Raw genomic sequence first — 72,089 nt, forward strand, 5'->3', positions numbered from 1 at the left:
TTAGTATAAATCAAGGGTTTTCAAACCTGTCTTAGGCTTCCCTAATAGGCCAGATTTTCAGAATATCTGAACTGGAGCAAAAGTGAAATAATCAGCTGATTAGTAATCACCCAAGGTAATCCTGAAAGATTTAACAGTGTTTGCTTTGAAACCCAGAACATGCTGTATGCAACAGATTACATAAAAGTTCAAACCATTATTGCTTTACTAACTGGAGAGGAAGGAGGCAAGGCAGATAAGGCCTCAGTAATAGCTGTTAAAATAGATTTCTTCATAGCTGGGGGAATTCCATCCTCATCACCCTGACAGACAGTAGGTGCATTATAACCCTGCTAAACATTAGAAGTATTAGAAACATTAGAGCTATCAGAATGAGATAATAAATCTAAACATGAGGCACTTCAGTTGACTTAAAATAAACACACTTAATATTAGTAGAAAGGTGTACAGGAGACTTAGTTTCTAGTGACAATTTAGGAACAAATTTTTGCTGCTCCATAAAAGCAAAAAATATAATGCTAAAAGATTCCCTTAAAACAGGAAAGGGAAAACTAAACCCCCCCCATGTGCAAAGCAAGTTGAAGACAAAGCATGCTAAAAATATACTCGTGTTTAAAAACACAAAAAAATGAGGGGGGCGTGTCCAGGCGACGGCCATGATCAGTCGCATATACTAGCAGCTCCGTACTTGAAAAAGATAACCGCCAATTATCTACAGCTTTACCAAGAACTTTCTTCATGAAAAACCAGCAAAGTATGTGCAAATAATTTCTACACTAAATGATACTTCTGCTGGAATTATACACACGTCAGAACCTAGTCTGGACCGTTGGATGTCGAGGTGGCGGCCTAACTTTTCAGACCTCTAACACCCCCCTGGTCATCCGGGTAGAGCAGTTTAAAAGAAAACTGCGTACACTGTGCTACTTCTATATTACTGAACACCTGATCTCTGTAATACCGGGGCAAAGATTTCCTGATCGGTCAGTGGAGGAGGTCTCACCATGGAGAAATCCGTTGAGGCCTGGGGGGCTAAAGTTCAAGCTCTATTAACCAAACACTTCCAGAGCCTTGAGAGACATATACGTGTGGTGCTGGTTCGAGCAAACACGGCAAGTGCTGGGCAATCACACCATAACCAAATGCTTGCAGTGGAAACGGCTGCAATCCCTGGAGTAGCTACAACTCAAGAAGGCTTCAAACCACCCAACCGAGCAGCTGAGTCCCCAGCAGCCACGCAGCGGATGTTGAGTCTGCCTCCATGTGGGGAGCAGAGAGCTGAGGCGGCCGGAGACGGAGTTGGAGAAAGGAAAGTTTTGATACTAAACAGCAACATGCTGGCGACACTCAAAACACCGTTGATGAGTCTCCTATGGAATCAAGAGCATCATGCTAGACAGGGTCAAGATGAGCTGAAGGAAGTGTTACCCTCCATTAAGTCAGTAAGCAATCATAGCGACGCTACTGAGGACACAAATCCTAAAGAGGCGATAGCTGATTCCTGCCCTTTTGAATATCCAACTGCTGGGAACATTATTTACTCCCACAACTTTTGGAGCAATTCCTCCCGGTAAACCTTATGTTATGTTTGAAAGGCTCTGGTGTTGGCTGAAAAGATGAGGCCCAAATCACATTCACGTTTGCCGTACACGTTCATATTATTTGGTTTGGACTATACAGCGGCTAACCTAATCAGGAACTTAACCTATGCATCTTACTCTTTCTTGTGTTATGCAATACTACACTCATGAGACCAAATTTTTTGCAATTTACAGATAGTTTATTACTAGTTCAAGAAGTGAATGGGGTTTTCTTATTGTAAAAAATGTTTGTGACTTAATTTTTCAGCCATAGTTTATTTAATGCTTATGATGCTACCGAGTTCCCTGTGGCACTGTATAAATGTGACATGTTGTCAGCCATGAAACTAACATTGAGTTCTGTATATTTAAAGTAAATTCTGTTGCTGATCCATATAATGCCCCCACACCCTGGCCCTAGCTGCACTATGTTCGCATAACAGCCATTCTGTAACACTTGATGCATAGTGGGAATGAACCCTCTCGAAATAATAATATTGGCTGCTCTATTTGGTTACAACTATTCATAATGTTCCCTTAAGGTTGTCAAGCTAAAGATCACAGTTAGATCTCGCTATATAAAAGTTCTAACCTACAATCATTGTACTATGTACTATGTGACTGTCACTGTTCTAGTTTCAGTTTTGAAAAGTGTCTGAGTAACTGCACCCTAGAACCATTGTGTTTTATATTCTGTGAATGTCACTGCTATAGTTACAGCTTAGAAAACGGTCTTTATGCAATATATGAATAACCATTTAAGATACCCACGGTTAACCCCTTAATGCCTAATCCATGAGGACAACTCATCTGTTTTATATTTATGGGTCCCCTGCCCTATTCTGAAGCAATGCATTCTTATCTCTAGGTGCAACTCTATTGTTATGCTAAATCAGTCCCTCATTGTCTGCTGCCGAGGCAATGGGGCACACTAAATTAAGAAGATGTCCAGAATGGGGAAATATTTCAATAACAGTTAATTGGATCTTATAGTTTTGGACTACGGATAGTACAAAACATATGTCAGCTGAGCCCTAATAATTAGATAGTTGCGAGATTTACAATACATATATTACGGACAGATGTTACTGGTTCATAGTCCCTTAGACCCAGAAAGGAATCATTTAGTTAATTTATCACACCGCACTATGCATATGTTTCTCTGTAAGACTATACACTAAAATTCCCCATTTTCTAGCAGAGGTCCTCATTGGCTTTATCTGTTTACTCTTACAATCCTACACCACCTAGCAGCTCTCTTAGCTTAACGACTCAACGTTAGCAACATAGACCAGCTCCTTGTCCTATATATCAAGTTATACAGTAAGTTGCCTGTCATACTTAGTTGATAGTTATACCCTATAAGAAAGTAGCACAGTTCTTTTTAAAAAAAAAGAAAACGAGGTTTACTTAATTTGGGATCCAAAAGTGGTCCCTGACCTTCATATGCCTTCTTTGCTTTTTATTTTCTGTTATAGGTATATTGGGGTACAAGAGTGACCCCCTTGTATCATGTGGAAGGCATTAAGATAGGTTTCACGAAATTTAAAACATATATGCCCTTTTTTTGTTTTGTTTATTTTGTTATAACTCTATTTGTACAAGTATGCAAGTGAACAATGCCTGTGCCTATGTCTTACTGCTCTCCCATGTACTGTGTAACCTGTTATATTTTGTAAGCCTCAATAAAAAAAAATAAAAAAAAGACGAAAAACACTAAAAAATGCACCAAAAGACACACACTGGTGTGCGCAAGCCCAGTCGCAAAAAAATAAAGAAAAAAATAAACTAAGACCGAGCATGCACACCGACGCACGAATCTCAACACGCAAGCATAAACTCAAAACGTGAGAAAAGAGACACATGCTCAAGCCCAATCGCAAAAAAAAAAATTAGAGTGAGATTTCAACGAACATATATTAACGTTAAAAATCTGGCGCACAAAACTAAAAAGGCTCCAAAAAAACTGAGCCCAGAAAAAGAAAAGCAGCAGAACAAAATGTACCAAGGGGCATATATATATATATATATATATATATATATATATCCAAAAGTAGACAATGGCAACAGCACTTTTCTTTAAAACACTTCTTCTTTATTAAAGTAACATTAGGATAAAAACACAGCGACGTTTCGAGCCTCTTGGGCCCTTCCTCATGATAGCATGAGGAAGGGCCCAAGAGGCTCGAAACTTCGCTGTTTTTATCCTAATGTTACTTTAATAAAGAAGAAGTGTTTTAAAGAAAAGTGCTGTTGCCATTGTCTACTTTTGGAATTATATATGGGAGTATGGCAGGCCTCCCAGGCAAACGTGCACTGCAAAGGTAAACCTACCAGAAGCTATACCCAGTGAAGGGTTTTCCAAGAAAGTGCTGGACTTACTACTACATTTGTACATACATATATATATATACACACACACATACACACACATGCACACACACAGTCATGGCCACAATATTGGCACCCCTGCATTTCTGTCAGATATCATGATATGGCACCACTTTGCCCAGAAAATTGTTGCAATTACAAATGTTTAGGCATTCTCATGCTTATTTCTTTTGTTTGCATTGGTATGACACAAAAAAAGTGGAGAAAAAAAGCCAAATCTTACACATTCCACGCAAAACTCCAAAAATGGATTGGACAAAATTGTTGGCACCTTCTCAAAATTGTAAGAAATAATTGCATTCCAAGTTTGTGATGCTCCTGTAATTTGCAAATAAACTCACCTGTATAAAAAAAAACCTCAGTTAAAATGGTGATATGTGCTAAAAAAAATTATCTAAAGAGATATTATATGTCCATGAAAGTGCAAGGATATGTTATTCCTCTAGGGCTACGGGGACCCCATTAATGCTTAGACTGTTACATCTGAGAGGGTAAACAGGGGCATAGAGTGGGATTGGAGAGGAAAAGTGGAGAAGAAAGAGTTAAGAGAGTGGATAGAAAAAAAAGAAATAGAGAAGATATATGAGAGAGGAGAAAGAATGTAAAGAAAATAAATTGCCTGAGAGAGAAAGGAGAGGATAAAAAGAGAGATTAAAGAGGGGATGGAGTGTAGAAAAGAGAGAAAAAGAAAATATAATAGTAAAAAAAAAAAAAAAAAAAATTCCAGGTCTTCCATGACTGTCAGCACTCTTTGTATTCTCTCAGTTCAACAACTTCCTTTTTAAATCCAGCTGTTGTATTCCCCAAAACACTTGATATTGCTAACTGCTATGCATTTATGTTTGTTATTTATTAATGTATGTAGCATTATTTAATTTGCTTTGGGATAAAATAAAACCAATATTAGAAATTACTGCACAATAAGGTGTTTCACAATGGCTAAACATATTCAAAGAGAGGTGGAGTAGTAGGTGTGGGTGGGATCAGAAGGGGCGAGTGACATTTTGCCCTGGCTAGTAGCTTGGGAATTGAAATTTTGAGCCATATATATATATATATATATATATATATATATATATATATATATATATATATATATATATAAAACTTTAAAATAAAAAGTGCCCACAAATAAAGCCATGTGAGTGCCTATAAGAAAAAATGGTACTTACCCAGAGACACTCGTCCACTAGAGCATTAGCAGACAGCCAAACCAGTACTGAAACATATCAGCAGAGGTAATGGAAATATGAGTATATAGTCAATCTGTAAAGGGAGGTAGAAGATGAATCCCTGCAACCGAATTTACTAGGATCATGTGAAGCATTTCCCATGAGGCAAAACCGTAGTATCAAAAGGACCATGCTCCAGGAACATCCCTCTGACAACCACCCATCTCTACGAAGAACACTGCACATCTTCATTCTTCAACTACCATCTTCAACAAAGTCAAGACTGAGGTATGTGTCAGGTGAGATGATTTATATAGAGCTCTTGGGGTTTGGGAAACTTTGCCTGCTCCTAGCGATAGAGAAGTAATTCCCATGAGAAAGGGATCGTGGACTCTTACCACCTGTATGAAAGAAATGAGGCTTCTTCCCTTTATACCTTTACAAATGTTATCACGTATAGGGGGTTTATCTTCTTCTGAAGCAGCTTTTGATTGGAAAGTCCTCTAGGCAACAGTGGACACCACAGCTTGCGTAATAGCTCCCAGCAGTAATGGTGCGTGGACTCTCACCACCTTATGAAAGAAAAACTTTCATGCTTACCTGATAAATTAATTACTTTCATGGTGTTGAGAGTCCCTAAAACATGCCAATTTTTACTAGATTTAATGTACATTTTTCTGTCAGCAGTTCTAGTTTGCACCTCATTTTCTCTACTTTTTCCTTTCCAACTTCTTATTGTTTGGCTATACATAAAACTGGGCTACCAGAGAGATAAGGATTAAAGAGACAGTCTACACCAGAATTTTTATTGTTTTAAAAGATAGATAATCCCTTTATTACCCATTTCCCAGTTTTGCATAACTAACACAGTTATAATAATATACTTTTAACCTCTGTGATTATCTTGTATCTAAGCCTCTGCAAACTGCCCCTTTTTTCATTTCTTTTGACAGACTTGCAGTCTAGCCAATCAGTACCTGCTCCCAGATAACTTCTCGTGCACGAGCACAGTGTTATCTATATGAAATATGTGAACTAACACCCTCTAGTGGTGAAAAACTGTTAAAATGCAATCTGAAAGAGGTGGGCTTCAAGGTCTAAGAAATTAGCATACAAACCTCCTAGGTTAAGCTTTCAACTAAGAATACCAAGAGAATAAAGCAAAATTGGTGATAAAAGTAAATTGGAAAATTGTTTAAAATGACATGCTCTATCTGAATCATGAAAGTTTATTTTGGCCTAGACTGTCCCTTTAAGTGTTCTTGGGATTTTGGGAATCTTTGTTTCCTACCAGTGGCCAGGAGTTGAATCTAAGGAGTAATAACTCATGGACTCTCACCACCATAAAATAAATTAATTTATCAGGTAAGCATAGATTTTGTTTCATCCTCCTCACCATCTTTGTGAGACCCATTTGGAGAACTCGTAGCCACCCCCTATATAAAATATTGTTTTGTATCATTGTATTTGTATTGAGTTTTTATTTTAGAGCTATCGCAGCTCCAAACATGAGTAAATTGAAACTGGCATTGACACTCCATGTCAAATATAGAAATGCAGGTTGACTCACCATTTTTTATTTTTCTAAAAATTGGGTAGTGCTTTTTTATCCTCCTTATTAAACGACCTTACAACGGTCGAGAAACACTTTGCATCTTTTTACAATGTTATGTTATTTTAACCAATAAAATGGTTTCTATCTAAAGGAGACTTAGCCGTTATTTGGATATATACCTTTCCTGCAGTACTCCGGTTTGAGCGGTCCTCAGAGCGGTTCCTGGAATTACCCACTTCCTGCAATCGATGCAGTGAACACTTCCAGGATTAAAGATCCCTTGGATAATTGCTGACAGAGTATCCATGGTCAGTGTGCTAACCGCTAAAAAGTGTTAGCCGGCTCATTTGCACCGTTTTGGTACGGGTGCCACCACTTTTGGTGAGTGTATTTTTTCCTTTTCACATCTTTGAAATTCAACGTAACACACTAAGAGTTGCACCCTTTCTCTTTTCTTCATTTCAAATAGACAAGCCTGCAGCATCGTTTTTTTTCCAGGGGAGCAGCCTTCATTTCTATCTGGTGTTCGACCTAGGATTGGATTCACATTCAAACAGCATCATTTAAAAGAAACATCTATCACGTTTTACCTTTGGGATTTTGCCTTGGGACAGTGAAAAAAAATAAATATATATATATATATATATATATATATATATACACACACACACACATATATATATATATATATATATATATATATATATATATATATATATTTGGCGAATTTTTGTTCCAGGTTTTATAATCACATTTTGAAAATTATATAGTTATTTTTTAGTATATGTGATGACACATAGGTGTCTTTTTGCCTCTTTATTGTTTATTGCAAATTAGTGCACTATACACACGTATACATTTTCTATTTTAGTTCATTTGGCGCCCCCTTCAGGATATGACTCTTTGATGACCTATTTTTGAGTTCTTTTTATTATCACCCTTCTTGATAAAACTCCAAAATTTTTGATTTTCAAAAAAATGTTCTCCAGAGATATATGCAATTGCTAAATTCAATATATCAATAATAATATTTTTGGAGGGGGGCGGAGCCAACCGCCATAGCAATAGGTCGCACAGATACAGAGCTCCTGCACAATATTTACATTTTATGGCCTTAATATATGGATTGCATACTTCACTTATAGTTTTTTATTTTGATAAAAAGTAAGAAGTACATCTGGACTGCTTTCTGTGGTTCTTCATAGCAGAAGCTAACCGAATTTGGACTTTATGTCTCTAAGACCACGAGGAGGCTCAGCCTGGAGATCGACATCTATACTGGGAAACCCTCAACGCAATCTCGTAAGCCTGCAAACTGAACTATCGTTTTGTGGCTTAGGTGCTGATCGTAATTATTGCAGATCTTATGTATCCTTAATTTGGGACCCCCGGAGGTAATTTCAAACATTCAACATGGAGCCTCTCACCCTGCTACACGCAATCAAGTGCGCGCTGCACCAATACCAAGAATCTTTTCTAGCTCAGCTGGAGGCTGCTTTTTTTCTCCCTGCCACTAATGCTCCTGCCGCAAACTTTGGGGACATCGCAACTAATGGCCCTTGTGATGAGGCGGACCTGCCTCCTCAGCAAATGCGATCCCGCGGGGCCGCGGATCTTCAGAGTCAGATGAGTGTTACCTTCTCAAGGGGGGATGGTGCCAACCCGGTAGTCATTGCAGATGCACCTACGGTCACAACGGCAGACTCTGCTACTAGTGACATTTGCTTCACAGCGGAGAATCCTCCGGTCTCACGACGACAGAATTGGGAGAATGCTTACCAGATATCGTATGGGCCCCTCACGGTTCTTTACAGCAACATACATACAATTGATAGCTGCGGGGCCCTACGGAGGCAAATCCTACTCCCTATATTCTTCTCAGCTGTCTATGTGGACATACCTCTGGGGTGCATCTTACCTTGCCTTAGCCTGCCTTGGTTAATAGATAGTCGCAGCAAACTGCAGGCCTGTGTAGCGAAACTGGAAGACCATGCGCTCCCAGACTGTGGAATTGGCTGACCTTCTATGGGACAATCCCTATGCATCCATATCTTGTTGGATGTTAACTACCATGCTCATCTGATAGCTGAGTCAATAGAGACATAGACGATACAGTTGGACATTACCAGATTTTGTTGCACCGTTTTTTTTGGGTTTTCTGGATTTCACAAGGTCCCACATTTCTATGTTTGAGGAGTGAGCCATTCCTTATTATTATGCTTGTCTTTTAAAACGCTACCTATACGCTCCTAATACCTATTAGTTGTATTATATTTGAATGTATGTGTAATTGTTATCACAGGCCATTTATGTGTAGCTTTTTATCCATGCTGATACTTATAAGAGTTGCTTAGCCTTTCCAGGATGTATCCTATTTACAGCCTAACGCTGCTTATGTACCATATTTCTGCTATTTGAGATAGGAGGCCCTAATCCCCATACATCTGTGCTTATACCATGCTACACTGTACCAATGTATATTGAAGTGGAACTACTGCTTTTGCCACCAAATCTTTTTGTCCTCAATAGGCCACTGAAGTAACTGTATTTACCAATTTGTGCTCCCTATATGGTTTGTTTTCCTCTCTTTAAAACAATATAGCTACATCTATATTAAACTTAGCAGTCTAGAAGCAGATATGGTAATATAATATATCTTCGGGCTATCTCTATGCCAGGATACTTGCTTTGCCCATTTGTTAGTGTTATATTTAGCATGTAACCAGTTATACGCATGAATGACACTAAGTGCTCCTATCACATCTCTGTCTAACTTCAACCAAGCTGTTAGCTTCTCATATTTTAATTTGTAGTCAATTTATATTGCCTAGCATAACCCCCTGTTTTTACAGCCTTCTTTCTAATCCAATTGTCCATTCTATGTCCCATACCTTTAACATTACTTTTAGCACACTCATAATATAATTTATGCTGCATCCATTCACAGCACCCCTAAGAGCCCACTACCACTACCTTGTTCTCTATTTTAAATTGACCTTTTTATTCTGTATTAGTTTGGCTGATATACCCACTTACAGCTTTTACTTTCAAGATATACTCGGAGTGGGCAAGGTCTAAAAACTTCAGTTGCAAATATTTTTCATCACTAGGGTCTTTTTATGATGGCAACAATGCCGGATGTATTGGTTCTCTGGTTAATACGGGACAGTTACTCTGATCTAGGTTGTTTATATATCAATCAAGTTAACTGTTATATAATGTGTCTAAATTTATCCATATGTCAGACTTTGTTATGTACACTACAAATACATACTTTATTGTTTAGTTAGTATATAGGCATGCTGAATACCTGTATATGTAACAGTAAAACCTCCTGAACAAAATGTAATGGCCACTTTCAGCCACTAGAGGGGAGTCAAAGCCCAGCTATAATTGGATCTGCAAGGCAAATCTCTGTGATCTTGCAATCTCAGCTACTTGTCCCTATCTGTCTTGAGACTCCCTGCCCTGGGAAGTGAGATTTGTCTCTTATGAATATAATTAATAAGCCTAGATCTTGGTAATTTCAATCTAAAGTACACTATTCTAAATACCTTTAAAAATGACTCCAGAATTAATGCATAACAGCACTTGCGTTCAAATATCCTGCTTTACACTGTTTGTTTAGAACTAGTACTAAGCACTTGTTATATCCCACTGTGAGTTTATGAATGTACCAGTATGATAGTGCCTGACATTAATATTTTGGTACTAACACTCTTCAGCCATAATATGTTAGCTCTGTTAGTTTTATTATGATAGATCCTATATATGTTTTCATTCTCTGAGCTATGTGTCCTGCTCTCATGTCTTCTGTCACCTCCTATTCACATTTATATAGAAGCTTAATAGCTCTCCACATACCAGTATATGTAACGTATTCAACTGCCTATTAGACTCTTATCTTTACTGCCGCAGGGCATAGGGCCCGTGTCCTGTGGCAGATTTAATTTTTCCGTCACTATCTTACATATCTTGACCTGTTAGCAATTGGGTTATTATAGTGACTATGTGGATATCCATGTCACAATTTGTGGAGTTAAATCTGCACGACACTAGTGCTTCTATGGCTTTCTTTCACACACCGCTCAGTATTTTGAGCTGACTGCAACTATGAGGTGTACTATACATATCACAATTACTGGGTAAGTCATGTTTAACGTTAAGTACCTATGAAAAGAGGAGCTCCGGTTCAACAGACATAATGACCTCCGTACCCCCCCCCCATACTATAGAACTCAGGATAGGCTGGATTCATCCTGAGTATTTAAAGCGGTTTTTCTCGTCACACAACCGCAATTAACCTATGGTTTTATATATTCTTTATATCATATATATACTCTAGATTGCTACATGCTTTTTTTCTTTTACACGGGTATATAGAGTAATATCAAAGAAAATACAGAAAATATGAGGTTTACTTTTAACATATATTGCATAAATGTGATGTAACAGATATGACTATATATTGTGGCAATAAGATGGATATGTTCTTTCTGTGTATATGTGTATGACATCTGTACAATACTTTCTCTGTTGTACTGCATATTTAACCTCAATAAAAATTATTTAAACAAAAAAAAAATAATAATATTTTTGGATTGCCTATAATTTTTTAATTTTTATTTTAATGTTATATTTAAGTTATGTGATTTGTTGGGCCTTGTAAATCTATGGCTGTCTAAATATGACTAAACGTACCTCCATTTTCTACATATCTAGTAACAACTTGATTTTTTTCAAGGCTCTCCCTTGGGTAGTATATGTCAAAAAAAAAACAGCTTGTTACTTTGTCATTCAGCGTTTAAAAAAATCATACAATTTAAAAAAACTATTTATTCTTACCTGATAATTCGATTTTTTTCATGGTGGTGAGAGTCCACAATCCATTACTCCTGGGAATTACCCTACCTGACCACTTGGAGAAAGAAAAGGTTCCCAAACTCCAAGAGCCCTATAAAACCCCTCCCACCTCTATGGTAACTAGCCAAGCAAAAAAGGGCAGAGAAAAAAATACAAACTACCACCAAAACCAATAACGGGGTGGTCTTGTGGACTCTCAATACCATGAAATTAATTAATTTATTAGGTAAGCATAAAGTTTTCTTTGATACAAGTGGTGAGAGTCCATGATCCATTACTCATGGGAAACTAATACCCAAGCAGTAAAGTCCATGAGTAATGAGGGTGGGGTCCAGTATGATATATCATCTAATTCGATATTTATTTATAAATATTAATTTTTTTTTCCAACTCTTTTTTCCCCAACTCTTTTTTCCCCAACTCTTTTTTCCCCACAATACTAGAAAGAGTTAATTTTTGTCATGCAAAATTTTTATTATCAAAGAAAAGAATTCAAAATCAAACAGAAACAACAGCCTGAATTACTTTGCTACCAAAGGCTACTTCAGAAAAAGCAAAAAAAGATCAAAATAGTAAAAATTTGAGAAAGTAGCAAAAGAAGACCAAGTAGCTGTCTTGCAAATCTGATCAACAGAAGACCTTATTCTTAAAGGCCCAAGATGTGGCAACTGACCAAGTAGAATGGGCAGTAATCCGTTTAAGATGAGACTGACCCACCTCCAAGTATGTCTTCTGAATCAAAAGCTTTAGTGAAGAAGCCAAGGAAACTGCCGTAACTTCAAAGCTCTGATAACAACCAAGTTATGGAGAAGCCTCTCCATAGAATTCTGAGGACTAGGACTAAAAGAAAAAACAACAATTTCCCTACTCATGTTGTCTAAAGTCACAACTTTAGTTAAGCAATTAAACTTAGTTCTCAATGCTGCCTTATCCTGATGAAAAATAAGAGGATCACAAGAAAGAGCAGATAATGTATAAACTCTTATAGCAGAGGAAATAGCCAAAAGAAACAAAACTTTCAAAGATAAAAGCTTGATAACCACCTTATAAATGGGCTCCAAAAGAGGATCCTGCAAACCTTCATAACCAAGATAAGACTCTAAAGAGGAGAAATTGGATTAGAACAGGCTTAATCCTGACTAATGTCTGCACAAAACAGTGAAAATCAAGAAGATAATCAAACATAAGGCTATATTCCCCAAATAAAAGCTCTTGATAAGACTATATTCCCCAAATAAAAGCTCTTAATATGGCTATATTCCCTAAATAAAAGCTCTTGAAGCAAGGGGATAAAAAACTTATCCCCTCCAAGCAAAGAATGAATCACAGACAGCAAGGCCTTAGAGTGATAACCCAACATCGTAAAAAAGAATTAGCACACTGTAGAATTGAGCGCACGTCACATCTAACAGGAACACGCGTGTATACATAAGGCTGAAAAAACGTGCCAAAAAATCCAGACAAGTGTTATCCCGAATATCTGATGTGCGCAAACCCGGCAAACTGAAAAGCACAAATCAGACAAGTTGATGCGCGCAAAAGAAAAATACAATTTATAGTTTAAAGGGGGAATAGAACCTTTTTTTGAAAAATTAAATGAGCCATAAAAATAAATGACACTGTCCCTTGGCTACACAGTATAAAAGCCTTAATACATTATAGCCTAACAGGCTTATATCAGTGCCATAGTAATAAAAAAGTAATTACCCATAGGCACCTAACTACTGGAAGATGGAACATAATCATGTTGAAAGCCAAACTAGTGCTGAAATATAACAGTAGAGGAAATGGGAGTATGCCAACGTCTCAACAATAGGAGGCAAAGAACATGTCCCTGCAACACCTGTGGCAGACTTGCGACAAAATTCCAAAAAGGTGTAAATGTGCCCCTACCCAATACATGCCTCTGTCAAACAGCAGCACTCTGAGGGGAAAATAGGGCCTCAACTCCGTCTGAGACCCCTCTCATAGAAAACTTCTGGAGCACCTTCATTCTTTACCTACCTCCAGCTGAAGACAAGATCATAGTGGTGGGAAGGGTTTTATAGGGGTCTTGGAGTCTGTAATCTATGTCTCCCCTAGTGGTCAGGTAGAGTAATTCGGTATGAAAGAAATATGCCTTTTCAGGGCCAAATGTCAATGTGGGACCAATTGAATCTTAAAAATTCAAAATATATTGAACTAGGTAGCTCTTTATATACCCTTTTAAGGAAAAAAAAAGTTTGAGTTATTACTCCAAGTGGTACAAAAGTTATAGGGCTTAGAATATGGTGAATATTATGACAGGTTTAGTTAATATCAGACCATGTAAATATTCTACATCTGGTTTCAGATGGATTCCGCAGTTTTTAAACTGGTCGCACAAAGGTTTCCTTGTCTGTTGAGGCATGTTGGTTTCAACTTGTTACAGCTGATGCTTGCCGTGCAGTCTGGAAAGTAGATTGGCGCTCTTAAATTCTCTAAAATATCCTTTTCTGGTTTGAGTATGAGTTAGACCATGGTAATACAAAAGTGATTTACTAATTATGTTTGAAGCTTTTGCAATTTCTATACATATATGTGAGGTTTTGTTTCTCGAGATTTGAGAATGGAGTGTACTATCGGCATTTCAATAGGGTATGTCATAATCTAGCATACAGTAGATCCTTAAAACTCCAAGATATAATTCATTTTACTGAAGAGCAGAAAAGACAGTTTTAAAGGGCCAGTAAACTTTACTTTTTGACATACATGTTAAGTTACATATACTAATAGTACAATACAAATTATACAAGATGCATATGTAAATAATTTTAATAAATATAAGAATGTTTAAAAAAAACGTACTTCTTGTCAATCATGCAGACTGGGGAGCTCATGGAAGCCTCCTTAAAATCCAAGCGTGGCATATTTTTAGTAAAGCCAATCGCAACTCCTGAATTAATGATACTTTTCCATAATTATAGTCATGCAGTCGCTCCTCAATGCACATTAAAGAGGGATAATGATGTAGTAGTGCTGTAACACAGGTATATATCAATCAATCTTGTTGATACACTAGGCTGACCACTGTGTGAGTGTTGTGTTATTAGGTATATTAAACTTTCCAGTGTAATATACTTATTAGGGTTGCACCAATACCATTTTTTTATGACCGAGTACAAGTACCGATACTTGTATTTCAAATACTCGCCAATACCAATTACCGATGATACTTTTTTTCTTTAAATATCATGTGACATTTTATCAAGCACAATACAGACTAATTACTTAAGATTCCTTTTTTATAATTATAAAGGACTGTAATTCAAAAGACATTATGAAATAATAAAACGGTTTTATTTGTCACAAAGTTCACTGAATAACAATAAAATATTATATTTAAAGGGGTCATGCAATTGGGTTGTAGGGCTGTTATATAACATCAATGTGACATTTGTATGGAGGTTCGACTCTAAGTTGAACAGTCTTTCACTTTCCACACTACTGCATGGGGCAGTAAGATATTTTTGACCCATTTTAGCCAGAGCTGGAAATCTGTTTATTAACTGCCCAGTACTTCAGGGGTTTGTCTGAACGAGGAACAGTGATCTCTCCTACAATAATACAAATAAAAGCAATTTGTATTAGCAGAACAGTAGTAAGCAATTTTTAGTTGAGTTTCCACTCCAGTTTAAAATGAAATGGGAACATGCAGTTTGAAAAAACGCCACAAGATAGCATATGGGTAGGAAGTGGAGGTATCGGTTTAAGTATCGGTGCATTTGCACGAGTACAAGTACTCATGCAAATACTTGGTATCGGTATCAGTGCAACCCTAATACTTATAATTTTAAAATTATTGCGGTTGCAAGCAGCATGTTAATTTGAGCAAGTGCAACTCAAAAGGTCACTGTCAAGAAGGTCATTTGCTTAATTATTGCAGGCTACTGTAGCAGGAGACCTCACAGCTGGAAGAGTAGCTCACTCGCTCTGAAGTAAACTGTGCACACTTTCATCACAGCATGAGCACACATTTACAATCTAAAAAATAATTTAAAAAACTCCTCTGATTATTTTACAGCAGGGGTGAGTTTTCATGGTATATTCGGTGCAGTCATATGCTAATTAACCAATATTTAGTGGTTCTTTAACACCGGCTTTGTCAGCGTACATTGCGCTGTCTATGTACGCATGCTCTGTTGCTGTTGACGTCAAGGGTGATGGACAACACATGATGCTGTGTATTTTCATGAGCTTGGCACCCAGGTAGTTCTCTGTGATAGGAAATGCATAATGAGTATTATGGATGGCTTAAAATTCATTCAACGGAGGATTTAAAACAAAAAACTAAGACAAAATTTCAATATATTGATGATTTGTTATTTAAATTAAACATTTTCTATTTGTGCAATAGTATGTTCTGAGTTTACTGTCCCTTTAAGATCAGTGTGTGAAAACAGACCACATTTGCACACATCAGGAAAAAAATTGTTAGATAAATATGTTTACATTTATGGAAAATGTTGTTCTGATTCTTACAAAATTCGCAAAAAAACTGCAAAGAAATCCCTCTGTTAGATAACTCCTGCAGTAGATACAAGCTGCTCTGTTTAACCTGATTCCAGGTACAACGTTGTGCTCTAAGTGCTTACAAAAAGTGCAAAATGCTCAGAAAAATGCATGATGAATCTGAACAACCAGAAGTTTTGTTTGAACTTGGTTGTATTTTAATAGAAGCTGTTAACGAAGCCTGATCAGCACCTGATCAGCTGTTAACGAAGCCCCCCCCCCAGTTAAGGCACACAAAAGTAAAGTCAGCAGCACTGTATAAAGCATAAAAACTGTTTATTCCAGTATAGTAAATGACAAAGTTTTGGGCCTCCAGCCCCTAGTCATATACCACAAACACATACACCTTTAAATAACCCATCAGGTAATGTGGACACACCTCCTAACACTTGATGCATTTTGAGAGAGTGTCACCCATGCAAAACAAAAGAAAAAAATGAGGACAGAATAATTTTGGAAACCCAGCTCAATTTACTAAGTACTGTAAAAAGATTTCTAACATTGTTAAATGTTGTTACATTTTAAGAGAGTGTCACCCAGATGTAGAGGCCTTTAAAAAAAAAAAACAAAAAAAAAAAACTAAACCCATATACTTCCAATTTGTTAAACGTTTAGGGCAGATGTAGGGAGTAAAAAGGTGAATAATACAGGTTATATTACAGCTAAGAGGAATGGGTGTTATCCATGTCTCAATTGTTTGAATTGTAGAAATATGATTAATGGTAATCACTTTATACATCCCCTTACAGGCCAAAGATTTAATATTGCTGGGTTGGTTTTTTTTACATGCAATGCAACATATGCGGTTTGTCTCATCAAACGTCCATGTGGGTCATTTACATAGGGGAAACGACGCAAAGGGTGAGGGATAGAATGATCCAGCACAAGTCATCAATTAGAAGAAAAGATTAGGCGGTGCCAGTAGCCCATCATTTCTTGTCTGCTGCACATTCAATCTCTTAATTAAGGTTTAAGATAATTGAGCATATCCCACCTTTGAGACGGAGTAGAGATAGAGAATTAAAAAAAAAAAAAAAAGTGAAGCATTTTGGAAATATAAATTAGATTCCCTATTCCCAATGGGGATGAAAAGGGATATTGATTGGAACTTGTTTATAGAGCCTGCTTCTATGTATATACATAGGAATAGCTTATTTTTAATAGGTGCCGCTAGGTGTAAGTAGTGTGGAAAAAATTACATGTATTTTTTAAGGTGTATCAAGGGTTAAAAGGTGTCTCCACATTACCTGGTGGATTATTTAATGGTGCATGTGTTTATGGTATCAACATAACATGACTAAGGGCTGGAGGCCCCGGAACTTTGTTATATATATCTCATATACTGGTGTCAGGATATCTGAGTATTATTAAATATTATATATATATATATATATATATATATATATATATATATATATATATATATATATATGTATTTTTATCTACACATAGATTTATGATAAGACCAAGAACTCATTTTTATTTGCTTTATGAAACTGCCTATAAGACATTAGATGCCTTACTGACCACAACTCTATCATCCCCCACTCAGTATGCAAAATTACAATGCATCCAAGTGAGGACAAAGGGAAGACATCTGGTCTATTTAAATTCAGACAGTCATTTCAAAGAAGGCAAAGTACTTCAAAGAGATGGTCAATCTATATGGCTGTATATTCCAGGTCTTAGATCAGACATAAGATACGCTTATCCTAATTAAGATAATATTTAAGTTATTTCAAAGAGGAAGCATCTATCTCATTACCTAGATTACAAGAATCCCTGGAGTGACAGAGACATAATGTCTAAAACTTTCATTTGAAGCCTAAGGAGATGCAAAGGTTGATTATAACTGCTAAGGTTTGAATATACAAAGCTCAGACATACGTCTAGAGGAAGATTAGCTAAGCAAAAGCACGTCTTGCATTTAACTCTCAAACCCATTGTTAAAATACAGCCTGTATGATTTTAAATACTATATAAAAATGTGTGATCTGCTGTGTTTTTATATGAATATAAGGAGATACTCAAATGAACATATATATTCAGACACATATTAAATAATGAACATGAAAACCTGAGAGTTAAGATTTTAACGACTTAACCTATATATATTTTTTTTAAAGCACAAAATGTCTTAACCTCTGTATTTTTGGAAGCATAGAAATGGATATTTGTGGACCTAAAAAGCAATGACTAATAGTAACATATTAGATAAATACTGCAAATAGATGTATACATATTTGACAATTTTTCCCTTTGTTTTACAGGAAAACAAGATGTCCTTAGTCATAAACACAGATATATGTGGATATTTTCTATTTTAACATAGAAATTGAGGAAATATTGGAGTTTGGTATCAAATTGTAAATTATCTGTTATGCAAAATGAAATATAGATACCGACAAGAGATTTTTATTAATGCAATAAGTTATAGTATGTTAAATAATCATTATACAGGGAGATATTTGAAATATAGCAAAAATGAATGTTAAGACTATATTGCTGGTCATCTGCTGCCCCCTAGGGAATTAAAGCTGGTATAACAGCCAAATGAATTTTCTCTTAGAGCACATAGAGAGCCAATCAGAGAGGCACCTCCCAGTTGACCAATGAGATGTTCAGCTCCGAAGGCCTTCCATATTGTTTCATCAATGATTAAGACAATATAAGCTGAATGCAAGAGGAGAAATAATTAATTAATGCTGCAGTAAAGAGGTTTAAAAGAGCATTTTGCATTTTTAGTTTGCATTCATAGTCCTGTATAATTTATTTTTGCAAATATATATATATATATATATATATTAGAATTTACTTTTTTGCTACTAAAGAATTTATTTTGTCTCAGATAACTTAGCATAGTAACTGACTGTTTACATTAAGAATATATATACGTCTGGTGTTCTAATTAGAATTGTATTAGAATCATTTGTGGGTTCAATAACTTAATTGTACCAGTCTGAATGTTAGTGGCTAATATCTTGATATCTCATTGTGGCATTTTAATGAAATTCAATTGTGAATAAGGTCAGTTTTATGATCTTTGCATAGCATATTATAACAGTTGAAACGTGTATAGTTTTGATTCATATCTAGTTTTCTACAAATATATTTCAATGTGTCTATAAATTTTAACTAATATAAAGAATTTGAGAATTTAGATTAATTTTATGGTTTCGTATATGCATTTTATTGGGGGTTTATTTTAAATGATAATTATTAAATATATTGTATTATAATCCGGCCATATACTGACACTGGAATAAACATTTTTATGCTTTATACAGTGCTGCTGACTATGCCTTTTTTATATGGAAGGATTTGCAAGACCCTACAGCATGCACATACAGAAAATATAGAGGTGCCAAAATTTCTGTTTGTTGATGCACAGCTAAGGTACAGAAACTATCCACTGATGCCCGAACATCAGTTTTAAAAAGGAAGGTCTCAAAGATTGCTGCAACTGTATCTGATAAGCTCTTTTGACGCTATCTTTGTAGTTTAGCTGAGGAATATGAAACACTTATTGCAAGTAAGAGTTGACAAAAAATTAGATGAGGTAGTATGATGTTTGTGAGGTAAACAATGAGAAGTGCATGATGTTCAACTGTTAAAAGTGTCCTGCCATTGAACAGCTTTGTGAAGTCCTCATGGAGGAGATTACTAGACATGTGCGTTTTGTTCTGAATCGAAATTCGGACGAATTTGTCAAACCTCCGAATTACTGTAGCAACGAAACTAACGAATAAATCCAAATTAGTTTGGATTTATTCATTACATTCGGATGGCCATGGACTAATCACAATTACACTAGTATTGTACAGTATATTAGGTTATATCACTCTGCTATGGGTTACACCTAATATTACAGTACATAATACTAGTCTAATATACAGCACATCCCACCTAATCAAATCCGAAACAAATACATCCGAATTTATTTGAATCCAAATGAATATGAAATGAATGCATTCGAATTCGAATCAATCCAAAAACTAAATTTGAAAACATCCAAATCGGTCCGAAGCAAATCGAAACTAATTTTTCCACCGCGCACAAGTCTAGAGATTACAGAATATGCAATCTTTAAAGAATTAAAATATAAACAATGGTTATCAAAAGACAGATGTCAACTTGTAGAGCTTCTCATTTTGCTTGAAGATTTTGTGGATGAACTGTTGAAAAAAACATGGAGGACTTAAAACTTCATTACATTTCAAAAAACAATCTGAATATTAAACACACAAAAAGAAAACATAAAAGATGAGTGAATCATCATGGGCGATTTCTCAGAAAACTTTATTTGTCATGCAAAACGAGATCTAGTGTTTTCACTGAATCCACTACCGGGCTACTCTCAACCTCTTTGTCATATACTTTCAAAGTCAGAAGGTAAAATAGAAAGTAAAAGCTATTGTATGATTAGTGATTCATTAGAGCACAAAACTGTATCCTTTTCTTTTCAGAAATCGATTCTCCAGCATATCAAATCATCACACTCTGGCATAGTTAAACTCATTTACTTTTCCAATGGCACAGTATAAAAATAGGAAAATCTTCATAAACCTTTGTCATCATGAAGACAACTTTAGTTTGAAAGCAGAGGGGCACTTCTTTGCCACTTATCATGACAAAGGTTCATGTGATGGTGTAGGTGGCAAAAGCAAGTCTGCAGCATACCATACCCAATCACATTGTAATCCCTTTAGACATGCATGATTATTGTAGATCAATTATGTAAGTAATTAGCTTTTACTACTGTTTTACAGAAACTAGAGAAGAGATTCCTTCAGCCTTGATTTGTCAAAACCTATTGCAGTTGAGCAAACTAGATAAGGCCACAGTTTTGTATCAGTAGAAAGTTTTAGACTTGAAGTTCAGCAGACATCCCAATCCATGGACCTTCCTGACCAATATCAGTACCTGACTTTACAAATGCTATTGTGGTTGAATGGGGACAAATTATTACAGACACAATCCAAAATGTTGTTGAAAACCTTTCCAGAAGAGTTACAGCTGTTAACGCCACAAGGTGGGGGGGTGCAACTCCATATTAATGTCCATTATTTTTAGTATGGGATTCCCAGCAAGCTCATAGAGGTGGGATGGTCAGGTGTCCACATATTTTTGGCCAAGTAGTGTATGGTGTTTAATTTTCTATATACATCGAGTGTACGGTGTTTCTTCATCCCACTTTATTCTATTTCTTGGTGATTTTTTTTTTAAGTTTTTGCATGTACTTGCTTTATTTACATCAGGGGTGTCAAACTCAAATTCATCGTGGGCCGCATCAGCAGTTTGGTCACCCTCAAAGGGCCGGTTGTATCTGTAGGACTATGTGTCCAACCTTTATTATCATAAATTATTGTCCATTGCATTCAATTATTACTGTTAATAATAAGAATAATGGCAAGTAGATTTGCAAATGTACAATTATTGTACAATTTATTGAAAAATGATTTTTGGTAACAGACAGTAATTTTTTTTTTTTTTTTTTTTTAAACATACAAATATTGCCAAACACTGTTTATTACACATATGGCAAACACAAGGCATTAACTTTTTTTAACTTTTCTGACTAGATGGCTGACATCGTTTTCCTGAGGTCAGTCCATCGATGTCTGGCGTTAGGTCTTGTGCTGTAGCAATCCGCAAAACGGCATGGTACCAAAGTGAATCGGCTGATTGATGAATTCAATCGACGCTTTTCTGACTTTAAAGAACAGAACTTAACCTTTACCAGCTTTGATAACCTCCATGCTGTTTTGCGGATTGCTACAGCACAAGAGCACTCTGATACGTTATACCACTGTAAAGTGACACGGAAGTAGTCAGCATAGCCAAAGTTTACCGCTCAGACTTTTAAGCAGAATAATAAGCAGACCCCCCTCCCCCCCACATACAGTACAGGAGAGAAGGATTCAGGCAGCCGTTGGATCTGTCACCTCACAGGATGGCATGCGCTCAATATAAAAACAAGTGGAGGTTTCCTGATTGCATGTAAAGTGGAGGTTTCCTGTGTAGAACGGCTGGCGCCGCTAGAGGGCTGGCTTGTAGGCTGCCGCGCATGCACTGAAGAGGCGGCTTTCTTGTGTCAAAAAAAAAAAAAAGCGAGAATAAAAGGTGAAGGCTGGCGGCCGGTGGCGGCTACACGGGCCACATGACGAGGTCTGGTGGGCCGGATTTGGCCCGCGGGCCTTGTGTTTGACACCCGTGATTTACATCTTCCTATGGAGATATTGACCCTGTTAAACTGCATAAAGTATATCCGGATTGTCCCGTCAGATGTTAACAGAACTGCGGTTTGGCTATACCCATTTGATGGGAGTACACTATAGTTTATCTTTTGTGAGATCAGGTTGAACCCCATTCTAAAATAATTATGTTTCTTACCATGATATATTTGATTTGATTGAGCTAAGTGGTCTGCATAGTTGTTTGGTTTTTATGTTTACCTGGTAGTAAATGGCATGTGAAGGACTTTCTGATTAGCAGAATATCCATTAGGGAAATACTGTCCCCAAATTTTGCATAATCCCAAAAATACACAAAACATTGGAGAAACCACCGGAAAGACTCATAGTGGCTAGCATTGGATCACTGTGTGAGTGGGTGGGGGACTGGCTGGATAGTTTGCTACAACCTGTGGTACAGGCTCTACCAGGATACATACATGATAGTAAACACTTAATACAACTGAATTAAGTTAAATTGATGACTGTGGACATTGCAGCCTTAGATTCTAGTACTCCACACATGCAAGGCTTAATGGCCTTAGACTACATGCTGCAACGCTTCACAGATTTTACAAATTAATTATTTTGTTTTTTGGTGTAGCCTACAGAATTGCTGCTAACACATAATTACTTTGTGTTTCATGGGGTATACTAATTTCAAAGATGCGAGACAGCCATGAAGATAAAATTTTCCCTTGCTTATGCTAACATATATTGGTTATTTTGAAACCACCCACAACTTTGTTTATAGTTTCCCCTTAAGGCACAATGTAATCATGTATGGTTGCTTTATAGACAACCTCATTCTAATTTGGAAAAATGATGGTACAACTAACCAAGAATTTGATTGACTGACTATCTCAACAGTAATGATTTAAATGTAAAGTTCACCTTTAATGGATTTATGCTTGTGCATAGATAATATAATTACTTCTAATTATAGCAAAACAGAGTCCAAAAAAACCATCTTAAGGGCAGACTCATGTCATGCCCCTCATATGGCATTCCCATAGGACAGTGTCTGCGTTTACGCAGGAACTGTTCCTCTGTGGATGTGTTTAAATTACAAGCTAATGATGTAACAGAAAGACATTCAAAGAGGCTATTGATAAGAGAGTATTGGATAACATCATTCAAAATGTAGCAAAACCAGATAGAGACGTTTTACTTAATTGCTACAAGAAACGAAAAAGTAATCAGGATGGTCTACACTTTATTACCAAATATAGTAACCCGTTCTATTCCATTTGTCACATCATTAAGAAATATCTTCCTGTTCTAAATGAGGATGCCTATCTCAGATTAATTTTAGAAAAAGGAGTCAAATGTGTAGCAAGAAGGGCCCCCTCCATTGGGGATCTAACCAAGAAAAGATTCCACAAGAAGAAAGACCCTAGCTTGAAATGATTAACTATAAAGGGTTATTTAAAATGCAACCACACACCCTGTTAAAAGTTGTCTTTATGCAGAAGTACAACTTTCACTTCCTGACAGACAAAAAAGGTGTATGAAATCAAGACTAGGATTGATTGTACATCAATGTATGTAGTTTACCTCATCACATGTCATTTCTGCTACCTCCAGTATGTAAGTATTGCAACACATCTTCTCAAAGTGAGAATTAATGAGCAAATAAAAAAAAACCACTAGGAGATATAAAATGGAGGTATACTGGATATTTACATTAGACACCAGAACACCAAAGGGTATAAACCAAAGATATGATGTTAACCTTTTTATAGATAAGCTTTTAAACACTTGAGGATGTATCTATATGGTATAAGATTGTTGTGCACAATGGCTCTCATTGCATCAATACCATTGGTATTTTGATAGATTGTTAGATGCACAGGTTGAACTGTGTGAGAGCCATACTGGAAAACAATATGGAGTTTCTCTGAAAGTATATTATAAGTTTCTTTTTATACCCCATGGAAATTAATATCGTTTTTTGAATTAAGGTATTTTTATTTATTAGTTATAACACACTTATACGATTGAAACATACAAGTCTGCACGTGGTAGATGCTGAAGACAAACTGACTAATATCTTATTCAAATTTTATTTAACCTCATTTTGTTTTACTTTATTTGCTTTTATCTTATTTTACTTTAATTACATTTGACTACATTTGTTCATATTTTCTATCTTTTGTGCATTGCACTTAACTTTTGTTTTGTTGTGACCATTATAAATAAATATAATGTATGTATATAGTGCAACCTATCAGTAATGCAGATTAGAGATGATTTAACCAAAATGTAACACTTGCATTCATTGGCTACAATGTTGCATGTAAGTGCTATCTGATTGTAACCTAATGATCTCTGAGGAAGAGCATGTGCAAAACGTGTCAGATCAGAGAGAGTTTCCATATGAACTGTATGCTAGCAAATAAACGCTTGTTGTTTTTTTGCACCACGTTGGGATTTGACTTTACTTGTTTTTTCTTCCTATAAGCTCTCTCAATGCAAAAGATGTAATAACACTTTGCATCCAGAAAGCAAAAATAAATACTGATGGACTTTAATAACAAATTGTCTTGTATTGTGTGTGTGTGTGTGTGTACGTGTATAAAAGAGTTAGCCTGTACGTGACAGTGTCGTATAGGAAAATATACTTATACAAAGGTCCAAAAGGTCCCCATTTCTTAACACGGAAGGTATTTTTAGAACGTAAAGATTAAGACCATTGTGGTAATAAAGCGGAGTGCCATTGTAACCACATATGAAATTAATCAAATGAATGTTAAAGAAATGTGAGCATTAGGTAATGTCTAAACTGAATTCTCATTGGTTTATAATGTATGCTGATTTCACCTAACAATAACGTGTATTTAGCTATATAGTAGTTAACCCCTTAGTAACCACAGCACTTTTCAATTTTCTTACCATTTGGGACCAAGGCTATTTTTACATTTCTGCGGTGTTTGTGTTTAGCTGTAAATTTTCTCTTACTCATTTACTGTACCCACACATTATATACCATTTTTCTTGCATTTAATGAACTTTCTAAAGATACCATCATTTATCATATCTTATAATTTACTATAAGAAAAAATATAAAATATGATGAAAAAATTAAAACAAAAACACACACTTTTTCTAACTTTGACCCAAAAAATATGATACACATCTACAACCACCAAAAAAAAAACACCCATGCTAAATAGTTTCTAAATTTTGTCCTGAGTTTAAAAATACCCAATGTTTACATGTTTTTTTGCAAGTTATAAGGCATTAAATACAAGTAGCACTTTGCTATTTCCAAACCATTGTTTTTTTTTCTCCAAAATTCGTGATAGTTACATTGTAACACTGATATCTTTCAGGAATCCCTGAATATCCATTGACATGTATATATATATTTTTTTTTAGTAGACAACCCAAAGTATTGATCTAGGCCCATTTTGGTATATTTCATGCCACCATTTCACTGCCAAATGCGATCAAATAAAAAAAAAATTGTTAATTTGTTCACAAACTTTAGGTTTCTCACTGAAATTATTTACAAACAGTTTGTGCAATTATGGCACAAATGGTTGTAAATGCTTCTCTGGGATCCCCTTTGTTCAGAAATAGCAGACATATATGGATTTGGCATTGCTTTTTGGTAATTAGAAGGCCGCTAAATGCCTCTGCACACCACACGTGTATTATGCCCAGCAGTGAAGGGGTTAATTATGGAGCTTATAGGGTTAATTTAGTAGCAGACAACCAAAAATATTGATCTCGGCCCATTTTGGTATATTTCATGCCACCATTTCACCGCCAAATGCTATCAAATAAAAAAATCGTTCACTTTTTCACAAACTTTAGGTTTCTCACTGAAATAAATTTACAAACAGCTTGTGCAATTAGGGCACAAATGGTTGTAAATGCTTCTCTGGGATCGCCTTTGTTCAGAAATAGCAGACATATATGGTTTTGGCATGGCTTTTCTGCAATTAGAAGGCTGCTAAATGCTGCTGCGCACCACACTTGTATTATGCCCAGCAGTGAAGGGGTTAATTAGGTAGCTTGTAGGGTTAATTTTGTGTAGAGATCAGCCTCCCACCTGACACATCCCACCACTGATCCCTTCCTGACCCCCTCAAACAGCTCTCTTCCTCCTCCACCCTAAAATTGTCCTTGCAATCTTTAGTGGCAGAAAGTCTGCCAGTACTAAAATAAAAGGCTTTTTTGAAAATAAAAAAAAATATATATTCTGCAGTGTAGGATTCCCACCCACAGTGATCACCATCACTGGCCGATGGAGAGAGGGCCACAGAGTGGCTCTCTCTGCATTGGTGGGTAAAAAAAAAAAAAAAAAAACATAATTCATGTAAGAACTTACCTGATAAATTCATTTCTTTCATATTAGCAAGAGTCCATGAGCTAGTGACGTATGGGATATACATTCCTACCAGGAGAGGCAAAGTTTCCCAAACCTCAAAATGCCTATAAATACACCCCTCACCACACCCACAAATCAGTTTAACGCATAGCCAAGAAGTGGGGTGATAAAACAAAAGTGCGAAAGCATAAAAAATAAGGAATTGGAATAATTGTGCTTTATACAAAAAAATCATAACCACCACAAAAAGGGTGGGCCTCATGGACTCTTGCTAATATGAAAGAAATGAATTTATCAGGTAAGTTCTTACATAAATTATGTTTTATTAGCAAGAGTCCATGAGCTAGTGACGTATGGGATAATGAATACCCAAGATGTGGATCTTCCACGCAAGAGTCACTAGAGAGGGAGGGATAAAATAAAGACAGCCAATTCGGCTGAAAATAATCCACATCCAAAATAAAGTTTAAATCTTATAATGAAAAAAACTGAAATTATAAGCAGAAGAATCAAACTGAAACAGCTGCCTGAAGAACTTTTCTACCAAAAACTGCTTCAGAAGAAGAAAACACATCAAAATGGTAGAATTTAGTAAAAGTATGCAAAGAAGACCAAGTTGCTGCTTTGCAAATCTGATCAACCGAAGCTTCATTCCTAAACGCCCAGGAAGTAGAAACTGACCTAGTAGAATGAGCTGTAATCCTTTGAGGCGGAGTTTGACCCGACTCGACATAAGCATGATGAATTAAAGATTTCAACCAAGATGCCAAAGAAATGGCAGAGGCCTTCTGACCTTTCCTAGAACCGGAAAAGATAACAAATAGACTAGAAGTCTTTCGGAAAATCTTAGTAGCTTCAACATATTTCAAAGCTCTAACTACATCCAAAGAATGCAATGATCTCTCCTTAGAATTCTTAGGATTAGGACACAATGAAGGAACCACAATTTCTCTACTAATGTTGTTAGAATTCACAACCTTAGGTAGGAATTTAAAAGAAGTTCACAACACCGCCTTATCCTGATGAAAAATCAGAAAAGGAGACTCACAAGAAAGAGCAGATAATTCAGAAACTCTTCTAGCAGAAGAGATGGCCAAAAGAAACAAAACTTTCCAAGAAAGTAATTTAATGTCCAGCGAATGCATAGGTTCAAACGGAGGAGCTTCAAGAGCCCCCAGAACCAAATTCAAACTCCAAGGAGGAGAAATTGACTTAACAGGTTTTATACGAACCAAAGCTTGTACAAAACAAATGAATAACAGGAAGACTAGTAATCTTTCTGTGAAAAAGAACAGAAAGAGCAGAGATTTGTCCTTCAAGGAACTTGCAGACAAACCTTTATCCAAACCATCCTGAAGAAACTGTAAAATTCTAGGAATTCTAAAAGAATGCCAAGAAAAATGATGAGAAAAAAAACAAGAAATGTAAACCTTCCAGACTCGATAATATATCTTCCTAGATACAGATTTACGAGCCTGTAACATAGTATTAATCAGAGAGTCAGAGAAACCTCTATGACTGAGAATCAAGTGTTCAATCTCTATACCTTCAAATTTAAGGATTTGAGATCCTGATGGAAAAAAGGACCTTGTGATAGAAGGTCTGGTCTTAACGGAAGAGTGCACGGTTGGCAAGTGGCCATCCGGACAAGATCCGCATACCAAAACCTGTGAGGCCATGCTGGAGCCACCAGCAGAACAGACGAGCACCCCTTAGAATTTTGGAAATTACTCTTGGAAGAAGAACTAGAGGTGGAAAGATATAGGCAGGATGATACTTCCAAGGAAGTGACAATGCATCCACTGCCTCCGCCTGAGGATCCCTGGATCTGGACAGATACCTGGGAAGCTTCTTGTTTAGATGAGAAACCATCAGATCTATTTCTGGAAGTCCCCACATTTGAACAATCTGAAGAAATACCTCTGGGTGAAGAGACCATTCGCCCGGATGTAACGTTTGGTGACTGAGATAATCCGCTTCCCAATTGTCTATACCTGGGATATGAACCGCAGAAATTAGACAGGAGCTGGATTCCGCCCAAACCAGAATTCGAGATACTTCTTTCATAGCCAGTTGACTGTGAGTCCCTCCTTGATGATTGACATATACCACAGTTGTGACATTGTCCGTCTGAAAACAAATGAACGACTCTCTCTTTAGAAGAGGCCATGACTGAAGAGCTCTGAAAATTGCACGGAGTTCCAAAATATTGATTGGTAATCTCACCTCCTGAGAATCCCAAACCCCTTGTGCTGCCAGAGACCCCCAAACAGCTCCCCAACCTGTCAGACTTGCATCTGTTGAAATCTCAGTCCAGGTTGGAAGAGCAAAAGAAGCCCCCTGAATTAAAAGATGGTGGTCTGTCCACCACGTCAGAAAGTGTCGAACAATCGGTTTTAAAGATATTAATTGAGATATCTTTGTATAATCCCTGCACCACTGGTTCAGCATACAGAGCTGAAGAGGTCGCATGTGAAAACGAGCAAAGGGAACCGCGTCCAATGCAGCAGTCATAAGACCTAGAATTTCCATGCATAAGGCTACCGAAGGGAAAGATTGAGACTGAAGGTTTCGACAAGCTGAAACCAATTTCAGACGTCTATTGTCCGTCAGAGACAGAGTCAAGGACACTGAATCTATCAGGAAACCTAAAAAAGGTTACCCTTGTCTGAGGAATCAACGAACTGATTGATAAATTAATCCTCCAACCATATTCTAGAAGAAACAACACTCATAAAAGACTGGAAAGGTTCTTTCTAGTGAAAATGAGCAAAGGGAATTGAATCCAATGCCGAGGCCATAAGACCTAAAACTTCTATGCATATATAGCAACTGAAGGAAATAATAGAGACTAAAGGTACCGACAGACGGAACCCAATAGAATTATCCCTTGTCTGAGAGACAAAGACAGTGACACAAACTTTCTGGAAACCTAAAAAAGGTGACCCTTGTGTGAGGAATCAAGAGCTTTTGAAAAAAAGATCCTCTAACTATGTCCTGAAGAGCAAGTGAATCATATGAGATTCCACATCCTCAGAAAATAATCTGAATATAAACAGAAAAATGAAAATATGCATTTATTGTATCTAATGAAAACAAATAATGCTATCAATGACCATAAAAAGGCAAAATAGTTTGAATAAAACTCCAAACCCGGTTCCTAAAAAAGGAACTGGAAGAAATACCCCAGAAGATTCCAGGTCTGAGCAGCGCTTGAACCCCATGGGTGCCCAGCCATGCTTCAACAGTACCCAAAATATATAGGACAGAAACACACTTAAAGAAAGTGTTAGCCTTACTGGAATAAAATGAAAGAAATTTGGACAAAATAGAACCAAATAATTTTCAAAGAAGTCTTAACCTGCCCTTTACCAGCCAAGCTGGAATACGGCACGTACATCGCAATATTAGGGAGCTGATTTCGAACCCCAATTACAAACATATTACTTGGGAAAGAACTCAGGAATTCGTTCCTTAATAAGAACAATTAAACTAGTATAAGCTTAAAGTTTTAGTCTTAGAACTCAATTTTGAAGCCCAGAGTAACAGTTAAGAATTGAATCCAATTATAAAAACAAATAATTGATTATCTTAGAACAAAATTCTTCTAGCTAAAATAGCTAAAGACATAGATTAACCCTCATTTGCGAAAATATTCAATAAAATGAAGACACAAATGGAATTATTAGCATGATAGTCCAGTTTAAAGGACCAGTCAATACAGTGGACTTGCATAATTAATAAATGCAAAACAACAAGACAAATGCAACAGCACCTAGTCTAGTAAATGTAGTCCTTTAACAATGCTAAAATAAATCATAATCTGATACTTGATCTTAAAGTAAACAGAAAAAATGAAGCAATTGCAATATCCAAATAAATCACAGGACCAAGAAAAGTACCTGAAACTAAATAATTTTCCATAAATAAGATACAACTATCTAAAGGAAAATAAATACTATTTTGCTATAGAAACAATAGCATAATTAGTAGAAGTAGAGATAGCCCCAATAAATTGGAGAACCCTCCAAATTGAATTTAACTGCTGGCAAAGAATATAGTTTAAAACCTTTGAAAAAGGAATAAAAGAAAATTCTCAGCCTATTCCATTCCCTAGAATGGGGAATTGGAAAGAAAACCTCTGAAAACACAGAAGAAATAAATAGGCAGAAATAGTGTCAGCTAGTCTTAAAGAACTAGTTACCTTAATATCCAAAATAATCAACACCTTTTCAACAAAGAACAAATGTCCTTTAATAATAGAAAAATAATAAAAAAGTAGATTTGTTAGTGTCAATATCTGATGAAGAAAATTTCTGAAAGAGAAAAAACATCATCAGAGAAGGATAAATTAGTATGTTGTTGGTCATTAGAAACTTCAATAATTAAAAAAAAGAAGTGAAAAAGACCTAAAAATTTTATTAGAAGGCACAAAGTCAGACAAAGCCTTAAAAATAGAATCAGAAAATATTTCTTATAAATCTTCTAAATATTTATTGTACATAAAATGTAAGAATGGAAATATATAAAGCATAAACACTAATGGATTCTGCATGTAAAAGTATATCATAATACCTTATTACAAACCATAGCTAAAGATAAACATTTATAACATTTAAAATAAATGAACTTAGCTTTGGTAGAACTGAAACTCAGTTAAGCGTTTTTCCAGAAGTGGCTTCTGATTCAGGGACAATCTCAGACATCTTGCAATATGTAATAGAAAAAAACAACATATAAAGCAAAATTGATCAAATTCCTTAAAACAGAATTTATGCTTACCTGATAAATTACTTTCTCCAACGGTGTGTCCGGTCCACGGCTTCATCCTTACTTGTGGGATATTCTCTTCCCCAACAGGAAATGGCAAAGAGTCCCAGCAAAGCTGGTCACATGATCCCTCCTAGGCTCCGCCCACCCCAGTCATTCGACCGACGGACAGGAGGAAATATATATAGGAGAAACCATTTGATACCGTGGTGACTGTAGTTAGAGAAAATAATTCATCAGACCTGATTAAAAAACCAGGGCGGGCCGTGGACCGGACACACCGTTGGAGAAAGTAATTTATCAGGTAAGCATAAATTCTGTTTTCTCCAACATTGGTGTGTCCGGTCCACGGCTTCATCCTTACTTGTGGGAACCAATACCAAAGCTTTAGGACACGGATGAAGGGAGGGAGCAAATCAGGTCACCTAAATGGAAGGCACCACGGCTTGCAAAACCTTTCTCCCAAAAATAGCCTCCGAAGAAGCAAAAGTATCAAATTTGTAAAATTTGGCAAAAGTGTGCAGTGAAGACCAAGTCGCTGCCTTACATATCTGATCAACAGAAGCCTCGTTCTTGAAGGCCCATGTGGAAGCCACAGCCCTAGTGGAGTGAGCTGTGATTCTTTCAGGAGGCTGCCGTCCGGCAGTCTCATAAGCCAATCGGTTAATGCTTTTAAGCCAAAAGGAAAGAGAGGTAGAAGTCGCTTTTTGACCTCTCCTTTTACCAGAATAAACAACAAACAAGGAAGATGTTTGTCTGAAATCTTTAGTAGCCTCTAAATAGAATTTTAGAGCACGGACTACGTCCAAATTGTGTAACAAACGTTCCTTCTTTGAAACTGGATTCGGACACAAAGAAGGTACAACTATCTCCTGGTTAATATTTTTGTTGGAAACAACTTTCGGAAGAAAACCAGGCTTAGTACGCAAAACCACCTTATCTGCATGGAACACCAGATAGGGCGGAGAACACTGCAGAGCAGATAACTCTGAAACTCTTCTAGCAGAAGAAATTGCAACCAAAAACAAAACTTTCCAAGATAATAACTTAATATCTACGGAATGTAAGGGTTCAAACGGAACCCCTTGAAGAACTGAAAGAACTAGATTTAGACTCCAGGGAGGAGTCAAAGGTCTGTAAACAGGCTTGATCCTAACCAAAGCCTGAACAAATGCTTGAACATCTGGCACAGCTGCCAGTCTTTTGTGAAGTAAAACAGATAAAGCAGAGATCTGTCCCTTCAGAGAACTTGCAGATAATCCTTTCTCCAAACCTTCTTGTAGAAAGGATAGAATCTTAGGAATTTTTATCTTGTTCCATGGGAATCCTTTAGATTCACACCAACAGATATATTTTTTCCATATTTTATGGTAAATTTTTCTAGTTACAGGCTTTCTAGCCTGAATCAGAGTATCTATTACAGAATCTGAAAACCCACGCTTTGATAAAATCAAGCGTTCAATCTCCAAGCCGTCAGTTGGAGGGAAACCAGATTCGGATGTTCGAATGGACCCTGAACAAGAAGGTCCTGTCTCAAAGGTAGCTTCCATGGTGGAGCCGATGACATATTGACCAGGTCTGCATACCAAGTCCTGCGTGGCCACGAGCTATCAAGATCACGAGGCCCTCTCCTGATTGATCCTGGCTACCAGCCTGGGGATGAGAGGAAACGGTGGGAATACATAAGCTAGGTTGAAGGTCCAAGGTGCTACTAGTGCATCTACTAGGGTCGCCTTGGGATCCCTGGATCTGGACCCGTAGCAAGGAACCTTGAAGTTCTGACGAGACGCCATCAGATCGATGTCTGGAATGCCCCATAATTGAGTTATTTGGGCAAAGATTTCCGGATGGAGTTCCCACTCCCCCGGATGGAATGTCTGACGACTCAGAAAATCCGCTTCCCAATTTTCCACTCCTGGGATGTGGATCGCAGACAAGTGGCAGGAGTGATCCTCCGCCCATTGAATTATCTTGGTCACTTCTATCATCGCCAGGGAAGTCCTTGTTCCCCCCTGATGATTGATATATGCAACGGTCGTCATGTTGTCTGACTGAAACCTTATGAATTTGGCCTTTGCTAGTTGAGGCCAAGCTCTGAGAGCATTGAATATCGCTCTCAGTTCCAGAATGTTTATCGGGAGAAGAGACTCTTCCCGAGACCATAGACCCTGAGCTTTCAGGGATTCCCAGACCGCGCCCCAGCCCACTAGGCTGGCGTCGGTCGTGACAATGACCCACTCTGGTCTGCGGAAGCTCATTCCCTGTGACAGATTGTCCAGGGTCAGCCACCAACGGAGTGAATCTCTGGTCTTTTGATCTACTTGAATCGTCGGAGACAAGTCTGTATAATCCCCATTCCACTGTCTGAGCATGCACAGTTGTAATGGTCTTAGATGAATTCGTGCAAAAGGAACTATGTCCATTGTTGCAACCATCAATCCTATTACTTCCATGCACTGCGCTATGGAAGGACGAGGAACAGAATGAAGTACTTGACAAGAGCTTAGAAGTTTTGATTTTCTGACCTCTGTCAGAAAAATCCTCATTTCTAAGGAATCTATTATTGTTCCCAAGAAGGGAACTCTTGTTGACGGGGACAGAGAACTTTTTTCTTTGTTCACCTTCCATCCGTGAGATCTGAGAAAGGCTAGGACGATGTCCGTATGAGCCTTTGCTTTTGACAGGGACGACGCTTGAATCAGGATGTCGTCCAAGTAAGGTACTACTGCAATGCCCCTTGGTCTTAGAACCGCTAGAAGGGACCCTAGTACCTTTCTGAAAATCCTTGGAGCAGTGGCTAATCCAAATGGAAGTGCCACAAACTGGTAATGCTTGACATTTAAACACCAAAAAACTCTTAACCATCTCCGTGGAGATGTTGCCTGTGCAACGGCAAAGAGAATGACTGGGGTGGGCGGAGCCTAGGAGGGATCATGTGACCAGCTTTGCTGGGACTCTTTGCCATTTCCTGTTGGGGAAGAGAATATCCCACAAGTAAGGATGAAGCCGTGGACCGGACACACCAATGTTGGAGAAATGACAGTTTCAGGAATGGGAAAAAAAATGACAATGAACAAGCTTCTAGCAACCAGAAGCAATAAATAATGAGACTTAAATATTGTGGAGACAACAATGACGCTCAAATTTTTTAGCGCCAAAAAAGCCGCCCACATTATTTGGCGCCTAAATGCTTTTGGCGCCAAAATGGCGCCACATCCGGAAACGCCAACATTTTTTGGCGCAAAAACGTAAAAAAAAAATGACGCAACTTCCAGCGACACGTATGACGCCGGAAATGACAAAAAAAAAATTTGTGCCAAGAAAGTCCGCGCCAAGAATGACGCAATAAAATGAAGCATTTTCAGCCCCCGCGAGCCTAACAGCCCACAGGAAGAAAGTCAAATTTTAAGGTAAGAAAAAAATGATTTATTCATATGCATTATCCCAAATATGAAACTGACTGTCTGAAATAAGGAACGTTGAACATCCTGAATCAAGGCAAATAAATGTTTGAACACATATATTTAGAACTTTATATAAAAGTGCCCAACCATAGCTTAGAGTGTCACAGAAAATAAGACTTACTTACCCCAGGACACTCATCTACATGTAGTAGAAAGCCAAACCAGTACTGAAACGAGAATCAGTAGAGGTAATGGTATATATAAGAGTATATCGTCGATCTGAAAAGGGAGGTAAGAGATGAATCTCTACGACCGATAACAGAGAACCTATGAAATAGACCCCGTAGAAGGAGATCATTGAATTCAAATAGGCAATACTCTCTTCACATCCCTCTGACATACACTGCACGCTGAGAGGAAAACCGGGCTCCAACCTGCTGCGGAGCGCATATCAACGAAGAATCTAGCACAAACTTACTTCACCACCTCCACAGGAGGCAAAGTTTGTAAAACGGATTTGTGGGTGTTGTGAGGGGTGTATTTATAGGCATTTTGAGGTTTGAGAAACTTTGCCCCTCCTGGTAGGAATGTATATCCCATACGTCACTAGCTCATGGACTCTTGCTAATTACATGAAAGAAAAAGGTATTGCAGTGATGCCTTAATATCGAGGCATCACTGCAATACCTTGAAAGCGTCTGGAAGCGATCACAAGCACTTTCACCGCTTGAAACCCCAGTCAGGCACGTCCTTGGTCCTTAGCTGTATTTTTTTAGTTGAAAACATAATTTATGTAAGAACTTACCTGATAAATTCATTTCTTTCATATTAGCAAGAGTCCATGAGCTAGTGACATATGGGATATACATTCCTACCAGGAGGGGCAAAGTTTCCCAAACCTCAAAATGCCTATAAATACACCCCTCACCACACCCACAATTCAGTTTAACGAATAGCCAAGAAGTGGGGTGATAAAAAAGTGCGAAAGCATATAAAATAAGGAATTGGAATAATTGTGCTTTATACAAAAATCATAACCACCACAAAAAAAGGGCGGGCCTCATGGACTCTTGCTAATATGAAAGAAATGAATTTATCAGGTAAGTTCTTACATAAATTATGTTTTCTTTCATGTAATTAGCAAGAGTCCATGAGCTAGTGACGTATGGGATAATGATTACCCAAGATGTGGATCTTTCCACGCAAGAGTCACTAGAGAGGGAGGGACAAAATAAAGACAGCCAATTCCTGCTGAAAATAATCCACACCCAAAATAAAGTTTAATGAAAAACATAAGCAGAAGATTCAAACTGAAACCGCTGCCTGAAGTACTTTTCTACCAAAAACTGCTTCAGAAGAAGAAAATACATCAAAATGGTAGAATTTAGTAAAAGTATGCAAAGAGGACCAAGTTGCTGCTTTGCAAATCTGTGTGATCTGTGGGGTGACAGTAGAGCGCTGGTACAAAGGAGATACCACACACTTACAGATTGAGAAGATCCTTCGTTCTTCTCAGTAATTTTAAGTGAAAAAAGGGGGGAGTGGGGTAAGTGCGCTAAAAAAGCTAAAGGTATCAGAACAAAGTATATTTTACTTTAAGGGTCATTAGTATTACCTTAATTTTTTTATATATGTGATCTCCGAAATATATATTAAAATAGTAAATGAAACTTCTAAAATAAATGTTAATAAAGGTGTTCTTTAGAAGTGAATTTAAACTTTGTGTCAGTGATATAGAAAAGTAACTAAAATTGTTGCTAACGAGGTGATGTGAAAAGTAACTAAAATTGTTGCTAATAAGACGATGTGAAAAAATGTGTCATTAACAGTGTTTGGAATTTGTTATGTTTGGAAATATCCTATATATAGGATAATACAGTACTTGAGGACTAGGTAGTAGAGGTGTAGTACCAATAGCAATATTTGAGAATAAGTATTTATTGGTCCAGGCTAGAAATTAGCAGGATCCAAGGGACCTAACAGATAGCCCTTAATAGTAAATGCACACAGATGTAAACAATTTTACAGATTTATTTTCAGTTAAAAATAACATAATTTATGTAAGAACTTACCTGATAAATTCATTTCTTTCATATTAGCAAGAGTCCATGAGCTAGTGACGTATGGGATATACATTCCTACCAGGAGGGGCAAAGTTTCCCAAACCTTAAAATGCCTATAAATACACCCCTCACCACACCCACAATTCAGTTTAACGAATAGCCAAGAAGTGGGGTGATAAGAAAAAAGTGCGAAAGCATATAAAATAAGGAATTGGAATAATTGTGCTTTATACAAAAAAATCATAACCACCACAAAAAAAGGGCGGGCCTCATGGACTCTTGCTAATATGAAAGAAATGAATTTATCAGGTAAGTTCTTACATAAATTATGTTTTCTTTCATGTAATTAGCAAGAGTCCATGAGCTAGTGACGTATGGGATAATGACTACCCAAGATGTGGATCTTTCCACACAAGAGTCACTAGAGAGGGAGGGATAAAATAAAGACAGCCAATTCCTGCTGAAAATAATCCACACCCAAAATAAAGTTTAATGAAAAACATAAGCAGAAGATTCAAACTGAAACCGCTGCCTGAAGTACTTTTCTACCAAAAACTGCTTCAGAAGAAGAAAATACAACAAAATGGTAGAATTTGGTAAAAGTATGCAAAGAGGACCAAGTTGCCGCTTTGCAAATCTGATCAACCGAAGCTTCATTCCTAAACTCCCAGGAAGTAGAAACTGACCTAGTAGAATGAGCTGTAATCCTATGAGGCGGAGTCTTACCCGACTCAACATAGGCAAGATGAATTAAAGATTTCAACCAAGATGCCAAAGAAATGGCAGAAGTTTTCTGGCCTTTCTAAAACCGGAAAAGATAACAAATAAACTAGAAGTCTTTCGGAAAGACTTAGTAGCTTCAACATAATATTTCAAAGCTCTAATAACATCCAAAGAATGCAACGATTTCTCCTTAGAATTCTTAGGATTAAGACATAATGAAGGAACCACAATGTCTCTACTAATGTTGTTGGAATTCACAACTTAGGTAAAAATTCAAAAGAAGTTCGCAACACCGCCTTATCCTGATGAAAAATCAGAAAAGGAGACTCACAAGAAAGAGCAGATAATTCAGAAACTCTTCTGGCAGAAGAGATGGCCAAAAGGAACAAAACTTTCCAAGAAAGTAATTTAATATCCAATGAATGCATAGGTTCAAATGGAGGAGCTTGAAGAGCCCCCAGAACCAAATTCAAACTCCAAGGAGGAGAAATTGACTTAATGACAGGCTTTATACGAACCAAAGCTTGTACAAAACAATGAATATCAGGAAGAATAGCAATCTTTCTGTAAAAAAGAACAGAAAGAGCAGAGATTTGACCTTTCAAGGAACTTGCGGACAAACCCTTATCTAAACCATCCTGAAGAAACTGTAATATTCTCGGTATTCTAAAAGAATGCCAAGAAAAATGATGAGAAAGACACCAAGAAATATAAGTCTTCCAGACTCTATAATATATCTCTCTGGATACAGATTTACGAGCCTGTAACATAGTATTAATCACAGAGTCAGAGAAACCTCTTTGACTAAGAATCAAGCGTTCAATCTCCATACCTTTAAATTTAAGGATTTCAGATCCTGATGGAAAAAAGGACCTTGAGACAAAAGGTCTGGTCTTAACGGAAGAGTCCACGGTTGGCAAGAGGCCATCCGGACAAGATCCGCATACCAAAACCTGTGAGGCCATGCCGGAGCTACCAGCAGAACAAACGAGCATTCCTTCAGAATCTTGGAGATTACTCTTGGAAGAAGAACTAGAGGCGGAAAGATATAGGCAGGATGATACTTCCAAGGAAGTGATAATGCATCCACTGCCTCCGCCTGAGGATCCCAGGATCTGGACAGATACCTGGGAAGTTTCTTGTTTAGATGAGAAGCCATCAGATCTATTTCTGGAAGTTCCCACATTTGAACAATCTGAAGAAATACCTCTGGGTGAAGAGACCATTCGCCCGGATGCAACGTTTGGCGACTGAGATAATCCGCTTTCCAATTGTCCATACCTGGGATATGAACCGCAGAGATTAGACAGGAGCTGGATTCCGCCCAAACCAAAATTCGAGATACTTCTTTCATAGCCAGAGGACTGTGAGTCCCTCCTTGATGATTGATGTATGCCACAGTTGTGACATTGTCTATCTGAAAACAAATGAACAACTCTCTCTTCAGAAGAGGCCAAGACTGAAGAGCTCTGAAAATTGCACGGAGTTCCAAAATATTGATCGGAAATCTCACCTCCTGAGATTCCCAAACCCCTTGTGCCGTCAGATACCCCCACACAGCTCCCCAACCTGTAAGACTTGCATCTGTTGAGATTATAGTCCAGGTCGGAGAACAAAGAAGCCCCCTGAACTAAACGATGGTGATCTGTCCACCATGTCAGAGAGTGTTGTAAAATCGGTTTAAAGATATTAATTGAGATATCTTTGAGTAATCCCTGCACCATAGGTTCAGCATACAGAGCTGAAGAGGTCGCATGTGAAAACGAGCAAAGGAGATCGCATCTGATGCGGCAGTCCTAAGACCCAACATTTCCATGCATAAGGCTACCAAAGGGAATGATTGTGACTGAAGGTTTTGACAAGCTGATATCAATGTTAAACTTCTCTTGTCTGACAAGGACAGAGTCATAGACACTGAATTTATCTAGAAACCTAAAAAGGTTACCCTTGTCTGAGGAATCAATGAACTGATTGGTAAATTGATCCTCCAACCATGAACTTGAAGAAACAACACAAGTCGATTCGTATGAGATTCTTCGAAAATGAGAAGACTGAGCAAGTACCAAGATATCGTCCAAATAAGGAAATACCAAAACCCTATTCTCTGATTACAGAAAGAAGGGCACCGAGAACCTTTGAAAAAAATTCTTGGAACTGAGGCTAGGCCAAACGGTAGAGCCACAAAAACTGGTAATGCTTGTCTAAAAAGAGAATCTCAGACACTAAAAGTGATCTGGATGAATCGGAATATGCAGATACACATCCTGTAAATCTATTGTAGACATATAATGCCCTTGCTAAACAAAAGGCAGGATAGTCCTACAGTAACCATCTTGAATGTTGGTATCCTAACATAACGATTCAATAATGATAGATCCGGAACTGGTCTGAAGGAATTGACCTTCTTTGGTACAATGAAGAGATAAAATAAAACCCCAGCCCCTGTTCCAGAACTGGAACTGGCATAAATACTCCAGCCAACTCTAGATCTGAAACACATTTCAGAAATGCTGAGCCTTTGCTGTGTTAACTGGGACACGGGAAAGAAAAGAATCTCTTAGCAGGAGGCCTTAACTCGAAGCCAATTCTGTACCTTTCTGAAACAATGTTTCTGAAACCAGAGATTAAGAACGGAATTGATCCAAATTTCTTTGAAGAAAACGTAATCTGCCCCATACCAGCTGAGCTGGAATAAGGGCCGCACCTTCATAGGTACTTAGGAGCTGGCTATAGGTTTCTATAAGGCTTGGATATATTCCAAACTGGAAATAGTTTCCAAACTGATACCGCTCCTGAGGATGAAGGATCAGGCTTTTGTTCCTTGTGAGGAAAGGAACGAAAATGATTATTTACCCTGGAAAGAAAGGGAAAGCAAAGTTGACTTAGAAGACATGTCAGCATTCCAAGTTTAATCCATAAAGCTTTTCTAGCTAAAATAGCTAGAGACATATACCTGACATCAACTCTAATGATATCAAAAGATGGTATCACCAACAAAATTATTAGCATGTTATAGAATAATAATAATGCTATAAAATTATGATCTGTTACTTGTTGCGTTAAAGCTTCTAACCAAAAAGTTGAAGCTGCAGCAACATCCGCTAAAAATATAGCAGGTCTAAGAAGATTACCTGAACATAAGTAAGCTTTTCTTAGAAAGGATTCAATTTTCCTATCTAAAGGATCCTTAAATGAAGTACTATCTGCTGTAGGAATAGTAGTACATTAGCAGGAGTAGAGACAGCCCCATAACCTTAGGGATTTTTGTCCCAAAAAACTCTAATCTGTCAGATGGCACAGGATATAATTTGCTTAAACGTCTAGAAGGAGTAAATAAATTACCCAAATTATTCCATTCCCTGGAAATTACTTCAGAAATAGCATCAGGGAGATAAAACACTTCTGGAATAACTACAGGAGATTTAAAAAACCTTATTTAAACGTTTACATTTAGTATCAAGAGGACCAGAATCCTCTATTTCTAATGCAAATAACACTTCTTTAAGTAAAGAACGAATAAATTCCATCTTGAACAAATACAAAGATTTATCAGCATCAACCTCTGAGACAGAAACCTCTGAACCAGAAGAACCATTATCAGTATCAGAATGATGATGTTCATTTAAAAATTCATCTGAAAAAAGAGAAGTTTTAAAAGACTTTTATGTATACTAGAAGGAGAAATAACAGACATAGCCTTCTTAATGGATTAAAAAATAAAATCTCTTATGTTATCAGGAACACTCTGAAAATTAGATGTTGACGGAACAGCAACAGGTAATGTAACAGTACTAAAGGAAATTTTATCTGCATTAATAAGTTTGACATGACATGCAATACAAATAACAGATGGAGAAACAGATACCAAAAGTTTATAGCAGATACACTTAGCTTGGTAGCTCCAGCACTGTGCAGTGATTTTCCTGAAGTATCTTCTGACTCAGTTGCAACGTGGAACATCTTGCAATATGTAAAAGAAAAAAACAACATATAAAGCAAAATTGATCAAATTCCTTTAAATGACAGTTTCAGGAATGGGAAAAAAATGCCAAAGAACAAGCTTCTACCAACCAGAAGCAATAAAAAATGAGACTTAAATAATGTGGAGACAAAAGTGACGCCCATATTTTTTCGCGCCAAATAAGACGCCCACATTATTTGGCGCCTAAATGCTTTTTGGCGCCAAAAATGACGCCACATCCGGAACGCCAACATTTTTGGCGCAAAATAACGTCAAAGAATGACGCAACTTCCGGCGACACGTATGACGCCGGAAACGGAAATAGAATTTTTGCGCCAAAAAAGTCCGCCCCAAGAATGACGCAATAAAATGAAGCATTTTCAGCCCCCGCGAGCCTAACAGCCCACAGGGAAAAAGTCAAATTTTAAGGTAAAAAATGTTAAATTAAAATGCATTATCCCAAATATGAAACTGACTGTCTGAAAAATAAGGAAAGTTGAACATTCTGAGTCAAGGCAAATAAATGTTTGAATACATATATTTAGAACTTTATAAACAAAGTGCCCAACCATAGCTAGGAGTGTCACAGAAAATAAGACTTACTTACCCCAGGACACTCATCTACATATAGCAGATAGCCAAACCAGTACTGAAACGAGAATCAGCAGAGGTAATGGTATATATAAGAGTATATCGTCGATCTGAAAAGGGAGGTAAGAGATGAATCTCTACGACCGATAACAGAGAACCTATGAAATAGACCCCTTAGAAGGAGATCACTGCATTCAAATAGGCAATACTCTCCTCACATCCCTCTGACATTCACTGCACGCTGAGAGGAAAACCGGGCTCCAACTTGCTGCGGAGCGCATATCAACGTAGAATCTAGCACAAACTTACTTCACCACCTCCATCGGAGGCAAAGTTTGTAAAACTGAATTGTGGGTGTGGTGAGGGGTGTATTTATAGGCATTTTAAGGTTTGGGAAACTTTGCCCCTCCTGGTAGGAATGTATATCCCATACGTCACTAGCTCATGGACTCTTGCTAATTACATGAAAGAAATTACAATATAACAATTAGATAGGGGACGTCTCCCCAATTGCACAGCCTAAAGTTTCTCTAAAACCATAAAAATCTAAAAAAACTACTATAAAACAATCTATAAAACAATCTATATGATGAACAGCAAATAGTCAGAAACTCTATATCATATAAGCACAGTAGAATCTTGTGTGGTTAACTCTCGTAATAACTTTTGGTGTGATAGATTCGTTTATCCAGACTGAGTTATTTTAGTATCGCCTTCAAATTATATGTGGATAATGCTAAAAGTCTCTATGCAAGTTCCGTAATAGATTGTGATAGCACACAGAGGTATATTTTCTAGGGGTGATTGTACTCTCCCTTCAGATGTGGGTAAGACAAATTTAAAGCTTACTTTTTTTTTTTTTTTTTTTTTTTTTTTGTTTCAAAAGCTTTATTGAAAATATAAACATAACAATCATGGCAAATGTTTCAATATGATCTGATGATTTCACAAAAGGTATCTATTAAATGTCTGTAGTGTCCAGTATCCAATCATCATCTCCTGAGGTGCTTAGTTAGTTCCATATCATTGTCTCAGTATTGAAATGCTATGCAAGCAATAGTCTAGGATACAAAAGTGCGTTCAACAAGTTCCAGAAGTATGTACATTGCTTATTCCCTGATAAAAATTGTGTGTAAGAAGAAGGTAAGAAAAAGAAAGAAAAGAAGAGCGGAGAGGGGAGTCCCAGCGGCAAGCTTGAGTGTATGTGTCTCTATAGTCGCCTAGTGTCTTATTCTGTGGGGCGTGTTTCTCCATTTGCCCAGGCTGATAGCATAAGCTCGTGTATATCAGTGGTGTCCTGCACTAAGTGGTGGTACCTTTCGAGTTGGAGTAACAAGGTGACCTGCGCTTTCCAATCTGACAGTGTCGGGACAGTGTGTGTTTTCCAGTTCTTAGGGATTAATATTTTAGCACTATTCAGCATGATCATCATTAATGCCCTGTAATCTTTGCCCTCAATCCTTGGCAGCGAGAGATACAGAAGAATTTTGGGGTCATTAGGCAGGGTACAGCCTAATACGTTTTTAATGTGAGAGAGGACTTCCACCCAGTATGTATCTAGTCTGGGGCATTCCCACCAGATGTGTAGCAAAGAACCCTCTCCCCCACAATTTCTCCAACATTTCCCAGAAGATGACCTATATATATGCTGTATTCTAATTGGGGTGAGGTACCATCTCGAGAGAAACTTGTAGTTTGACTCTTGAATTCTGGCCGAGATTGATGATTTTTTTAGTAGCTTGAAAGGCTGACTGCCATTCTTGGTATGTTATGGCTGTGTTCAGCTCTTTTTCCCACATCTTAACAAAGGAGGGTAGTGTTTCTGGTTCTCCCAAGAGGAGGATTTTATACAGTCTCGAGATTGCGTGTCGTGTTTTTGTTTTTTGCAAGCATAGTGATTCAAAGGGGGTGTGTGATCTTATGAGTTGTTGCCTATGCTGATGTGTAGTCAGGTAGTGAGATATTTTAGCATGTGTGAACCAATTCATAGGTAGTTCAGGTATTTGCTCCTTAATGTCCCCAATTTCCTTGAGTTTGTGCTTCTCTATTAGTGCGGAGAACACTCTCTTGTCTAGACTCGCTATTTGGTTCGATCTAGTTTCCCTGAAGTCCCAAGGCAGGTCTGGATTATTGAAGATAGGGGTGAGAGGTGATGTTATCCCGGATACGTGTGTTGAAGTGTTAATAATCCTGTCCCATGCCTGATAAAACTCCACCAGGAGAGGATAGTCCACTACCATCTTTGGCCTATATTTCTTGTTAACCCAAGCTGTCAAGCCTACGTTGTTTGTATTCATGATGTCGCAGTCTAATTGAACCCAATTTTTGTTTGGGTCATTTTGGCACCAGTCCAGTAGTCTGTGTAACACTATTGCTTGTTTGTATGTGGCTATGTGTGGTACCCCTAGCCCTCCCTTGTCTCTGGGTAAGTATAATGTGCATCTTGCTACCCTTGGTTTAATTTCTCTCCAAATGTACTGATCGATGAGTCCTTGTATCCTGTCCAGATAGTGTGCTGGAAGGGATATAGGGGTTGTTTGAAGCAGATAGAGTAGCCTGGGCAAGATATTCATCTTCACCACATTGATGCGTCCCAGCCAGGAGATAGATTTATTTCTCCAGCTGGACAGGTCAGCAACCAGGTTGTGCTCCAGCTGTTTGTAATTAGCCTGAAACATCACCTGTGGGTCTGGGGACAAGTAGATCCCCAGGTACTTCATTTTTGTCTGTTGTTTTTTCAGGGGGCAATTTAAAAGGAGCTTGGGTAGCTCGTCAGGTTTGTACGTGATGTTTAAAAACTCGGATTTGCTAAGATTAAGGTGGAAGTTGGAGACCCTGCCAAAGTCTGCGAATGTTTCAAGCGCCTTGGGTATTGATAAGCCTATGTCAGTGAGGGTAAGTATGACATCGTCGGCGTATAGCGCCAGTTTGTGTTCATGTGTGGTAGTGTGTATACCCTTAATCTGCTTATTTGATCTAATAGTTTGCGCCAGAGCCTCGATTGTAATGGCAAATAATACAGGTGAGAGTGGGCAGCCCTGTCTCGTACCGTTTTGGATACTAAATTTATCGGAGAGGATGCCATTTACTTTGACTCGCGCAGTTGGTTTGCTATAGAGCGAGAAAATTAGGGCTATAAAGTGTTTGCTAAAATTCATCTTGGACAGGGTCGCTTCCAGAAACTGCCAGCGCACCCTGTCAAACGCCTTCTCCGCGTCTGTAGAAATTAGCGCTAATGGGATTTGTTGGGCCTGTGCGTGTGACATGAGTTGTAGAATCTTTAAAGTATTGTCTCTGGCTTCTCTTCCGGGTACAAAGCCCACTTGGTCAGGATGGATCAGGGCGGGAAGGATTTTATTTATCCTAGTAGCTAAGATTTTGGCGTATATTTTGACGTCCGAATTCAGTAGTGAGATGGGCCTAAAATTTTCGGGGCTTTCTGGGGATTTGCCTGCTTTAGGGAGGACAGTGATGTGTGCTTCCAGCAGACTTTCTGTAAAACCTCCCTCTTTCAAGGTTGAGTTGAATAGGGAGGTCAGTGGTTGTAATATGTGGTGTAGGTATGTCTTGTAGTATTTTATACTCAGTCCGTCGGGGCCTGGGCTTTTTCCGTTGGGCATACTCTTTATGGCTAATTTGGTTTCCTCCATGGTGATTGGTGCATCTAGAAATTCCACATCCCCCTCTGTCAGCTTATTAAGTTGAAGGGTAGCTAGATAGTGGTCTATGTCCCCCTGGCTGCTGTTGTTATCCAAGTTGTATAGTGTTTCGTAGTATAGTCTGAAGGTCTCAGCTATCTTTTTGCTGTCTTTGAGCACTGTTCCTCCTCTGTCTTTTATGGTGTGTACATGTGTGTTCAGCTGTTTCCTTTTAATGGCTTTCGCCAGTGATGAACCTGCTTTATTGTTAAGATCATAATATTTCTGTTTCAAGAAGGCAGCCTTTCTCTGGTACATTTTGGTAAGATGGCTATGTAGGTCTTTCCTAGCTTGTGTGAGGGATAACAGTGTAGAAGAGGCGTCAGGATGTCGCTTATGTTCTTGTTCCCAATATCTGATCTGAGCTAGGGTGGAGTTTAAGAATTGTCTGTTATTTCTATTGTCTTTAGCTTTAATTTTAATAAACTCCCCTCTTACTACGCATTTGTGGGCCTCCCATACTGTTGTGTGGGAGATGTCATCTGTTGTGTTTTCCCTAAAATAGTGTCCCAGGGCTGCGTCAATGTCTGACCTAGTTATCTGATTTTCCAGCATAGTTTCATCTAGTCTCCATATAAAGGGTATTACCGGTGCAGATGGCCAGAGAACTTTACATTGCACCGGGGCGTGATCAGACCAAGTGAGAGGTAGTATCGTAGAGTTATCGATCATGGATAAGCCCATTTGGTCGCTGAGAATATAGTCTATTCTAGAATATGAGCCGTGTGGGTGGGAATAAAAGGTGTAGTCTCTTTTACTTGGGTTAATAGTTCTCCATATGTCGTGCATTTTCAAGAGTTGAATCTGTGTGTTAACCGCTTTAATAGTTCGTTTTGGTGTGCATGATATGCCGGTGGAGGTGTCTATTGTAGGGTCTAGTGGAAGATTGAAGTCCCCTCCCAAAAAAAGTGTACCTTTTGTGTGCTCAAGCAGTAACTGGGATATTTGTTTAAAGATAATAGATTGTCCAGTATTTGGGAGATATATGTTTGCAAATGTCACAGGGTTATTGTAAAGGAGGCCCGAGATAATTATGTATCTGCCGTTGGGGTCTTTGATCGTGTGTTTGGGCTGGAAGCTGATATTGTTTCTGAATAGAATTCCTACTCCTCCCTTTTTCTCCCTGCCTGATGCCAAGTAGGCTGATTTATACCTATGGTGGAGGGTTGTGGGTTCCTTTCCTATTTGAAAATGTGTCTCCTGAATAAAGATTATATCCCCTAATGCATGATTGAGTTGATTGAAAGCTACTGATCTTTTCTCTGGGCTATTCAGTCCCTTTGCGTTAATAGTGATTAATGTAATAGGCCTAGCGCCATTGCCAGGGATGTCTGCCATGTTTAGTCTGTTGCTTATTTGTCTATATGTTTGCTATAGAGAGTGAGCAGTGTCACGTGTTATTTTGTACAATTCTTATCGAATGAGAGTGTGCAGGTAGAGTGTAAAAACGCTTACCAAGCACTGGGACCCCCAGCAAGTGTGTTGAAGATGTTGGAAATGTCACACAATTCAGAACTGCATGCAGTTAGTAGATATACAATTCAGAGTTTAGTCTGAAAGAAGAAGATTGTTAGATTATTTTTGGTAAAAGAGATAGAACACAACAATTCTTAAAGCAAGTCAAAAAAGTTTTAACAGTAATAAGGTGGGTAATATCCCACAGCTGTGTTCCCACACAGAATTATAAACATATATAAACAAGTAAAAACTTACAACCTGTAGCCAAGTTCAAAGATATAGGGGTTTAATAACCCAGCAGGGGGCAGTTATGGGTTATCTGGTATCCTTGCTGATGCCTGGGTCGCTGCTGGTAGGGACTGTAGTGGAAGTGTCAATGTCCCTGCGGCCTTCTCTTGACAGTGAATGACTCCTCCTAATAGGCGAGTGATCTACCGCTGTGTTGCGGGTTTGTGACTCCATAGTTCTGATGTCAATCTGTAAAGCCTCACAAAAATTTGATAAGTCTTCCTTGGATCTGTATACAGCCGTTGTGTCTCCTTTAGAGGCGATAATGCTCACCGGAAATCCCCATCTGTATTGGATGTTTTGATCTCGTAGTGATGTAGTAATATGACTAAGGTCTCTCCTCTTCTGTAAGGTAGTGGGGCTGAGGTCTGCAAATATCTGTATTCTGCATCCCGCATGTGTGAAGTCTTTTTTCTGCCTGGCATATTTCATTATTTCCTCTTTGTCTTTAAAGTGTAAAAGTTTCAAGATGACATCTCTTGGGGGGGCCTTTGGTGGAGGTTTAGCACGCAGAGCTCTGTGCGCCCTTTCAATGTTGATATCTGGGGCTCCTTCATTTCCTTTGAGGGTCTTAAAAAGGCTTTGCAGACATCCCTCCAGAGCTGTTGGTTGTATACTTTCTGGAATTCCTCTAATGCGGAGATTATTCCTTCTGCCCCGGTTGTCAAGGTCTTCTACTTTTTCAAGCAGGTGGTGGATTGTTTCTTCTTGTTCGTATGCCAGGCGGGATACATGTTGAATGTCATTGAAGGTGGTATTGTGGTTCTCTTCCAAGTTTGTGACTCTCTGTGCTACCCTTGTAAGGTCTTTCTTTAGTTCCCCATACCAATTTTTGACCTCATGCATCATTTCCTTCACATCGTCTTTAGTGCAAAGAGATCTCAAATCTTCTCTAGTAAAGTCGGCAGTATTCATAGTTTGGCTGGGTTTATGCTGCATTTCAGCTTTGTGGGCGCTTTGTTGATGAAGTTCTCCTGAGTTCTGATTTGACTCATTTTGCTTTAGGTAGTTTTGCATTGTTCTAGTGTTAGGTAGGTTATCTGTCTTATGCGATTTTTTCCCTGGCATGACCCGTGTATGTATCTGAGGTGTTCCCCCTCTTTAGTAATATAGGGTAGTCAAATGCTTTATATAATGGTTGGCTGATCTCTCACTTTCTTGCAAATGTTTCTGCTACTGTAGTTCCGTGTATCAATCAGTTTGCCATATTAAATCTAGCCCAGTAAAAAGGCCTCTGTTCTCCGATTTTTATTTGCGTGTTACTCTTCTGTAAGACATCCACTTGTGATATAGTAAATGTTGTAAATGTTCATTTGGGCACCAAAGGAAGCCTGTGTAAATTGCTCCTACCGGAGCTCTGTCTGATGTGGTGCTATGCTCTCTTTTGGCTGTATAGAAACAGTGCACAAGCGTGTGGGCCTTTGAGCGGTACTTTGGTTTCATATAGCTGCGTGTGTATTTCTTATTGCCCCTTGTATGAGCTTACTGTGCTGAAATTAAAAGTCTTTCTGGCTATATGTTTTAGGCAAACACTTCTATAAGTGGGGTGCAATGCTTGTATTGCAGGTATACCGATATGTTATGGCGTCTATCTCCCCCAGCGTGTGCCCACGAGGTAGTGTCAGGCAAAGCAGTGAGAAGTGTGCGCTGCCAAGATCCTGCGGTCTCTATATGGCTGTATATTTAGTGCCTTGTGCTATTTCAGGCTTACCGCTCCTGTTGCTCGCTCCTCTGTCCTTCTGATATGCCCCTGAGTCAAGGGTGTAAAGAGGTCACTAATATAGCGCTACTCCTCTACTGCAGCGCGCGTGTATGGCTGAACCGGGAGGGGATCCGGTGTGCAAATGTTCCGTGTCGGCTCTCTTTTTCCTCTCGATATTTCGCTCCGCAGCTTCTTGCAAGTTATGCCCCCTGCCAGAAGCGTTAAAATAGGTTGTATATGGCTATTTTTATCGGGAATCACAGGTGTGGGCCTAGGAGCTACACAATCACACGACCATCTCTCTAAGCGGTCAAGCTCCGCCCCCCTAAAGCTTACTTTTTAAGTCCTGGAAGAGCTGCTGGAGCCTGTGTCCGCCGGCTATCTCTCAGCCGAGTCAGTGCGCCGCATGGATCTTGGCGTCTGACGTCACCGGTAAGTCTTCCGGTTGTCAAAAAAGAAGAAGAAATTCTCAGCTGGAGTGTGTATTTTATCCAGATAGGATTTGGGAAATAAATTCTTTGTGAGTCAGTTGAAATTACACCCTGCACCTAGTGCCAATGCACGCAGGGATTATTTAGACTCCGGTATTGATGATTCAAGACGTAACAGAATAACCCGGGTTACCTCAGAAATTTGTTAAAAGTTCATTTGAGATTCAGATGTCCTTGTCTGTAGTAGGCACAGTCACTTAGATCGACGCGTTTCACTCACCAGGGAGCTTTATCAAGATGCAGGTGACTGGCAAAAGGTGTTCTTAAATAGGCTGTGGATAATTCTGATTGGTCCCTTTCAGATACTTTTTTGTAAAGGTGGAATTGCAGGTTTTTTCTTCATACGGGTATCGTATTCCTTGTGCATGTTCAAAGGCTTAAGGTGGAAGTATTTAAACTCCAAAGAAGACCTTTTAACTTTTTTAACTCTTAGTTCTTTTTCTGATGTTTGAGTCATTTTTTTTATTTAGTTTCCTATTATTTTAAATATCAAATGATGTTTTGCAAGCCAGCAAATACTGGTTATTATTCTTACTACATGTTCTATATCATATATTTGCTTACACTATACATTACAAAAACAGATTTTAATCCGTTGTAATTAATATTGTCCCTCCTATAAGGACGTAACTTCTGTTTATAAGCATGTTTTTGCTTGTAATATTTACATCTGCTTTGCAAAAGGTATAGTTACATGTTCTCAGATTGCTATTGTTATAAGTTTAGGTTTGTGTACTGGATTGGAGTTCTTTTGACATATTTTATGTTAATACTATTATAATTCAAAAAGAAAAGGTGAGAGATCTAGTTCAGAGTTCAGGCCTTTGGGGTGTAAAGTATCGTATTTATAGATCATTTCAGCTTCCTTTATCAACAATTTCTTCTCTAAATTGCCACCTCTCCAATGTTTATGTACTTTCTTTATGGCCCAGTATTTTAAGTGTTTAGTATTTCCTTTATGAACTGTTTTAAAGTGTTTGTATAAGTGGGTGTCGTCCTTACCATTTTTAATATTACCAATGTGTTCTCTTATGCGATCCCTTACCATTCTTGTAGTTTCTCCAAAGTAAAAAAGGTTGCAGGAGCACTTTAAGATGTAGATTATATTTTTATTGGTACATCTTATGATATCCTGAATAATTAGGGGTTTTGTATCCTTATTAATTTCGATTTTTTCCACTTTACTACTATGACTGCAGGCTTTGCATGTATAGCAGGGAAAGAATCCCATGATATCTTTACCTGTTAGATCTTTTTGTTTATGAATGATTTTCTTTGTTTTTTTCAATTCACTAGGGGCTAGGAGTGTCTTTAAATTGGCAACTTTTTTGAATATAAATACGGGGTTATCAGAGATTTTTTCACCTAATACATCATCTTCTTTAAGGAGGTGCCAGTGTTTTTTTATTGCTTTTTTTATGATATTTTGATCAATACTGTAATCTGTTATAAACGGAATTTTTATTTTATCGGTATTATTTTCCATTGGTCTTTCTTTGTACATTAGTAGGGACTCCCTATCCGTATTTTTTGCTCTATCTTTGGCTTTCTCTGTGATATCTTTTTGATAACCCCTAATTTTAAATCTTTCTAATAGGATCTCAGACTGCTGTTCAAAGTCTGCTAACCTAGAGCAGTTCTTCCTAATACGTAAATATTGCCCTATTGGGATACTCTTTTTCCATACGTCTAGGTGGCAGCTATTTGCGTGTATGTAATTGCTGCAGTCGACCTTTTTAAAATGAGTTTTTGTTTCCAAATTGTTTTCCACCCTCATAATTTCTAGATCTAAAAATACTATTGAGTCTTTACTGTAGTTGTATGTGAAGTTTAGACCCCAAGTATTGTTATTCATTTCTTTAAACATATTTTCTAATTCTTGTTCTGTCCCCCTCCATACTATCAGCAGGTCATCAATGTACCTTTTATAGAGCACAAGGTTTGCACCATAGCTTTCAAAGAACTGGGATTCCCATGCACCCATAAACAAATTGGCATAGCTAGGTGCAAACCTTGTGCCCATGGCCGTGCCCTCTACTTGGAGATAAAATTTCTCGTTAAAGGAGAAGTAATTATTTTCTAGTATATATTTATACATCAGAAAAAGAACTAAGAGTTAAAAAAGTTAAAAGGTCTTCTTTTGAGTTTAAATACTTCCACCTTAAGCCTTTGAACATGCACAAGGAATACGATACCCGTATGAAGAAAAAACCTGCAATTCCACCTTTACAAAAAAGTATCTGAAAGGGACCAATCAGAATTATCCACAGCCTATTTAAGAACACCTTTTGCCAGTCACCTGCATCTTGATAAAGCTCCCTGGTGAGTGAAACGCGTCGATCTAAGTGACTGTGCCTACTACAGACAAGGACATCTGAATCTCAAATGAACTTTTAACAAATTTCTGAGGTAACCCGGGTTATTCTGTTACGTCTTGAATCATCAATACCGGAGTCTAAATAATCCCTGCGTGCATTGGCACTAGGTGCAGGGTGTAATTTCAACTGACTCACAAAGAATTTATTTCCCAAATCCTATCTGGATAAAATACACACTCCAGCTGAGAATTTCTTCTTCTTTTTTGACAACCGGAAGACTTACCGGTGACGTCAGACGCCAAGATCCATGCGGCGCACTGACTCGGCTGAGAGATAGCCGGCGGACACAGGCTCCAGCAGCTCTTCCAGGACTTAAAAAGTAAGCTTTAAATTTGTCTTACCCACATCTGAAGGGAGAGTACAATCACCCCTAGAAAATATACCTCTGTGTGCTATCACAATCTATTACGGAACTTGCATAGAGACTTTTAGCATTATCCACATATAATTTGAAGGCGATACTAAAATAACTGTCTGGATAAACGAATCTATCACACCAAAAGTTATTACGAGAGTTAACCACACAAGATTCTACTGTGCTTATATGATATAGAGTTTCTGACTATTTGCTGTTCATCATATAGATTGTTTTATAGTAGTTTTTTTGAGGTTTTTATGGTTTTAGAGAAACTTTAGGCTGTGCAATTGGGGAGACGTCCCCTATCTAATTGTTATATTGTAATATTTTTAACTGAAAATAAATCTGTAAAATTATTTACATCTGTGTGCATTTACTATTAAGGGCTATCTGTTAGGTCCCTTGGATCCTGCTAATTTCTAGCCTGGACCAATAAATACTTATTCTCAAATATTGCTATTGGTACTACACCTCTACTACCTAGTCCTCAAGTACTGTATTATCCTATATATAGGATATTTCCAAACATAACAAATTCCAAACACTGTTAATGACACATTTTTTCACATCGTCTTATTAGCAACAATTTTAGTTACTTTTCTATATCACTGACACGAAGTTTAAATTCACTTCTAAAGAACACCTTTATTAACATTTATTTTATTTCATTAAAAAATGAAGTTTCATTTACTATTTTAATATATATTTCGGAGATCACATATATAAAAAAATTAAGGTAATACTAATGACCCTTAAAGTAAAATATACTTTGTTCTGATACCTTTAGCTTTTTTAGCGCACTTACCCCACTCCCCCCTTTTTTCACTTAAAATTACTGAGAAGAACGAAGGATCTTCTCAATCTGTAAGTGTGTGGTATCTCCTTTGTACCAGCGCTCTACTGTCACCCCACAGATCACATAGCTTTTTCCTTCACTTAGTAGTAGCTGCAGGAATATCACTTCCAATATGGAAGATATTTTTGATTTTAGGGATCAAATTTTCTCAGATATGAGAGATGATAATATTCAAATAACTAATTCTTGTACATCTGATAAAATATCTGATCTAATGCAGAATCTAGAACAAAATATGATCAAAGAACTTAAACAAAAGATGGAATTAGTCTTTTTAAATAGATACACCACTAAGGACATTATCCCAAGAGGGCTTCGCCTTAATAAAAATTGTACATTTCCACTTTCAGACATACTACAGACTGAGTGGACTGACACTTTAAAGAAAGCATCAAACACTTTAGTAGATATTCTAAAAAGATCCAGGAAGGAAACTCTAATCACCATCGAGAAAAATATTCTGGAAATTAAAGATAAACTAAAAGACAAAAAAAGTAGTAATGAATTCAAAGAAAGACAAAAAGTAATTATTGATAAATTAGCAAATTTAAATAAGGACCTTCTAAGATCAAAATGGGGAAAAATGGAAAGGGACATAAATGACAATATGCAAATGAATAGAGAGGAAAATATGAATGAAACCCCCTTAAGACACAATAACCAAGATGTGAGACGAGAAAATAATCACATGAATAGAACTATTTGAGACCCCCAAACACAATACTACAGTAATTCTGAAAATAATAGTAATTTTTATCCCTATAATGACTACCACAATCCTGAGAGGTATCATAGTAATAATCGCAACTTTCAATATAACAATAATGAACATAATGCCCAATATAACAGACCAAGATACAACAATAATGATCACAATGCCCAATATGAAAGACCAAGATACCCGAGGTATCAAAATAGAGATCATTTCTACTCAGAATTTAGACATAACATGCACAGACAGAATCCAGACAGAAGTCACCAAAACAGCCATAATAATTGGGAATACCCAAGAAGGACTAACAGATGGATAGAAAGACAGAATGATAATTGGAAGGTCCCGACATATAATCGATTTGAAACACTTAGAGACCATAGAACCCAAGAGGGGGAACAACAAAAAAATGATGAACAAGTTTTTTTAGAGAGAAGCCCTCTAGGGGAGGGCCACTCAAGAGATTTGTTAAGACACGAAAGCGAGTCAAATACCAGGAGAAAAAGAAATTTAGAGGAAAGAGAGGAGGAGGAGCTTCTAAACGAGGCAAAAAGGTGGAGATAGAGGTCCAAACAGGGGATTTTCAATCTAAGTAGTATCAAACTAAAAACAGAAGAAGAAAAAGTTCTAAGTTTAGGTCTATCTTTTGCCCCAACTAAAAGATTAAACAAATTTAACACACATATTCACATTAAAAAGTTTGTGAGGAACCTAACAATAAAAAGATTTTTTCTCAAATGTCCCATTGAAAGACAAATAACTAACAGACCAGTTCTAGATAACATTCAGCATACAGATTTTAAGGTCAAATCGAAATTTAACCCAGTACAGGCAAAGGGCAACTACCTTGACACATTTGAAAAATTGGTATGTAAAGATATACAAAGATCAAATCTTCATAAGAAAAAGAAATATAATCTAAATGCCAAAGAAAAAGGAATAATTGAAAACCTTCAAAAAAACAGTGATATAACCATCAAACCCGCGGATAAGGGCGGAGGTATTGTCCTTATGGATACTAGTACATACATAAAAGAGGCAGATAGACTTTTAAACGATACCAATACTTATAAAAAACTAGATTTCAATCCAACCGAAAAATTCAATAAAACATTAAATAAAATTCTTAAAGAGGGTAGTGTATCAGGGATATTGAATAACAAAGAACTTGAATTTTTAACACCCAAATATCCCCGTATACCCATATTCTATTTCCTGCCAAAAATCCATAAATGTTTGGTCAACCCTCCAGGGAGACCAATCATTTCTGGAATAGAATCACTTTCGGCTAATTTATCCAAATATGTTGACAATTTCCTGCAAAAACACGTAAAGAATTTAAAGTCATACCTTAAAGACTCCACACAAGTATTAAATACACTTAAATCTATCAATTGGGAAGAAGGGATGTACCTGGTAACATGTGACGTTACATCGCTGTATACAGTGATTAACCATTCAAAGGGCATTAAAGCCGTAGACATGTTTCTCAGCTCTGATCCACTAATGACAGACCAACATAGGTCCTTTATTCTAAAAAGTATTAAATATATACTAGAAAATAATTACTTCTCCTTTAACGAGAAATTTTATCTCCAAGTAGAGGGCACGGCCATGGGCACAAGGTTTGCATCTAGCTATGCCAATTTGTTTATGGGTGCATGGGAATCCCAGTTCTTTGAAAGCTATGGTGCAAACCTTGTGCTCTATAAAAGGTACATTGATGACCTGCTGATAGTATGGAGGGGGACAGAACAAGAATTAGAAAATATGTTTAAAGAAATGAATAACAATACTTGGGGTCTAAACTTCACATACAACTACAGTAAAGACTCAATAGTATTTTTAGATCTAGAAATTATGAGGGTGGAAAACAATTTGGAAACAAAAACTCATTTTAAAAAGGTCGACTGCAGCAATTACATACACGCAAATAGCTGCCACCTAGACGTATGGAAAAAGAGTATCCCAATAGGGCAATATTTACGTATTAGGAAGAACTGCTCTAGGTTAGCAGACTTTGAACAGCAGTCTGAGATCCTATTAGAAAGATTTAAAATTAGGGGTTATCAAAAAGATATCACAGAGAAAGCCAAAGATAGAGCAAAAAATACGGATAGGGAGTCCCTACTAATGTACAAAGAAAGACCAATGGAAAATAATACCGATAAAATAAAAATTCCGTTTATAACAGATTACAGTATTGATCAAAATATCATAAAAAAAGCAAGAAAAAAACACTGGCACCTCCTTAAAGAAGATGATGTATTAGGTGAAAAAATCTCTGATAACCCCGTATTTATATTCAAAAAAGTTGCCAATTTAAAGACACTCCTAGCCCCTAGTGAATTGAAAAAAACAAAGAAAATCATTCATAAACAAAAAGATCTAACAGGTAAAGATATCATGGGATTCTTTCCCTGCTATACATGCAAAGCCTGCAGTCATAGTAGTAAAGTGGAAAAAATCGAAATTAATAAGGATACAAAACCCCTAATTATTCAGGATATCATAAGATGTACCAATAAAAATATAATCTACATCTTAAAATGCTCCTGCAACCTTTTTTACTTTGGAGAAACTACAAGAATGGTAAGGGATCGCATAAGAGAACACATTGGTAATATTAAAAATGGTAAGGACGACACCCACTTATACAAACACTTTAAAACAGTTCATAAAGGAAATACTAAACACTTAAAATACTGGGCCATAAAGAAAGTACATAAACATTGGAGAGGTGGCAATTTAGAGAAGAAATTGTTGATAAAGGAAGCCGAAATGATCTATAAATACAATACTTTACACCCCAAAGGCCTGAACTCTGAACTAGATCTCTCACCTTTTCTTTTTGAATTATAATAGTATTAACATAAAATATGTCAAAAGAACTCCAATCCAGTACACAAACCTAAACTTATAACAATAGCAATCTGAGAACATGTAACTATACCTTTTGCAAAGCAGATGTAAATATTACAAGCAAAAACATGCTTATAAACAGAAGTTACGTCCTTATAGGAGGGACAATATTAATTACAACGGATTAAAATCTGTTTTCGTAATGTATAGTGTAAGCAAATATATGATATAGAACATGTAGTAAGAATAATAACCAGTATTTGCTGGCTTGCAAAACATCATTTGATATTTAAAATAATAGGAAACTAAATAAAAAAATGACTCAAACATCAGAAAAAGAACTAAGAGTTAAAAAAGTTAAAAGGTCTTCTTTGGAGTTTAAATACTTCCACCTTAAGCCTTTGAACATGCACAAGGAATACGATACCCGTATGAAGAAAAAACCTGCAATTCCACCTTTACAAAAAAGTATCTGAAAGGGACCAATCAGAATTATCCACAGCCTATTTAAGAACACCTTTTGCCAGTCACCTGCATCTTGATAAAGCTCCCTGGTGAGTGAAACGCGTCGATCTAAGTGACTGTGCCTACTACAGACAAGGACATCTGAATCTCAAATGAACTTTTAACAAATTTCTGAGGTAACCCGGGTTATTCTGTTACGTCTTGAATCATCAATACCGGAGTCTAAATAATCCCTGCGTGCATTGGCACTAGGTGCAGGGTGTAATTTCAACTGACTCACAAAGAATTTATTTCCCAAATCCTATCTGGATAAAATACACACTCCAGCTGAGAATTTCTTCTTCTTTTTTGACAACCGGAAGACTTACCGGTGACGTCAGACGCCAAGATCCATGCGGCGCACTGACTCGGCTGAGAGATAGCCGGCGGACACAGGCTCCAGCAGCTCTTCCAGGACTTAAAAAGTAAGCTTTAAATTTGTCTTACCCACATCTGAAGGGAGAGTACAATCACCCCTAGAAAATATACCTCTGTGTGCTATCACAATCTATTACGGAACTTGCATAGAGACTTTTAGCATTATCCACATATAATTTGAAGGCGATACTAAAATAACTCAGTCTGGATAAACGAATCTATCACACCAAAAGTTATTACGAGAGTTAACCACACAAGATTCTACTGTGCTTATATGATATAGAGTTTCTGACTATTTGCTGTTCATCATATAGATTGTTTTATAGATTGTTTTATAGTAGTTTTTTTAGATTTTTATGGTTTTAGAGAAACTTTAGGCTGTGCAATTGGGGAGACGTCCCCTATCTAATTGTTATATTGTAATATTTTTAACTGAAAATAAATCTGTAAAATTATTTACATCTGTGTGCATTTACTATTAAGGGCTATCTGTTAGGTCCCTTGGATCCTGCTAATTTCTAGCCTGGACCAATAAATACTTATTCTCAAATATTGCTATTGGTACTACACCTCTACTACCTAGTCCTCAAGTACTGTATTATCCTATATATAGGATATTTCCAAACATAACAAATTCCAAACACTGTTAATGACACATTTTTTCACATCGTCTTATTAGCAACAATTTTAGTTACTTTTCACATCACCTCGTTAGCAACAATTTTAGTTACTTTTCTATATCACTGACACAAAGTTTAAATTCACTTCTAAAGAACACCTTTATTAACATTTATTTTATTTCATTAAAAAATGAAGTTTCATTTACTATTTTAATATATATTTCGGAGATCACATATATAAAAAAATTAAGGTAATACTAATGACCCTTAAAGTAAAATATACTTTGTTCTGATACCTTTAGCTTTTTTAGCGCACTTACCCCACTCCCCCCTTTTTTCGCTTTGCAAATCTGATCAATCGAAGCTTCATTCCTAAACGCCCAGGAAGTAGAAACTGACCTAGTAGAATGAGCTGTAATCCTTTGAGGCGGAGTTTTACCCGACTCAACATAGGCAAGATGAATTAAAGATTTCAACCAAGATGCCAAAGAAATGGCAGAAGCTTTCTGGCCTTTTCTAGAACCGGAAAAGATAACAAATAAACTAGAAGTCTTTCGGAAAGACTTAGTAGCTTCAACATAATATTTCAAAGCTCTAACAACATCCAAAGAATGCAACGATTTCTCCTTAGAATTCTTAGGATTAGGACATAATGAAGGAACCACAATTTCTCTACTAATGTTGTTGGAATTCACAACTTTAGGTAAAAATTCAAAAGAAGTTCGCAACACTGCCTTATCCTGATGAAAAATCAGAAAAGGAGACTCACAAGAAAGCGCAGATAATTCAGAAACTCTTCTGGCAGAAGAGATTGCCAAAAGGAACAAAACTTTCCAAGAAAGTAATCTAATGTCCAATGAATGCATAGGTTCAAACGGAGGAGCTTGAAGAGCCCCCAGAACCAAATTCAAACTCCAAGGAGGAGAAATTGACTTAATGACAGGTTTTATACGAACCAAAGCTTGTACAAAACAATGAATATCAGGAAGATTAGAAATCTTTCTGTGAAAAAGAACAGAAAGAGCAGAGATTTGTCCTTTCAAAGAACTTGCGGATAAACCTTTATCTAAACCATCCTGAAGAAACTGTAAAATTCTCGGAATTCTAAAAGAATGACAAGAAAAATGATGAGAAAGACACCAAGAAATATAAGTCTTCCAGACTCTATAATATATCTCTCTGGATACAGATTTACGAGCCTGTAACATAGTATTAATCACAGAGTCAGAGAAACCTCTTTGACCAAGAATCAAGCGTTCAATCTCCATACCTTTAAATTTAAGGATTTGAGATCCTGATGGAAAAAAGGACCTTGCGACAGAAGGTCTGGTCGTAGCGGAAGAGTCCACGGATGGCAAGAGGCCATCCGGACAAGATCCGCATACCAAAACCTGTGAGGCCATGCCGGAGCTACCAGCAGAACAAACGAGCATTCCTTCAGAATCTTGGAGATTACTCTTGGAAGAAGAAGAACTAGAGGCGGAAAGATATAAGCAGGATGATACTTCCAAGGAAGTGATAATGCATCCACTGCTTCCGCCTGAGGATCCCGGGATCTGGACAGATACCTGGGAAGTTTCTTGTTTAGATGAGACGCCATCAGATCTATTTCTGGAAGCTCCCACATTTGAACAATCTGAAGAAATACCTCTGGGTGAAGAGACCATTCGCCCGGATGCAACGTTTGGCGACTGAGATAATCCGCTTCCCAATTGTCTATACCTGGGATATGAACCGCAGAGATTAGACAGGAGCTGGATTCCGCCCAAACCAGAATTCGAGATACTTCTTTCATAGCCAGAGGACTGTGAGTCCCTCCTTGATGATTGATGTATGCCACCGTTGTGACATTGTCTGTCTGAAAACAAATGAACGATTCTCTCTTCAGAAGAGGCCAAGACTGAAGAGCTCTGAAAATTGCACGGAGTTCCAAAATATTGATCGGTAATCTCACCTCCTGAGATTCCCAAACTCCTTGTGCCGTCAGAGATCCCCACACAGCTCCCCAACCTGTGAGACTTGCATCTGTTGAAATTACAGTCCAGGTCGGAAGCACAAAAGAAGCCCCCTGAATTAAACGATGGTGATCTGTCCACCACGTTAGAGAGTGTCGTACAATCGGTTTTAAAGATATTAATTGAGATATCTTTGTGTAATCCTTGCACCATTGATTCAGCATACAGAGCTGAAGAGGTCGCATGTGAAAACGAGCAAAGGGGATCGCGTCCGATGCAGCAGTCATAAGACCTAGAATTTCCATGCATAAGGCTACCGAAGGGAATGATTGTGACTGAAGGTTTCGACAAGCTGAAATCAATTTTAGACGTCTCTTGTCTGTTAAAGACAGAGTCATGGACACTGAATCTATCTGGAAACCCAGAAAGGTTACCCTTGTCTGAGGAATCAATGAACTTTTTGGTGAATTGATCCTCCAACCATGATCTTGAAGAAACACCACAAGTCGATTCGTATGAGATTCTGCTAAATGTAAAGACTGAGCAAGTACCAAGATATCGTCCAAATAAGGAAATACCACAATACCCTGTTCTCTGATTACAGACAGAAGGGCACAGAGAACCTTTGTAAAAATTCTTGGAGCTGTAGCTAGGCCAAACGGCAGAGCCACAAACTGGTAATGCTTGTCCAGAAAAGAGAATCTCAGGAACTGATAATGATCTGGATGAATCGGAATATGCAGATATGCATCCTGTAAATCTATTGTGGACATATAATGCCCTTGCTGAACAAAAGGCAAGATAGTCCTTACAGTTACCATTTTGAACGTTGGTATCCTTACATAACGATTCAATATTTTTAGATCCAGAACTGGTCTGAAGGAATTCTCCTTCTTTGGTACAATGAAGAGATTTGAATAAAACCCCATCCCCTGTTCCAGAACTGGAACTGGCATAATTACTCCAGCCAACTCTAGATCTGAAACACAATTCAGAAATGCTTGAGCTTTCACTGGATTTACTGGGACACGGGAAAGAAAAAATCTCTTTGCAGGAGGTCTCATCTTGAAACCAATTCTGTACCCTTCTGAAACAATGTTCTGAATCCAAAGATTGTGAACAGAATTGATCCAAATTTCTTTGAAAAAACGTAACCTGCCCCCTACCAGCTGAGCTGGAATGAGGGCTGCACCTTCATGTGGACTTAGAAGCAGGCTTTGCCTTTCTAGAAGGTTTGGATTTATTCCAGACTGGAGAGGGTTTCCAAACTGAAACTGCTCCTGAGGATGAAGGATCAGGCTTTTGTTCTTTGTTGAAACGAAAGGAACGAAAACGATTGTTAGCCCTGTTTTTACCCTTAGATTTTTTATCCTGTGGTAAAAAAGTTCCTTTCCCACCAGTAACAGTTGAGATAATAGAATCCAACTGAGAACCAAATAATTTGTTACCCTGGAAAGAAATGGAAAGTAGAGTTGATTTAGAAGCCATATCAGCATTCCAAGTTTTAAGCCATAAAGCTCTTCTAGCTAAAATAGCTAGAGACATAAACCTGACATCAACTCTGATAATATCAAAAATGGCATCACAGATAAAATTATTAGCATGCTGAAGAAGAATAATAATATTATGAGAATCATGATCTGTTACTTGTTGCGCTAAAGTCTCCAACCAAAAAGTTGAAGCTGCAGCAACATCAGCCAATGATATAGCAGGTCTAAGAAGATTACCTGAACACAGATAAGCTTTTCTTAGAAAGGATTCAATTTTCCTATCTAAAGGATCCTTAAACGAAGTACCATCTGACGTAGGAATAGTAGTACGTTTCGCAAGGGTAGAAATAGCCCCATCAACTTTAGGGATTTTGTCCCAAAATTCTAATCTGTCAGACAGCACAGGATATAATTGCTTAAAACGTTTAGAAGGAGTAAATGAATTACCCAATGTATCCCATTCTCTGGAAATTACTTCAGAAATAGCATTAGGAACAGGAAAAACTTCTGGAATAACCACAGGAGATTTAAATACCTTATCTAAACGTTTAGAATTAGTATCAAGAGGACCAGAATCCTCTATTTCTAAAGCAATTAGTACTTCTTTAAGTAAAGAACGAATAAATTCCATTTTAAATAAATATGAAGATTTATCAGCATCAATCTCTGAGACAGAATCCTCTGAACCAGAAGAGTCATCAGAATCAGAATGATGATGTTCATTTAAAAATTCATCTGTAGAGAGAGAAGTTTTAAAAGATTTTTTATGTTTACTAGAAGGAGAAATAACAGACATAGCCTTCTTGATGGATTCAGAAACAAAATCTCTTATGTTATCAGGAACATTCTGCACCTTAGATGTTGAAGGAACTGCAACAGGCAATGGTACATTACTAAAGGAAATATTATCTGCTTTAACAAGTTTGTCATGACAATTAATACAAACAACAGCCGGAGGAATAGCTACCAAAAGTTTACAGCAGATACACTTAGCTTTGGTAGTTCCAGCACTAGACAGCGATTTTCCTGAAGTATCTTCTGACTCAGATGCAACGTGAGACATCTTGCAATATGTAAGAGAAAAAACAACATATAAAGCAAAATTGATCAAATTCCTTAAATGACAGTTTCAGGAAAGGGAAAAAATGCCAATAAACAAGCTTCTAGTAACCAGAAGCAAAGAAAAAATGAGACTGAAATAATGTGGAGACAAAAGCGACGCCCATATTTTTTAGCGCCAAATAAGACGCCCACATTATTTGGCGCCTAAATGCTTTTTGGCGCCAAAAATGACGCCACATCCGGAACGCCGACATTTTTGGCGCAAAAGGACGTCAAAAAATGACGCAACTTCCGGCGACACGTATGACGCCGGAAACTGAAAAGATTTTTCGCACCAAAAAAAGTCAGTGCCAAGAATGACGCAATAAAATGAAGCATTTTCAGCCCCCGCGAGCCTAACAGCCCACAGGGAAAAAAAGAGTCAAATTTTAAGGTAAGAAAAAAAAGATTGATTCAAATGCATTATCCCAAATATGAAACTGACTGTCTGAAAATAAGGAATGTTGAACATCCTGAGTCAAAGCAAATAAATGTTTGAATACATATATTTAGAACTTTATAAATAAAGTGCCCAACCATAGCTTAGAGTGTCACAGAAAATAAGATTTACTTACCCCAGGACACTCATCTACATGTTTGTAGAAAGTCAAACCAGTACTGAAACGAAAATCAGCAGAGGTAATGGTATATAAATAAGAGTATATCGTCGATCTGAAAAGGGAGGTAAGAGATGAATCTCTACGACCGATAACAGAGAACCTATGAAATAGACTCCGTAGAAGGAGATCACTGCATTCAAATAGGCAATACTCTCCTCACATCCCTCTGACATTAACTGCACGCTGAGAGGAAAACCGGGCTCCAACTTGCTGCGGAGCGCATATCAACGTAGAATCTAGCACAAACTTACTTCACCACCTCCATAGGAGGCAAAGTTTGTAAAAAACTGAATTGTGGGTGTGGTGAGGGGTGTATTTATAGGCATTTTGAGGTTTGGGAAACTTTGCCCCTCCTGGTAGGAATGTATATCCCATACGTCACTAGCTCATGGACTCTTGCTAATTACATGAAAGAAATAAGTTTTTATTGTCATACACATCAAAAATTACAGATCACAGTAACCCTCCGAACTTATCCATTCTCTCCCCTTAATCTCATGTGGTTATCAGAAGTCCAGAAGTCTTTCTTCTAGTGTGGGGATGGTTTCAGAAAGTCTATTAGTTCAATAAAGCTATTAAACATTTATAATTCAATGCAAACTTTAGGGCCCGTGATGTCTGTTGAAATTCAATTTGATCGGGGGGTTGGGGACAGAGACGAGGGGACAACCAGGGAAAAAAAACAACAACTAGGGCTTCATAAGACCGAGTACCCCTCCCTCCCCCCCCCCCCCCGGCTTCTATATTGTGTACATTTTCATTCTTTTCCAATAACATTCCAATAACAAATAATAACCTTATTTCTTAAACTTCATTGAACTTGTCCGCCATGCCGTCCCTCCGCCACAGAGTCCAGAATAGGGGCCTCTACCAGAATTTGGCCTAATCTAAGCCTTTGAATCAATAAACTATCTATGACAGCTAGTGAACCTTTTCTATTGCTTACTCTTTTGTTATTGGTTATGTGTTCTCACTTCTCCTAGATAGTTAGTGGCCTGCCAAAATCCAGTAATTCCACACCTTAAAAAATTGATCCTGGTTGTTCTGACTAAAGGCTATCGTCTCTGACATTTTGTAGGTGGCCTGAATTTTGTCTTTAACTTCCCCCCATGAAGGTGCCCCCGTTTTCCAATGTCTAGCTACGCATATTCTGGTGGCAGTGCAGAGAATGCGAATAAATGTGTTGGTAGCTGTATTGAGTTGACTAATCCTATCGTTTAGTAGCGCTTGTGGTGCAGATAGGGAAATATTTACTGAGAGTACCTCGGTAATCAATTTAGACAATTGGGTCCAGATCTGATTAATCTGAGGACATTCCCACCACATGTGGATATATGTTCCTGTTTCAGTGCAACCTCTATAACATAGCTTGTTACCTCTATGAGTGTAATGGGAAGTGATGACAGGGGTAAGATACCATCGGAAGGAAGTCTTGATGCTGTTTTCCCTGAAATCTGCACTAATTAACCCTTTGCTAGAAGTGTAAAAGATTTTTTCCCATTCCTCTCGGGTGTGGATTATATTGAGTTCTTTTTCCCCATCTTTCCATCGCAGATGATTTAGTAGAGAATGTGGATTGCTGAAGTGATAAGTATATTGCAGAAATTAATTTTTTGAGTCGTTGTGATGTGTTACAATAGTGTTCGAGGGTAGTTCATTTTGTGTTGGTGTTAGATGATTTGTATTTGGTTACAGCCGATGCCACTTGTAAATATAGGAACCATTGCAATTTGTCTGGGTAGATTTTATCCTGAATTTGTTGGAATGTAGCTACTTTATTGTTGACCATAAAATCTGCGACTCTGTATAATCCTTTATTTTCCCACTTTCCCAGCTGTATGTGGAAGTCTACGTTTAAAAGGGACCTCAGTGGTCTAACCACCGAGTCCCCTGGAATTAGATGAAGAGAGTCGGCCACTGAGGACCAAGTCTGCATCATCTCTATAGTAAGCTTTGAAGTGTGTTTGTCCCGAAAGGGTTGTCTCAACCGTCCCCACAAAATGTCATCTGGTCTTTTGTACCCTGCTAATGTTGTCTCCACCTTCACCCATATAACATCCTCTGATTTTATACTCAATAGGGTAGTCTGCGCCAGCCTCGCTGCTTGATAGTAGTGAATTAAATTTGGTACTCCTACTCCGCCTAGTTGTCTATGTTGTTGAAGGACGTGAGAGGGGATTCTGACTTTCTTGTTGCCCCTTAGAAATCCTATCAGGTCTGTTTGTATTCTTTTTAAATCTGGTAAGGGAACCCTAATTGGGAGGGCCCTAAAGAGATATAGTATTCTTGGGAGGATATTCATTTTTATTGCCGACAATCGGCCGTACCAGGAAACCCCCCCCCCCCTCCATTTAGTGATGTCTTTGCGGATCGTTTTGTATAAGGGAATATAGTTTAAATTGTAGAGGTCTGCAATGTTACCCGACAGCTTAATCCCCAGATATTTAATTGCTGTGTGGGCCCATTGTAATTCAAAATTAGCTTCAATAAGTTTTTTGGTGTGGTCGGGAAGAGCGATAGGGATTGCCTCGCATTTATCTAAGTTAACTTTATATCCCGATATATCCGAGTATTCCTGTAAAATTCAGTATAAGTTAAGGAGAGATATCAGCGGTTTAGTTAACGTGAGGAGCACATCGTCCGCGAAGAGAGAGATTTTAAATTCCTGATCTCTAATTTTAACACCATGAACATCTGGGGATGAGCGTATGGTAGCAGCTAGGGGTTCTATACACATTGCAAACAGGAGCGGCGACAAAGGGCACCCCTGTCTCGTGCCGTTTAAGACCTCTATAAGTTTTGATTGGTAACCCGCTGTTCTTACGTTAGCTCTTGATAAAGGCCCCCATACGGCTGAAACGCGTAGATGCAACATTGATCTTGATTTGTAATACTTGGGGAGAACTATCACCATTACAGAGCGCTCTGTGTGAACTGATTTCAAACTTCCCACATTTGGATTTGGAAGCGGAGGAACTCCCTCAGTGATTGGAGGATTACCCCATGTGACAAGTGTTACTACGTCACACGCCAAAAGTTTCCGACGGAGGAAATCCTTAGCTACGAGGAGGACGTGGACACCCAAGAATTAAGGTGATCCCTATACTCCTATCGAGACTCTGAACCTAAGAGAGTCTGCCCTGGATACACAGTCCCGTAGCCTAAGGTATTTGTAAACTGCATTTTGGAAACGCTTTTGATTCAGTGCGAATAACTATCTTTGAACTGGCTAACTGTAACCTTACAAAGTACTGAACAACAGACTGCCTTAAACCACTCATTGAACGTTTTTCTCTTAGTATCGTTAAATAACGATTGTTTTTCGGATCAAACTGTATTTACAGTATTTTAGCATCCTACCTAATTTATTAGATCAATTTTAGAGCTTATTAATTAAGTACTTTTATTGAATATCATACAAACCACCGGTGGTATACATACTTTTATTTTTTGTTTAGTATAAAAGGTGTTATTTATTAAATGTTTTATATATATATTCATACTGTGTCTCATTAAATATTATTGTATATACTAAATTTATTTGTATTTTATGACTTTTATTGCAGTGCTTTTAAGATATATATATACTCCTTTTTAGCATTGTTTGATTTAATTTAATACCTAGCTTTCTAGCGCCACATCTTTTTTGTATTATATTTGTGTTCTTACGTTAGCTGTTGGGTGAGAGTATATGCTTTTAATAGCCTGAATAAATTCTCCATGAAAACCCATCCTATCTAGTACCTTCAACATGAAATTCCAATCTATCCTATCAAACGCCTTCTCTGCGTCCAATGAGAGGACCAGAGAAGGTGTTTTTGTTTTGCTAAGGTGGTCGACCAGGGAGATCGTACGCCTCGTATTATCGGGAGCTTCTCTATCTTTAATGAATCCCACCTGGTCCGGGTGAATCAAAGTCGGTAGGTGTGCTTTTAGTCTGTTGGCTAAGATTTTGGTAAATATCTTGATTTCTTGATTTATTAATGATATGGGGGCGTTTACTTTGGCATAGTTTTGGGTTTCTCCCTGGTTTGTGTATAACTACTATTTTGGCTTGTAAAATTTCTTTGGGGATCTCTTTGCCTTGCATGATATCATTACAGAATGAAACCACATGTGGGATTAAGATAGATCTAAATAGTTGGTAATATTCCCCTGGGAAACCATCTGGACCCGCTGCTTTCCCTGGCTTTAATTCTTTTATGGCGGTAAGGACCTCCCTGGTCGAGATCCCAGCGTTTATCTCTTTACTGACCTCATTGTCTAAGGGTGTAAGTTTAGCTTCATCTAGGAATTTTGTCAAGAGTTGGTTAGTCTGGCTCCCTGGTTTAGTTTTTTTGCCGTCATAAAGATGTGCATAATAATCCGCGAAAGTGTCGGCTATCTCCTGAGGGTTGGAAGTAAGAGCTCCGTCATTTTTTTCTATATATGGGATAGTGAAAGATTTCGTCCTCTCTCTTAGTTTATGGGCTAAATATCTGTCCGGTTTGTTGGAATATAGGAAGTACTGTGACTTCAATCTATGGGCTGACCTTATAGAGGTTTCATTCATCACTGTTGCTAGCTCTTGTCTTTTAGCTTGTAGTTGTGTATATGTCGATGGTGAGAGAGTTTGTTGGTGTAATTTGGATAGGGTGGTTATTTGGGTTTGTAAGGTATCTGTCAGAAGTCTGTTGGCTCTGGTAAGAGCAGTTTTTTCTTTAATCAATAAACCTCGAAGGTAGGGTTTATGTGCTGCCCAGATAGTGATAGGGTTAGAGGTTGTCCTTACATTGAAGTCCCAATATTCAGTTAATGCCTTGGCTATAGGTTCCCTTACTGTGGAACCTTTTAAGATATATGGATCATAGGTCCAGGATCGAGTTGCACTAGTGTGAAAGATTTTTTAAGGTCTAATTGTACTATCGAATGGTCTGACCAAGCACAGGCATGTATCTTGGAGGAGACTAGGTCTGGTATCATAGTTTGGCTTATATAAATGTAATCTAGTTTTGAATAGGATCTGTGTGCACTTGAGTAATAGGTGTAATCCTTAGTCCTCCCATATAGGGCGTCCCAAGAATCCAAAATGTTATGTTCCAAAAAGACCTCTTATTTTTTTAATTGTAGAATTGTGTCTTTGTTGTGTTTGAGACAATGGGGTCTTACCTTGACAATATTGTGTGTATATTGAAACATTAAAGTCCCCACCTAAAATGATTCTAACATTTGACCACTGGGTTAATAACTGTGAGATGCGAACAAAGAATGGAGCTTGTGTTTCGTTTGGAGCATAGATATTGCATAGCATGATCGGTTTGTCATGTATTCTACCCTGGAGTAGCAGGAATCTACCTTCAGGATCCCTAATTGTTTCCTCTGCTATGAACCCGATCGTCTGATGTATCAATATGGAAACCCCCCTCTTTTTTTTTGTCAGTTATAGAGTGAAAGTGTTGTGTATATCCTTTAAACCAATATTTTGGTATGACTTCCTTATTGAAGTGTGTTTCTTGTAGGAATATGATGTTTGCCTTTAATCTAGTATATTGGTTCATAGCTGTCCTGCGTTTGAGATCTGTGTTTAGGCCTCTAACGTTATGTGAAATTAGCTTTAGGTGGCTAGTCATTACTCGCTGTTATGTTGGTGAGGATCTCCCCCCCCCCGGATCTTTGTTACCTTTTCTTCTCACAGCCGCCTGCAGGTATCGAGATAATATTTTTCTATCAGTAGATGGGGCTCGGTGGCAAAGTGGACTGCACGTCGGGACACTAACAAAAACATAAAAAAAAACAAAAATATTAATAAAAATTACAGAGTGTACCCCAACATCTTTATACAGAACGTGGCTAATGCTTTCGTGGACTTTATGTTGGGATAATACCCAAAGGAAAATACAGAAAAAAACCCTATAACTCCTCTCTCCCCATACAAAAATTTAGTTATGGTTTAAAAGTAACATTATATAGTGCTAAAACTGTAAATGTTTAAACTATCTAACATTTGGCATCAGATGAATTAGTAGTTATTGGTAACTGAACATTCCGTACCATATCACCTTTCCATGCAGCTACATACCCTCTAAGCTTATTGTATTTAGAATGTTTATCTTTTATCTATACCTCTTCCCTCCCTAGCAATGCTATAGATCAAAAAAGAAAGGGAGACAATGATAAGAAACCTCTCTAGGTAACCGTCCATTACTGAAATGTGTTGAGGCTTGTTCTTTCTTTTCAGAACTTTGGTCCACTTTTGTCTCTGTGAATTAGACGGGTCTAGTTGCACTTGGGGCCTATCTTCTCCTTTCTCAATCTGTGGGATATCAGGTGGTTCTAGCTGCAATCTTCGGCACATATCTGGGATCTCTGTGACTTCTTTAAGGTTCAGGGAGTTGCCATTGTGAAGAATGTAAAGATTAAAAGGGAATCCCCAACGATATCTAATCTGGTGTTTTCTTAAAAGAGTAGTTAGGGGTCTTAGGTTACTTCTCCTCTGTAGGGTCCGTATACAGAGGTCTTGGTAGAACTGAATAACTGTGCCCTGGAATTTAAAAGTGGGATGTTTCCTTGCCGCAGTGAGTATCACTTCCTTTTCTGGGAATCTAAGAAATTTAACGATTACATCTCTGGGGGGGGGGCATCTTCTCTTGGTTTAGGTCTAAATGCTCTATGAGCCCTTTCCGTTTGGAATTTCTCATCGCCCCCTTCTCCCGTGATTGCCTGAAATAATTGATGTAGATAACATAATTTATGCTTACCTGATAAATTCCTTTCTTCTGTTGTGTGATCAGTCCACGGGTCATCATTACTTCTGGGATATAACTCCTCCCCAACAGGAAATGCAAGAGGATTCACCCAGCAGAGCTGTACATAGCTCCTCCCCTCCACGTCAGTCCCAGTCATTCGACCAAGAATCAACGAGAAAGGAGTAACCAAGGGTGAAGTGGTGACTGGAGTATAATTTAAAAAATATTTACCTGCCTTAAAAACAGGGCGGGCCGTGGACTGATCACACAACAGAAGAAAGGAATTTATCAGGTAAGCATAAATTATGTTTTCTTCTGTTATGTGTGATCAGTCCACGGGTCATCATTACTTCTGGGATACCAATACCAAAGCAAAAGTACACGGATGACGGGAGGGATAGGCAGGCTCACTATACAGAAGGAACCACTGCCTGAAGAACCTTTCTCCCAAAAATAGCCTCCGAAGAAGCAAAAGTGTCAAATTTGTAAAATTTGGAAAAAGTATGAAGCGAAGACCAAGTTGCAGCCTTGCAAATCTGTTCAACAGAGGCCTCATTCTTAAAGGCCCAAGTGGAAGCCACAGCTCTAGTGGAGTGAGCTGTAATTCTTTCAGGAGGCTGCTGTCCAGCAGTCTCATAGGCTAAACGTATTATGCTACGAAGCCAAAAAGATAGAGAGGTAGCAGAAGCTTTTTGACCTCTCCTCTGTCCAGAATAAACGACAAACAGGGAAGAAGTTTGGCGAAAATCTTTAGTTGCCTGCAAGTAGAACTTGAGGGCACGAACTACATCCAGATTGTGTAGAAGACGTTCCTTCTTTGAAGAAGGATTTGGACACAAGGATGGAACAACAATCTCTTGATTGATATTCCTGTTAGTGACTACCTTAGGTAAGAACCCAGGTTTAGTACGCAGAACTACCTTGTCTGAGTGAAAAATCAGGTAAGGAGAATCACAATGTAAGGCTGATAACTCAGAGACTCTTCGAGCCGAGGAAATAGCCATTAAAAACAGAACTTTCCAAGATAACAATTTTATATCAATGGAATGAAGGGGTTCAAACGGAACACCCTGTAAAACGTTAAGAACTAAGTTTAAACTCCATGGCGGAGCAACAGCTTTAAACACAGGCTTGATCCTAGTTAAAGCCTGACAAAAGGCCTGGACGTCTGGATTTTCTGACAGACGCCTGTGTAACAAGATGGACAGAGCTGAAATCTGTCCCTTTAATGAACTAGCTGATAAACCCTTTTCTAAACCTTCTTGTAGAAAGGACAATATCCTAGGGATCCTAACCTTACTCCAGGAGTAACCCTTGGATTCGCACCAGTATAGGTATTTACGCCATATTTTATGGTAAATCCTTCTGGTAACAGGTTTCCTAGCCTGTATCAGGGTATCAATAACCGACTCAGAAAAACCACGTTTTGATAAAATCAAGCGTTCAATTTCCAAGCAGTCAGCTTCAGAGAAGTTAGATTTTGATGTTTGAATGGACCCTGTATCAGAAGGTCCTGTCTTAGAGGTAGAGACCAAGGCGGACAGGATGACATGTCCACTAGATCTGCATACCAAGTCCTGCGTGGCCATGCAGGCGCTATTAGAATCACTGATGCTCTCTCCTGTTTGATTTTGGCAATCAATCGAGGAAGCAGCGGGAAGGGCGGGAAGACATAAGCCATCCCGAAGTTCCAAGGTGCTGTCAAAGCATCTATCAGA

This window comes from Bombina bombina, chromosome 1 (genome assembly GCF_027579735.1).
Source record: "Bombina bombina isolate aBomBom1 chromosome 1, aBomBom1.pri, whole genome shotgun sequence".
Classification (NCBI taxonomy): domain Eukaryota; kingdom Metazoa; phylum Chordata; class Amphibia; order Anura; family Bombinatoridae; genus Bombina; species Bombina bombina.